The sequence below is a fragment of the Dryas octopetala genome, chromosome 3 (genome assembly GCF_963921425.1).
Source record: "Dryas octopetala chromosome 3, drDryOcto1.1, whole genome shotgun sequence".
In the NCBI taxonomy this organism is placed as follows: Eukaryota; Viridiplantae; Streptophyta; class Magnoliopsida; order Rosales; family Rosaceae; genus Dryas; species Dryas octopetala.
In genome coordinates this window covers 17,985,844-18,042,597 of record NC_141368.1, presented here as the reverse complement: position 1 = coordinate 18,042,597, position 56,754 = coordinate 17,985,844, and the positions used below count along the sequence as shown (strand labels likewise).

Below are 56,754 nucleotides of genomic sequence, written 5' to 3'. Positions count from 1 at the left end.
TAATCTACAAAACAAACCCCTGGATCGTGGAATGGTTCATCGGGTTACACAAAACCCAATAAGCTATGAAACTCGTGTGAGTTAACTTAAATTAAACATAATCTCATGTGTATTCAATAATGACAAGCATCATCCATAAACCCGCAATCACAATGATCCAATTATTTAATTAACAAGCAACCCATCAATCTAATTCTCAAGATTCAGTTATGGAATCTCCAACTAGATCAACAGACCAAATAACATTTCATAATAATCTGGTTTCATTTTCCATTTATAGCAAAACCATATGACATTCCACAATAGTACAATTATTCACTTAGCATTCTATACTAATCCAATTATTCAATTCATACTGAATATATCACCAATTCAATCCCAAAGCTACCATTTGATTCAATATACCGAAATTATAATTAACTGAGTCATCATATATCTCAATCAACAAAACCAAACTAAATTAAATTCATTTAACCATGTAATCAATTATCAATCCACAATCAGCAAAACCATTAACACCACTAATTCAACCATGGCAATTCACCTATTTCAATCAAATCAAGCTCAATGATGTCAGCGGCCCACAACCTAAATCAGAGTCCGTAAACAAATTAAATATAAATATGAACAATGGCCGGAAATAGGGTCGGCTGCCACAAATGGTGGTTGCCCACACAATTATTCAATTCATAATTCTCAAGCTATCAACCAGTTGCAATCCATCCCAAACAAACCCAAATTTGCAGAAAAGAACATAAAACCATCGAAATAGGATCACCAGCACTGTCACACGCGGCGGAGCTTGCAGTGGCAGTGGGTGCTTCACCTGCAATTTCCTAGTTTACAACTAATTACACAATTTTAATCCAGTCAATAGCAAAAACACCTAGAGGGAAGCAAAACTCACCCAAACCTGCGGCCAAGAGTGGCCGGAATCGCCGTAGACGACGGTGGCAGTGGCGTTTAGATTGGGGGCTTTCTGATTCCGGCCCCATTGACTTCATCCGAACACACCCAAGTGTTCAGTTCAGCGAGAGGGGACTAACCATACCCTCAGAGCAGCAAGACACCGCCGGAAAAGCAGCATCGCTGCCGGGAGCCACCGACTGCTTCTCTCCTTCGAAACGGCGGCGGTGGAAGTCGGTTGGATAATCGGAGACCACCTTCAGGCTCGCCACGATGAGAAAAAGGAGACCCGACCGGTTCGACGTCGTAACTCCTCCGGGATCGGTGGATCGTCGACGAGATCGTTTTCTGTCTCGCGCCGATTCTCTATCTTCGGTGGTCGGTCGGCGATGGGGAGGGCCGCTGGGGGTCAGCGATGGCGAGGGGAACTCGCCGGTGCCCGTCTCTGGTCGAGAGGTGGCCGGACGGCGAGTCTGCCGAGGGGAGAAGGCGGGCGGAGGTAGAGAGAGAAGAGGGAGGGGAGACGCGGGAAGAGAGGAGAGAGAGTGTCCAGAAATTTCTGGATTTTGGATATTTATAACTCACTCATGCAAAATTACGAAATTGCCCCTCCTTTCAAATGCTCGTATCTCTCAAACCGTAACTCTGATTTATGCGTGCTTCGTGTCTACGAACTCGTAGACTCAAAATCTATCCAACGGGCCCAAAATCAAAATCAAAAGTCTACAAATTTTAAAAGTAAACTTTGGGTCAATCTCCTTTTAAAATAATATTTATAATAAATCCAAAACCCTTTTAATCTCCAAATAAATTCTTAAAATGATCAAAATAAATTCTCAAAGTATTTAAAATAAAACTTTGAAAAATACGGGATCTCACATGCAAGACCGGTTTGAGAACCACCAGTTTCGAATGTCATCTCCGGTGATCTGCGATTTCCCGTGACACTGAGGTGTTGAACCACCACGGGTCGACTTCTCTTGTCGATCTGAACTCCATGGTGCCCTCCCTCACCTCCACGGCCTCTGTAGGTGGTGACTCGAAGAAGGAGAATAAGCTTGGAAGTCAGCGTCTTCCCTCCTTGTTTTCCAGCAAGTTCGATCTATTGATGGAAGACTTTAGAGTAAAGACCTAATCTATTGATTCATGACAATCACTTATTGTTTGTCATTGTACGTATGTATGTAGATTGCATCATGTCACTTGAGGTTGCATTGTCCCATTTGCATCAAGATGCACTCCACATAACAAACTTTGATGATTGGTTCGAAAGACTAAGGATTGTCTTTATGCTTGATGGCATTGATGGAGGATTGTTTTTATGCTTGATGGCATTGATGGAGTGCTCCATTTCAGTTCATTTTGGTATGGTTACCTTTTCCCATTGGGTAAGGAGGATGCGATTTCGCATCACCATCACATCGATGATGATATGAAGGGAATGCAATTCATCATTGGCTCAGTGGTTGAACCCATCCTAGCAAACTTGAATGTGAATGAAGATTGTAGGACTATGGTCTTAAGGTTACGAAGGCAATGTACTTCTCATGATCTTTATTGACATGTATGGTCTTAAGCTTTACAACTTACTTTTCTATAGGCAAATGGAAGAAGGTTCAAGTATGTACAACCATGTGATGTACTTCAAGGACACTATCTTATGTTTATTCATTGAGTGTTCTCGCTTAGGCTTAGGTAGCTCTCTAATAGAAAGATGGGGGCACGTGGGTTAGCTGGCGGGTAGATGGGCCATGCGAGAATCTTTTCTGAGAGAAAACGGGTAGGTGACACAACCTGATTTGTCGCATTCGGGTTACGCATCCAAGGAGGAAATGACGTATCTTGGCCAATCACGCGTTGCCGCACATGATGTCGTCTAGGTTGTCTGGTCGCGTGGCTGCTTCGTTAGCGCCTCGTCAGCGTATATTAATGAATTGTAGTGCACCACATGTCCTCCTGTAATTTTTTTGGATTTCTTTTTTTCTAAAATTCTTCCAAAGTTCAAAAAAACACAAAAAATAGCTTGGGTGTCTAAAATCCTATAGACTCGTTTCACTTAGTATTATTAATCTATGACCTTAAAATGACATTTTGGCTTGCAGAATGTTTCTAACAATTCCAATACCTCAAAATTAATTTGGGAAAATCAAAATAAAATGTTCTATCTTTGAAAAATCATAATGTTTTTTTTTTTTTTGAACTCCAATCGAAACATTCTAATTTTTCTGGTAATGAGTCACACATTGGGTTCAACGATAAACAAATTAAGTAACAGATGTTGTCACCTCCCTCGCAAACGGATGATGTGCTTTGAAAAAATGGGTGAATCAACCCATTTTCCTTCACTTGGATTCTCTGTAGGGATATTCTTCCTTGCCCCCATACGGCCTTTTGATTTTGCAGGTGATGCACGATCTTCTTGACTCAGTTGTTGCTGTTGTGTTGTTGTTCTTCTTATTTTTGTGCATCTTTTATTCGATTATTTTGTCTTTTAGATTTCCTCTTTTAGGAGTCTATCTGGCTAGATTGTGCCTAAGAGCATGTGCATTGCTATGTTAAATGTTTGTCTAAAGGCAAGATTTAGTCCAAAGTTAAAAAAAAAAAAAAAAACCTCTACATAACTAGGTCAAATACAAGTTTATTCTTGCCTGGCAAAATTTTAGACTAAATTTAGCTTAAAATCTTACATATTGTCATTTGCAAAACCAAGACAAGGTGGAGCCCAGCTGAGAAAAGCAACTGCTGTAGCGCCCACATGGCAAAAATTGAGTGGACAAGGCAGAGCCTACATTTGAAAAGCAACTACTGCAGAGCCCAACTTTTATATTTTTTTATAAAATCCCCAGCCTATGGGCTGCCGGCACATGGCGGCATGGGTCACAAATTTGACCACTGCTTCTTCTCATTTTTTAATCTCTAGTGGCATTGGGTTCAAACCGAAGTACATGTAATATGGTATGGCTAACATTATTGTTGATGTCAAAACTTACTAAAGTAAAAGATAAGTGAAGTCCATTCCATGACCTAATCCAAAGTGAAGCCCAAAGCCCAAATCCCTCACCTGCTCGGCTGCCCCAACAAAACAAACCTTTTTTGTTGTCTCAACAAAACAAACCTTTTTTGTTGTCCGAACAAAACAAAAGAAGCCTTAAAACAGTTGAAGTGAAGAGATGAGCTTACTCGAACTGACATGGGATGTTTGACTTTGCTGGGTGGAAGCAAAACAAAACAACTCGAACTCTCATCTCACTATCTCAGCACCGAAACCCAACTTGCTGGCTAGACAGCCGTGCCAGGCCCTGGTCCGCACCTTAGGCACACCATGGGTTCAGGCCTGGCTCAGACCACTTTCACCAGCGGCAGGTTCAGCCCCCACCACACCCTTTTCTATACCATCAACGCCTTCTTTGGCCCTGATATCGGATCCTCCTCAGAGTGGCTCGGCTCCGAGCTAGCCGACGCCATCCACCACCCCTTCTACTCCGAACAAGTTTAAAGCTTCTAACTTGTTCTTGCTTCCAGACCCTGATGACGATTGTGAAGAGTGTTCTATAATCACAGGGGATGATGTTATTGGTAAAGGTACGATAATAAATTGGTTATCGTCACTGGGATCTGAATTTTGTAAATTTAGATGGGTGTTATGTGATTCGTAACATTATAGGTCATTTTATTATTGACATAATGTCGATGTTTATGCTGTGCAGGTTCTTTGGCCTCTAATTTGTTGTCGTCATTCTTTCTTTGTTTTTGTTTATATTTGTGGGTTTGCCTCTGTTTTTTGTTGTGTTCATGTTTACGGCTTTTCTACAACAATCTGTTTGACTGTTGTTTATACTATACTACTGCCTTTTCCTTACTTCCGTGAGGTTTATTTTATTGTAGCTTATGTTTCACGGTTTCCTTAATACCATAATTCTTGTGATCATGTATTCTTATCTTTCCAAAGTCTGTTTGAATACCTCTCTGGGACACATTGTTCATGGAATGTGTTTGTGCTTGTATAGAAATGTTGTTCTCATCTCTGTTCCTCAGCTATAATTTATCATGCTGTTCTTTAACGACTTTGCACACAAAATGCTTGATTTAAGTGTTTCTTTCTTGAAATATAGATTGTTGGACTTGACGACAATACGCATTGTTGTTCAAGGCTCATGTGAACAAGAAGCCACCCTCTGAGTCTACTAAAACAGCTTCTGTTGACAAGTAGGCAAATTTTGTTGCTCCTCAAAAGACCCGTGATTGATGCATGGTATGTCATTTGTTCCTTTTAAATTAAACTTGCTTTTATGATATTGGCCACCCCGGTTGGGTTGAAATGCCGGTATTGTTCTTATCTTTCTGAAATCTGTTTGAATATCTCTTTTGGTGACTCAAAACGGTTTCTCTTAACTGGATGTCTAAAGCTGCTACTGTATCCAAGTGCTTAATTAACTGTTCAGAGGTATATTTGTAACAATGCATGTTTATTTTGTCTTATTTTGTTCACAGTCCCAACTAATCATTGTTCACTCCCAGAACAAGATCGAGAACATCAGGTATTAATTAAAGGGAGAGGCACTGGCCAAAAAAAAAAAATTAAAGGGAGAGGCGATGGTGCATTGCAAAGGTATACAAAGGCAAATATAGTAATCATGATGATGTTCTGGGATTAATTATGTGCGAAAGGAACAAGTTACTTAAGTTTAGTAAATACAAAGGGAGAGGAGAGATTAGCTTCTTATTGTTGACTAACTTGGGGCATGCTAGAAGGAAAACAGTTATAAAAGAGGTGTTGGTTAATTTTGGTGCAGATATTGTGATGTTACAAGTGACGAAAAGGGCTTTAATTGACAGAAAAGTAGTGAGCAGCATTTGGGTGGCAAGATAGAAGGACTGGGTTTTTCTACGGTCATGCGGAAGACCAGGAGGGATATTGATAGTGTGGAACACAAAAATGGTAAAGGGGACAGAATCTGTTTTGTTGGGGGAATTTTCTGTTTCGGTGAAAATTATGGAGTACTGGGAATGATTGCTGCTTAGCAGGAGTTTATGGTCCAAATAGACCTAGGGAGAGAGGTGGTTTTTGGGAGGAGTTGGCTGGCTTATATGGCCTTTGTGGACCGAGGTGGTGCAGTGGAGGAGACTTTAATGTTACAAGATTTGTTACAGAGAAGTCTAATGGAGGAAGGATGATAAGGAGTAGGAGGGTGTTTAATGATTTTATTCGAGATACAAATTTATCTGATCCAGAGTTACATAACGCCACGTTCACTTAGTCCAATATGAGGGGAAGTGTGATTCAAAGGAGGTTGGACTGGTTTTTATTTTCCTTAGAGTGGGAGGACTTGTTTCCTCATGTGAGACAAGTAACTCTTACAAGGGTTACATCAGATCTTGGCCTTTATTGTTGGATTTGACAAGTAAAAAATGGGGATCAGGACTGTTTCGATTTGAAAATATGTGGCTGCAACATCCATCTTTTAGGAACTGCTTTAAGGATTGGTGGGAAGGTGGGGAGGATCAGAGATGGGAAGGGTATAAGTTTATGAGGAAGTTGGAAACGATTAAGGAAAAGATTGAGGAGTGGAACAAGAAGTTTTTGGTGATGTTAAAAAGGAAAAGATGGAGGTGGAGGAAAGAATTAGTGACTTGGATTTGTTGGATGAAGGAGATAGATTGGAGGAGCAGGAGGTAGGTTGAAGTGAGAGGGCAATATTAAGATTAAGATTAAGATTTGAGGAGTTAGTTTTTAAAGAAGAAATCATGTGGAGGCAAAAGGCTAAGGCTAATACATGAATGTTCCACGAAGTTGTAAATGGAAGGAAGAAAATAAATTTGATACAAAAGCTTGAGTTGGGTGATGGCTCAATGACAGAAGATGATGGGAGAATTGAGGAAGAACTAATTGGTTTTTTTAAAAGACATTATTCGAAGGAGGGTGGGGAATGACTAAGAGTATAGGGGCTGCATTGGTGCCATATTGGAGAAGAGAGGGCAAGGTGGATTGAGAGACCTTTTGAAGAGGAGGAGGAGGATGAGGAGGTGAGAACAGTAATTTTTTTATTGTGAGAAAGATAAATCACTGGGTCTAGACGGATATTCTTTGGCTGTCTATCAACAGTGTTGGGGCACTATAAAAGAGGATTTGATGATGGTTTTTGAGGAGTTCTATAATAATGGGGTGATAAATGCGGCAACAAATGAGACCTATATTTGCCTTATCCCAAAAAAAAGCGGATGCAATTCGGGTCGGGGATTTTAGGGCAATCATTTTGGTGACGTGTTTGTACAAGATCATTTTTAATTCTTTGTTTGGATGCTGAGGAAGTTTAAAGAAAACGAAATTAGACTCCCCGATTTTAGGGTTGCAATTTCTTAACAGCCAATGGATCATCATTTTGATTTATTAAATGTTGTCGTTGTTTGAATTGAATTTATTTCTTGATTTTTCGACTTTTTATGGGACACACTGAGCTGATTTCTGTGATTTTCGTTTGAACTGGCTCAGTTCTGATTTCTTCACAGTGAAAGTCTGAAGTTGTTTTTCTCTCAACTGAATATGGTTCTCTGATCAGAAGTATGTCTCTCCTCTATATGAGATTGTATTTTAGGAGCTTAATTTCGTAGTGTGTATGTATATGTATAAAATGACTTTAAGCTATTGAATAGCTTATTCGGATTTCCGCTTACTGAATTTGAATGTTCTGTTTTCATCCATGGGACCATTCAATTTATCGTAGCTATAGTTTCTTTAATCTGTTCATGTGTTATTGTGACAGTGTGGCTGCTGAGGTCAGGTCTGCGATTGATGAATTGAAGTCTGAAGTTAAAAAGGATAGGTAAACTGAAAATCTATGAACACACTTTCTTGAACTGGTTAAATCTTTTGACCATACCAATACGTCTATTGGTAAATTTCGACTATACCAATATGTGACTTGGTATATTACATTTGTACCAGTTTTTGGGTGGGTACATTTTAGTTGTATCAAATACGTAGATTGATACATGTTAGTTGTACAAAATACGCAGATTGGGTACATTTCAACTGTACCAATATGTGGCTTGGTACATTTCATTCAACAAGCATGACTCATTCAATGTTATTTATCTTCTTACTATTTCATTTCCCCTTAAATATTGAGTACGAGATTTCACTATCATGTTTGAGCCTGGTGCCACTAATATAGTATAATATTTATGCATATAGTTAATTTTTATTGGTTCCATTTTCAAGTAAGAAGTGAAATTAAGAACATCATTTTGAGACTGTACTACAGGTCTTGCAATGACCCTGGTTCTGTCTTGTTATTCTCTTTTCCCATCAGCTGTATACTTAAAAATGATTTATTGCATCCTTATGGGTCTTCAGCTTAATTGAAAAAAAAAAAAAGGGAAAATTAAAAGGTCTTGACTTCTATGCAGGGGTCAGCAGTCTACTTAAAAATGATCCTTATTTCTCCTGTGCTTCATTGATATTTTTAGACATGCAGGAAGAAAAAGTTCTTGCTAAACCAGTTGTAATATGTGTAGTAAGCAGCTTGTACCAAAGAAGCGTGAAATATGTTTGGACAGTGCTGGACATGTACTTGCAGACCAGTAAACTCAGGTTTTCAGTTTTTTGTTTTTGCTTTTTTGTTGTGGCTTCCATAGTTCTATGTGACAATATGCACCTTTATGTTGATTAGAGTTTTAGTATGATTAATTTTAATGTCTACTTTTGAGCAATTGAGAATTGCCATATAAAGTATTGATCCATTATTAACTTGCACTTGATTGTCACTTGCGATTTATAAATTGAAATTTTCATGCTTAAATCCATAATGAATACAGGATATTCTGATATGGGAAACTAAAAAGTTGAGCCTTCAATACTCAGAAGGCTAGAGCTCAAAGGCACGATTCATTTTATATAGCTGGGTGGAAGAATAAAGTGAGCCTGCACAATTCTTTATCTTGTCCAGTTATCTCTCTCTCTCTCTCTCTCACTGTGTATTTGAGGGTACTATCTCTTTTGCATTAACCTATTTTTAGGATAGCAATTCCTTGCATTAAAGAAAATGATTTATTTTTGGGTAGCAGAAAATATGCATTCCACAGATCATATCCTTTTAACTGAAATCTTTTAATATTGTCTGTGACTTGCTCAATAAAACTCTGTTTATTTAGTTCCATCATTAGCTTTTGTTATGTCAAATTTACTGTCAATCAATCGTCATCTGTATTATTATTATTTATTATCCAAATTATACATATATTTTTACTTTATTGGCTGAAAATTTTCTATCATTTATATTTTAATTGCCAGATTGTAGGTGTTATTTTCTTGTTTCTTTTCTACAAGTATTCAAGAAGTGAAAGGATATTCATTAAGACTCATGTTTTGGAAGAATACACGCTAAGGTTTGTATAAATTTTTCTCTTCTTTATATCTGTAAAATTTTTACTATTGAAAATTAAAGATTAAAGAACAACGTCATGCCATTGAGTAATATGTTTAATGCCTCATTTTATTTCTGGTTTTGTTTCTTAAGTTCCCATGGCATATGGTTGTGGCTGCTCTGTGTATTGGAGGTTATGAATTAGATTTCTTGGGAATTTAACTGCATTTACTGCTCTGTCTGGTTGATATATTTCGAAGTTTTTGTAGGTTTGAAATTTGAATGTTAGGCTAGGCTGGCTATCAAGAGTTGGCCACTTCTTTAACGGAAAAATGACGAAATCTGATTTCCACAATGAAAAGTTGAGATTATTTGTTTCCTTTCAATTGGTTCTTATAAAATGAAGGCTGAGTTCTAATTCTTTGATTTTCTTTTATCTTTTTATTTTGGTTATGACTTGTGAGAGGTTGTGCCATGTCTGAGTCTTTAGAGCTTTTTAAAAAATAACATCTTTTACATTTTACTTATTGGCCATATATAGTGGAATTCTTATTTGGTTTGGAGAATGCTTGTATAATGTTTAAACTTGCTGAAGTGTTTTTTTTTTTTTTTTGTTCTTTTTTGGCTTCTTTCATTTCTTTGGCTAAATTTTTATGTACAAATTAATTAATTGCTGATATGCTTTTCCCTGTCCCCCAAACAGGATAGTTACAAACAGTTCAACTTGGGCTGAGAAAGTCTGTAGCCTGGAGGCATTGCCTGATTCTGTATTAAAACATTTGAGAAGGGTTCATGATGTTTTAAGCAAAGCACAAGGCACTTGAAGTAGTTTGAGCTTGAAATTTCTCTTGGGGGACCACCATTGACACCTACAGAAGAACAGACCTGATGAAATTTCTTTGTAATGCTACCCTGCTATGTTTATCTGCTTCTCCACATAAATTTGTCCTCGAAGAAGCTGTTTTAGTTGCTGAAGAGCTATCTGCTATCAATTTGAATCCTTCCAGCTGTTCAATTACCCCATGCCGAGCTCTGGCAAAGTTCCTCATAAAGAGTGATTGTCGATCAGGTAGTTTTTATATTGGGTTCTCTAATGGCAGATATGTTCACATCATGTCTTCCATATTTAGGTCCTTTTTATAGGTTTAGGCTCTTTTAAGATGCCTAATAGTAGTACTGAATTCTAAAGCAATCAAGTGTTTGGGCTCGATTATTCATTTTCTGAAGGTTTTGCGCAAAACTACTGTTGTATATAAAAAGGTTTATAGGTTTTAGAGTGTTTTCAGGGAAGAACATGAAAGAAATTGAAGTTCCTACAAAATTGTAGCTTAAACTATGTGCTAATGGAGCTATAAAGAAGGGGCCTTCGGCCTATAGTTTTTAGCAGCCCTTTAGGGTTATTCCTTAGGTTAACTACTTAGAGTAACATCTATTATAGTAAGGTTGGCTCTTATTCCATTCCTTATTGAGACTGTTTGTGCGCCACACTCGTGGCTCACTCTCTCCCTTTCAGGTAGAATCTCTTGCAATCAAGGATTTCAAACAAGAATATAAGCAAGACACATTGAGTCATTCGGTCACTCCCTCGTATACGCTCTCCCTATTGCTTTTTGGGCCAACGGGAGAGCTCTATGAGTCCATTCCCTCACTCCCACTAGATAGACTATGTTCTTAATCTTAGGAGATATGGTGTCTTCAATGTTCGGATTCGTTCCAAATCTCAGTATTATGATGTGTGATGAACTCATTTTCGGTGATTGTGTTTTGGTCTATTTCAAAATTGGTCACTGTGTTACTAATTTGGTTAATTTGGTCATTGTGTTTTCAATTTTAGTCACCCTAGTCAATTTTTGTCAAATTGCCGTTTGAAATTGCACGTTGGGGCTTAATTGTGTTTCCTATCAACCCGAATAGCAATCTTGACAACTAGGTCGGGTGGCTCCGTGTTTGGTAATTGCTATCCTTATTTCCGTCTTCGGGTCTATGTGGATTTTTTTGTTACTAGTATTTTTATTTTGAAATGATGAACGAAAAGGTTTGAGGGATTGTATTCTTTATTTTCTTATATAAAAAAGAGGGATCGTATTCCTAACGTAATGATTAATTAGATCAGATAATGTAATAATGGAGACATTTTCCAAAAAATATTTACTTAATAGTTCATAATTTATTTTTAGATTAATAATTGGTGTGGTGGCATGACTCATGAGTATACTTATTACTTGCATTAAAATACTGCCGTAAAACGAATTATTATATATTTTCGCCCAAAAAAAAACGCATTGTATATTCCCCCCTCCCTCCAAAAAAAAATAAAAATGATTTATATGTTTATGGCAAAAAGAGAAACGAGTTATAAATAGCGTCTACGTCTCAGACTGAGACTCTCAGTCCGAAGAAATTGTAAAAACCCTAACGCTCCGTCACAAGCTCTGCCATGCAAGAATGGAGAAGAAGAAAGAGAATTGGGGTAATCGTTCTCTCTTTGCGATCTTTGCCTTGTTAGGGCTTAGTTGTGCGTTATGCATTTTTGTTTCTGACATTTTTTGGCGATTGGTTACCGAGAAAACTAGGGAAAATGCTAGGACTAGTCTCCTTCGTTTTCACTTTGGCTTTAAATACGCCAAGCCAAAATGCATTCGCTTAACTTGGTCTATATAACTCTCTTAGCAAGAAATTTTTCTGTAGCGCTTGAGTTCTTGAGTTTAGGGTTTTTTGTTTTTCTAAATGTTCTGCTAGAAGTGTTTTGCTGGCTTCATTTGCTGATTTAGAAGTTTTTCTTCACTCTCTCTGTTTGTTTGCCGAGAAATTTTTCTAAACTTGCAATGCACGTTTGCGTTAATTTTTTTTTTATTTTTTTTTTTATTTTTTTTTTTTTTCTGGTCTGATTTGCATTAATTTTTTTTTTTTTTTTTTGGTCTGATTTGCGTTAATTGATTATACATGTGTGAAATGCAAACTAAGTTATAAGTTGCTTCGGTAGCAATTAGAATCCATTTATTAAGTTTTGAACCAATGTAATGCGCTCATTGTGAAGACTTTGTGTCTTCTGTTTTCAGTTATGCAGTAGCATGTGATTTACCTTCCATTTCTTTTGCTCCCCTTTTTGCATTTTAAAAGTTTCTTGGCTAATTTTTTATCATTACTCCATGTTTTTTTGCAGAGCACACAAGTGTTTTCATAATTTTTCAGGCCACTGATCATTTATCTTTTTAAATTCTATGCATTAAGAACAAAATTTAGCAGCACAATATGCCCTCTTTTTGTGTCTCTGCATTTTTGGCCCTAAGTTCTGTTGTTTTCACCCTTTCATCCCTTGTTTCCATTCTACATTTTCTGTCATTTTCAAATTTGCAATTATTAATTTATTACCTTAATGTGACTCATTGTCTAGCTCTTGTGATAAAACCTCAAGATTATGCTTACTTTGAACCTGGACCTAACATGATGGTGCATATTGCAAAGGTAAACATGGAGCTGTACAATTTTATGGCTTATGATTGGTGTTTTTATTTTTGTTCACTTCGTCTTTATTGTTGTTGCAGGCTCGTCTGGATCCATTTACCAATTATCATAAGGCACGGGATCCTATAACAATCTATTACAAATGTCGCGGTGAAGATGTAGTGTTTCGTAATATTTCTCCTGAATCGCCATCTGAAATATCTTTCTATGAAGAGCAATTAGTATTCTCCAGTAAAACTAAGTTTCACCATACCTGGATACATGGGAGGATCCAACTCATTGGATATGAGTTTGAGGATACATATCCTTTGTTATTATGCCTTTTCATATTTGAATCTGGTGTCTTACATTACATTTGACTAATTCTGGTGATACTTGCTTTGATTATTGGATTATCTGTTGCTTCCTTGACTGCATTCTGTTGATTTCTGGTGATGGTGTCTTCACTGATTCTTCTGGTTCTCGTGAGTCACTGTTCAAGTGCTTGGTTTTATTTTACTTCTAGGTGCATTAAATTAAGCTTTTAACTTGTTCTTGCTTCCAGACCCTGATGACAATTGTGAGGAGACTGCTACAATATTGACAGCGGATGATGTTATGGGTAAAGGTACGATAATTAATTGGTTAATACTGGGATTTGAATTTTGTAAATTTAGGTGGTTTGTGTGTTACATGGGAATCATAGTTCTCTAGAGTTCCACTATATCATCTCCACACTAAATTATCTTTGTGGTATCTGAATTTGTAAACTTTTGCTTATGTGATTCTTAACATTGATGTAGGAAAACGTATCTGTGCTGTGGAAGCTAAGACAGATGCAGAAGTTGATTCTATAAGTGCTATTAGTGAGTATAAGTCGATGTTTTTCCAAGACAGGTTCTTCTCTCTCCCTTCTTTCCTTGCCGTCCAATATGTTGTGCTGATTTCATGAAAGCCATTGTTTTAGAGGTCTGACTCGTCTTGTAGTAGTTGGGTCTGTTTGCTTTCTTTGTTTTTGTCTGTATTTGTGGGTTTGCCTTTTGGTTTCTGAATTTTGGTTTCTAATATGTGCTAGCAGCTGTTGTTTGGTTTTCTGGTTTCTTTTTCTGATAAAAAATCTCGCCATTTTTCTCAGCTAAGAAGGTCCCTTTTTATTTATTAATCCTTTACATTTGTTACCGTGCAACATTACAATGGACTCTTATTTATTATTATTTTTTACAAAAAAAATAATTTAATTTTTGATATAAAAGTACTATTCCACAAATCTGTTTTGATGCTGTTCAGGGCTTTTCTACAACAATCTGTTTGAGTGTTGTTTACACTACTGCGTTTCCTATTATTTTATTGTAGGTTATGTTTTACAGTTTCTTTATTACCATAGTTCTTGGTGACTGTTTCTATTATGATGGCTTTTTACCCTAAATACCACTTGTCTTTCATGTCAATAGTTCCCCTTATCGACAATTGGAAGACTTTGAGAATAAGCCCTGGCTTGCAGATTCTGAAGGTTATTTCTTTTGCGTCCATTCCTGATTTCTTTTTCTCAAATTATCATTTGATAAGGGGCTTGTATTGTGGTACCTTTTTTTAATCAAATCTTTTTCAAAATCGCAGAAAAATTAGAAAAAAAAAAAAAAGTCTCAGAGGTCGTGTCCATCATCTGATGTTTATGAGAGGCATTTAACATGTGTCTATGAACAAATGTGATCTGAAAGCTAATTAATTGTTGACTACTGGGATCTGATATTTGTAAACTTTTGCTTGTGTGATTTGTAACTATTTAATGTAGGAAAACCAAATGTGAGTAGTGAGAAGAAGGAAGATAGTAGTGATGGATCGGACTATGGTGATCAGGTATTCGTATCTTTCAAAAATCGGTATGAATATCTCTATAGGACACATTGTTCATGGAATGTCTTTCTGCTTGTACAGAAATCTTGTCATCATCTCTGTTTGTTAGGTATATTTTATCATGGTGTTGTTTTAACGATTTTGCACACAAAAAGCTTGATTTAAGTGTTACTTTCTTGGAATATAGATTGTTGGACTTGACAACAATATGTATTAGGCTCTGGAGCATGAGCATACTTGTGCACAGAAGTTCCCCATACATAACTATGCATACCAGAAATCTTGACATTTGAAAATGTTGAATAGAGATCTGTTTAGTAAGTGTCTGTCTACTTGTTGGAATAATCAACTCCTTGCATTTGGAACTCGTAACTCAATCTTTAGAGCTAGTAATGCTATTACTAATTATTTGTCATTCAATTATGACGATGAGATTCTGCATCATGTAATGTAGAGAGAACAAGAGCAAGTTTTGCTTGTTTGTTATCAACACGTTTGCCTTTGCTGTTGGAGAATGTCAAAAATGCTTTTATCCCTTCTACATCGTTATCGTATTCCAATTATTATCTCTAAGTATTATTGTTCAAGGCTGATGTGAGCAAGAAACGACCTGCTGAGTCTACTCCAGAAAAGAAGGGAAAGAATGAAAAGAAGGCAAAGAAGGCAGCTGCTGTTGACAAGAAGGAAAAGGTTTTTACTCCTGAAAAGACAGGTGATTGATGCACTGTATGTCATTTATTTTTTCTAATTTAAGCTTTTAATGTAAATCCTTATGGTGCTGATTCTGATGATTGGGACCCTGAGTACTTTCAAAATATTGGCCACCCTCTGGTTGGGTTGGAATGCTGGTATTCTTCTTATCTTTTAAAAATCTGCTTGAATATCTCCTTTTGTGACTGAAATGGTTTCCCTTGGGTGAATGTCTAGAGCTGCTACTGTATCCACGTACTTACAATGGTTAATTAACTGTTAAAAGGTATATTTGTAACAATGCAAGTTAATTCCCTTTAGTACTAGTTATGTATTATTACACTTTTATTTTTGGTTCAATTATGACGATGATATTCTGCATGATGTATTGTGGGGATTGAGAACAGCAGGTATTAATTAAAAATCAAATCTGCTTGCTGGTTTGTTAAATTTTTAATTTCAGTTGCTAATTGCTATTTCTGTTACTTGGTGGAATTGTAACATCTTTTGTTCTATTCTTCTTGCAGTAGGAGATAACTGAGATGGTGCATTGCTAAGTCATACAAAAGCATACAAAGGCATACAAAGGCATACAAAGGCATATAAAGGCATATATAGTAGTCATGATGATATTCAGGGATTAGTTACATACAGAAGGAACTAGTTGGGTTTAGTAAATACAAAGGGAGAGGAGAGATTAGCTAGCTTGACTAACTAAATAACTCATTTGTTCCTATCAATCAGGCTTTGGATGGGAATCTATTGCATTTTATGCTTCTCTATATATGAATATTGATAGGCATATCAATTACTGGGCGGAACTTTTTTCCATAATTTGTTTGATTTGCATTTGTCTTTGAATGAAATCTGGATGTCTTCGAATGCACGATTTTCAGTTGATAATTGTGTATCTGTTCTGACTGTCCAGTTCATTTGTTGATGTCACGGATGGTTCGTTTTTACAGTTTAAACCTTGATCTATATGCTACTTTTCCAATTTCACATATATGATTTATGAATCTTAGTAAACTTTGTTTTATTGTCATTCATACCACATTGTTGTTTTGTATCACATTTTTTAAGAGTTTTGGCCATTCTAGTCTCAAAGATTTGACCTTTGTCTTTTGATGATTAATTATTTTTCTTCAGCCAAAGGCCATCGGGCTAAAGAAATGATATTAAATTATCCTTACACTTTGCCCATGCATTTTCTGTATCATCAAGGATCAAAACAGCACTATCTTGATGTTTTTGGGTGCCATCATCACTTGATATCATTCCAGCACTCTTTTCTAGGATCAAGGAACTTAAGCCATTTTTCGACCCAAACAAAAACCATCCTAGCCATTTCCAGCTCTTGAACTGTTCACCCATTATGTATAATTGTATATGTACATCTCAGACCCTGTTTGGTATCCATTCCAAAAAAAAAAAAAAAAATTAAAAGACATGGAAATGTGAGATTTTAAATCCAGTTTTTAAAATATGAAAATTTGTTTGGTATGGAAACTTAAAAACTGTTTTAAAATTTTAAAATTTTAAAATTTTTTAAAACTTGTTTGGTTGATATATTTTAGGATTTAGACTTAGAGTTTGGACCCAAAACTTTATACCCGATCCTTGATACTCAAGATTTGAGATTCGAGAACTGGGGCCTGAGACCCAAGACATGAGATCTGAGATCCAAGACCAGAATGTATATATAATAAGATTGTAAAGTGGCCTGAGTTGTTATTTTGTGCTCTGTACATTCAAAGTTCAAACTACTACATTAAACAGTCACTTGGATGTGATCACCTACTATATGCATCTTTTAAGCCATAAATCTCAATACCTATGCATCTGGCCAAGTAAAGAATAATTAACCTCTTAGTAATTGCTGCATAACATATAAAAGCCAATTAATAGTTGCAAGATCCCCTTATACACCCAATCAAAACCTCATTCTTATACTCAAGTGAAGGTAACACCACAAGCTTGTCGCACAAAGAAACACTTAGCAAATTAATGATGTGCATTGGCCAATTCAAACTCATAAAACGTACATGATCAATATCTATAACTTAATATCTAAGAATCAAGCAGCTGCTAAATTTCATCCATTTAAGCTAACTCATAGTAGGATGCCGGATAAAATTCCAGAGCATGAGTGAGCATCTTTCAACGTTGTTATTAAAGAATTGAACAGTGTTTTTATAAATCCTTTTTATACTCCATCACCATTTTCTCACATTTATGGTCACTGATTATATGATTAATCCCTGTGGAAAATGGCCCTAGTAAGGTCATATGGTTAGGGGACTTGAAAATTACCGCATTGCTTTGAGCTACTCTGAAACCCGGAAACGTTTGGAGGACAATGACTGGGATGCACTTCTTGACAAAGATCAGGTAATTGACTTTACAAAGAATTATAAATTTAGGTTGGAGCTTGGACTACATATATAAAAACAATATTCATTTTGGGATTGTTTAGTTGTCTTATGAAAGTTGATTGCCCAATGTCTGATATTATTGGCTATTATCATATTAGGATCATCGTTAATAGTAAAAAAGGCCAGATAATGGTGTTTCATGAAATTGGAAACTCACCACATTCCAGTTCTGATTGTTATTCAACTTTCGTTTTATGTCTCCACCATAAAAGATATATGGACATGTTTCTTTCTATATGCTATGTCTGCTGTAATGAAGCTGTTCAGTTGTAATCAGATAAAGCATCTTGTAGTTGTTGAAGCAATTGAATGAACACCTTTATTTTTAATTGTTAGTACCAATGCAGATAATGAGCCATTCTTTTGTTGGAAATGAACACTGGATTTCATTTCAATTTTTATCCAAAATACAACAAAATTTTGTAGTTTTGATTGCCTCAATTTTGAGTAACACCTTTATTTTTTACAATTTTCATTTCAATTTCATGAATTTTACAATTTCTGGGGTTGAATAAGTCTAGAGCATTTCAATGCCTTTTTGTTATGTGCCTGTCTCTCTCTCTCTCTCTCAAACACACACACACACACACACACACACATTCCCAAACCTTCCAATTCCATTATGTTATGCACTCATATACCTTTTTTTTTTTTTTTTTGGTATTTATAGCTCAAGATTGAAAGAGAAGCAGGCGAGTATTCAAGGGATGGAAAGAGGGAAAAATTTACTTTGCACCTACTTACAAATACTCCTACAACTCAGCCATTTATTTTGGAGAGATGAAAACATCAAAAAAGGAAAGGAGAACCCCAGCTTGGTATGCTGATTGGGAGAATATATTTATACAACCCAATTTACTTTTAAGTTGTTAAATTTTGAAAGTTTCGGCAAAATTTCAATTTTTTGGGTTATCAAAATCGAAACCCATATTTATTAAATTTTCAGGATAATTTCATCGAAATTGTCGAAATTATAGAAATTTCGGCGAAATTTTCGGCGGTGAGATATGGTTTTGGGTTTTGGAAGGCTGGGTTTTTGGAGAAAAATGGAGCGGTGGTAGGGGCGACAGGGGGGAGATCGAGGGAGAAAGAGGCGATGGCAGGGGGAGAGAGAGAGAGAGAGAGAGAGAGAGAGAGAGAGAGAGAGAGAGAGAGAGAGAAGAAGAAGAAGAAGAAGAAAAACAGTGGAGAACGGGAGACTCGGGGGAAAAGAAAGGAAAGGAAAGGAAGGAAAGAAAAAGAATAATAAAAAAAAAAGGAAAAAGGAAAAAAAATTAAAAAAGAGAAAAATTAAAAGGTTTAGGGTTGATTGAGGTTTGGAGCCTTTAGGCAATTGTAAAGAAAAAAAAATGATTTGGGGTTTCGTTTGGCCGTTTTGGTGTTTCGTTTAATTGTTTTTAAATCCTAAACTAGTAAATTCTAATATATTTCTATATAAAAAATAATTTAAAATACCCTAAAGGGCCTAAACCCTAATATCATATATCATATACTAAACAATATAGATTATAGATTATAAAATATATAGGGTTTAGTGTACAGATTATAGAGTATAAATAATATACTAATTTCATTTATTCATTATACTAATTTTATTTAACAGTATTTGTCTCCAGCGTGCATTATATTCATCTTATATCACATGAAACCTACTATATAATTTGATTTCTTCAATGTTTTTTTATCAATTTAGTAGATAATATGTTAAATAAATATATGGTAAAGTTTCATTCAAAATTTCTGTATTTTGATAGCAATTTTCATCATTTCCGTCTAATTTTTGTCGAAATTTAAAAATCTTCGAAATTTCCATCGAAATTTTCTCGAACCCCAAAATTTTATTCCTTGCGTTTAACAATAAATCTGACTAGTTTGAACTTGCAGGTGTGGTAGAATACTCTGGCATGGAAATGGGATTAGACAACTTTCATACATACGTGGAGAATCCCGGTTTTCTGACCACCGGCCAGTTTGTGCGACATTTCTTGTGGATGTCAAGGTTAATGAGAATGGACTGAAGAAGGAATTAGCTAGAACTAATATGAAAATTGAAATTGAAGAGCTTTTACCAAGTACTAGATACTCAAAAAACATGTAAGTTTCTGACCAAATTTAATAGTGTTTTTATTGATATAGAGTTTTTGCGATGTTAGCATGATGATACCATTTTGTCAAGATCGAAATGCATAGTCATTTGACCAATTTATCTTCGCCATATGTGGATACTATTGCCCCAGAATAGGGGCCGTTTTTTCAGATCTAAACATATAGAATGGTTTAATGGCCAAAAAAAAAAATATAGAATGGTAGGGGTGGGCATAATAACCGACGCACCGAAAAACCGAACCAAACCTATCGTAAAAAAACCGAAAAAAATTGAGTTGACCAAAAAGTCAACACCGTAAGAGAAAACCGAACCAACCCGTATATGGACGGTTTTGGTTTTGGTTTTATGCTCATTTAACCCGAACCAAACCGAATAATTTTTAAAAATATAATTATATATTTTTATGCATATTTTATACATTTTTGTTCATATTTTATACATTTTTATACACATTTTATACATTTTTATTTTAGACTCTAAAATATATTTTATATAACCCTATGAGTTTAATATTATATATATAATAATGTTTTAGTATATAATTTTAGTTATATCTTATATAATAAAATTAGTGTATTCTATTTCTATATACTCTATAGTCTATAGTCTATATAATAATGTTATATGCATATAGAGTTATATATAAACTTAGTATATAACTATATAGTTAGTAACTTAGTATATAGTTGTATACATACTACAATAGTTATATATAACTATATAAGTAATATATAATTATAGTAGTATACTAGTATATACTATAGTAGTATATAGTTATATATATACTATACTCATTACTATATAGTAGTTATATATTTATATATAATTTTATATATAGTTATAACTTATAACCCAAATTTGCCCAAACCCCAAACGAAATCTCAATCTCCCCAAACCCCAAACGAAACCCCAAATAAAATAAATTAAAAAAACCAAACAAATAGACCAACAAATAGATTATATAATATATATAGTTACAAATTATAATCTTATATTAGATATAACTTATAACTTATAACCCCAATTTGCCAAAACTCCAAATGAAACCCCTACTACCCAAACCCCAAACGAAACCACAATCTCCCCAAACCCCAAACGAAATGCCAAATAAAATAAATTAAAAAAACCAAACAAATAGACTAACAAATAGATTATATAATATATATATAGTTACAGATTATAATCTTATATTAGATATAACCCCAATTTGCCAAAACTCCAAATGAAACCCCAAATAACTAAAACAGAAAAAATAAAAAAAACCAAACAAATAGAATAATACATAAATACTGTAATAGACCAAAAACAAAAAGAACAAATTAAAAATCACAAAATCACTTAGAAATCACTTAGAAATCACTCATTAATCAGACAGTGGCATACCTAAATTAAAATAATTAAATAATTAATAGTGTAAAGTCTGTAATATTAGAATAGACTCAATAGACTCAATACTTAATAAGTCAATAGACCAAAAACAAAAATAAAAAATGACAAAATCAGTAAATCACATATGACATATTCATTCAGACATTCACTCTCCTACCAAAAAAAAAAAAGACATTCACTCATCAAGTGATTCAAGTCATCAGACAACCCTAAAAAAAAAAGACATTCATTCTCGAACCCTCTCTCGCGCCGCCCTCTGTCTCTCTCGCGCCGCTCTCTATCTCTCACAGTCTCAGTATCGAAGGTTGCAGCTTCAAGGTATCGAACCTCTCACGCTCATTTATCTCTCAGTCTCATGCTCATCTGTCTCTCTGTCTCACGCTCATCTGTCTCTCAGTCTCAGTATCGAAGGTCGCCCCCTATCTCCCAGTCTCACGCTCTCTCAGTCTCTCACCTTTCATGATCTTATCTCTCACTCTCTCAGCATCGAAGGTCGCAGCTTCAATGTATGTCCTCTCACACTCTCATCTCTTGTCTCTCATTTCTGTCTCCCATCTCTCACTGGTTATTGGTTAGCATGAATTGAATAAATTGATTTGGGGATTCACTGGTTAGGGTTCGAATTAGGGTTTTTCATTAGGGATTTAAGTGTTAAATGTTAATTGTGCATTTGATAATGAATTATTGAGTTTAATTTAAGGGTTTATTAGATTTGAGTACATTGATAAGATTAATGTTTATTGTTTAATAGAAACTAGCTTGATAGTTGATACCAATGGGCATTTCGCATTTGAATGAATTTCTTGGGCATTTATTGTATTTTTTCTTGTTCCCAAACTTCTAATGTTAGAACCAGTGGGCATGTTAATTGGAGATGCACTGTTAATTGGACATGTACTTGTAAATTTGTAATTTAGTTTATGGCATTTATGATGTGAATTGGGTCTGAATTTGTAATTTAGTTAACATCAACTTTTTTTTTTTTTTAAGGGTTTAGGCAGTTATGGAACCCCAATCAGAAGTCCCTAGCCAGCCTAGCCATGCATCCTCTACTGCATCTGCAGCTTCCCCAACAGCAACAGCAACAGCAACAGCAACAACAACATCAACACCAACACCAACATCAACACCAACATCAGCACCAACACCAACACCACCATCACCATCAACTCAAGCTGGCTGCCCACCTGCCCCAACTAGTGGCCATCCACCATTGCCTCCTATTGGTCCCAGAAAGCCAGTTAAGGACAAGTCTGAGGTATGGGATCATTTTGATAGATATGATTATGTAACAGAAGTTACTAAGGTAGGTGGGACTAAAGGGCAGGTTATTAAGAAAAGAGCTAGGTGCAAGTACTGCCCTGCTCACTATGCTACAGACCCTGTTATAAATGGGACTTCAACACTTAAGAAACACATAGAGCATTAGTGTAAAGCCTATCCAGGGAGGTTACAAGATAAAAGGCAAAAGACATTGTCTTTTGACCAAACAGTAGGTAACTTAGTGTTTAGGGGGTGTACTAAGGATGACTGTCTGAAAGCTTGTATAGAAATGGTTATTATTGATGAGTTACCATTTAGTTTCGTTGAAGGAAAAGGGTTTAGGAGATTCTATGAGGTTTTATGTCCTTTTTTCCAAATCCCATCTCGTAGGACACTTGTGAGACATTTCATCTCTATGTACAAAGAGATGTAATTGCAATTGAAAACTGAGTTAGCACCCCATAGGGTATGTCTCACAACAGATACTTAGACAAGCTGCCATAATATAAACTATATGGTGATTACTCCACATTTCATAGATAATGATTGGAAGATGCACAAAAGGGTTTTGAATTTTAGTGTCATAGCTAACCACAAGGGGAATTTAATAGGTAAACTTTTAGAGACATGTTTGCTAGAATGGAGAGTTGAGAAGGTTTTAACCATCACAGCAGATAATGCCACTCCAAACAGAGTGGCAATTGATTACTTAAGAAATAAAATGAAGCATTGGACAAATTCTAAGATGGTTTTAGGGGGAAAGTACCTGCATGTGAGGTGTTGTGCTCACATTGTCAATTTGATAGTTGGGGATGGATTGAAAAAGTTAGAGAAGTCAATATTGGCAATTAGGAATGCTGTTAAGTATGTGAGATTCTCTCCTCAAAGGTTGTCAAACTTCAAGGCTTGTGTGGTGAAGGAGAAAATAGAGTGTAAGGGTCTAGTGGTGTTGGATGTCCCAACTAGGTGGAATTCCACCTATTTGATGTTGAGTGCAACTCTACAGTTTGAAAAGGCATTTGAGAGACTTGGGGATGAAGATGAGAGTGCTTATTCTAGTTGGTTTGGTGAAGAGGAAGAAGGAATGATAGCATCTGCTAATTCTAAAAAAAGGGTAGGACCACCCAAGAGTCAAGATTGGCACAATGCCACTGTCTTTGTACAGTTTTTGAAGGTCTTTTATGACATGACTTTGAAGATGAGTGTGTCTTTGACACCTACTGTCCATGAAACTTTTCATGACTTAATTTCCATTGAAGAGGAAATTAAGTGTTTGTTTAGGGATGAGGATATGGTTTTAGGTGATGAGAGTGTTGAAGAATCTGAAGCTCAAATGGTCCTTAATGATATGGCACATGGAATGAAGAAAAAATTTGAGAAGTATTGGGGTGATTTGGACAAAATAAACCAGTTGTTGATGGCAGCACTTGTGCTTGACCCTCGATACAAGTTGAGAAATTTGGCATATGTGTTGCAAACCTATTGTTTAGAGCCAGATAATGCCGCTAAGAAGAAAAATGAGATCAAAGCTTTGCTAGTTAAAATGTTTGAAGAATATGCAACCCCAAAACCCTAAATCTCAAGCTCTAGTGTAAGTAATGTCACTAGTCCTACTACTTCAAGTACTTCCAGTGCTACTGCTACCAATAGGACAGTTTCTATGGAGGTTAGAGGAGGAAGAAAGAGGCATGCAATGACTAGGGCATGGATGGAAGAAGCTGCAGCAAGCAATGTGGTTGTTTTGGAGCATGAAGTTGATAGGTATGTCAATGATCCTATTGAAAAAATGGATCCATACATAGAATTTGATATCCTCAAATGGTGGAAGCACAATGGGGTTAAATACCCTGTATTGGCAGCAATTGCAAAGGATGTCCTTGCAATTCCAGTATCCACAGTGGCTTCTGAGGCTTGCTTTAAAACTGGGGGGAGGGTTGTGAATCCATTTCGAGCCTCTTTGACTCTAGAAATGGTGGAAGCCTTATTCTATTGTCAAAATTGGCTCAGGTCAGATGACATATCGAATCTTCAATATGAACCAACCATTGAAGAAATGGAGTTTTATGAATCATTTCAAGCAGGTACTGCCCTGAATTTACTTATTTAGTCTAACTTGTGTACTTTTTTTCATTTTGGCTTAACTTGTGCACTTGGTTTTTTTTTTTAACAGAATTCATGAGCTCAGCCACTTCCAATAAAACTGCCCCTGCAACTTCTCAATGACTCAGTGTTAAAGAACTTAAAGTGTAAGTGAAATACCAAAATTGATTTTGTATGTGGTCTTTATCTCTTTTGTATGTGATTTGGTTTTTTATGTGAATTTGATGTTTTTTGTTACTTTTGTATGTGATCTGATTTTGGATTGTCTTCATCTCCTGTTTTTTATTTTTTGTATGTGAAACTAGGGGCATTATGAACTTGGATTTTGGAATGTACGAGCCTTGGCTGATGGCAGATGGTGCAGGTCATGGACTCATGGTGCAGACAAGGTGCAGGTCATGGTGCAGGTTATGGTGCAGTGCAGGTCATGGTGCAAGCTTACAGCTGCTGGCAGCTGCTGGCAGCCAGACATAGATAATTAGATATTAATATGATGACTAATGACTTAGTGTAATTTAACTTGTTATTTTTTTGGTTGGCCTGTAATACCTAAAGAAATTAAGAAAGTAGGTTCTTAACTTTGTTTGGTTGGCCTGTAATGCCTAAAGAAATTAAGAAAGCAGGTTCTAACTTTGTTTGGTTGTAGACTTGTAGTTATTTTTTTTTTTTTTTGTAGTAAACTAGTAACTTTTAAGTGTTAAGTAGGTTGTATTTGTTTTAACTTTTAAGTAGGTTCTTAACTTTGTTTTAAATAGGTTGTATTTATTTTAAAACCGTGCATGCACTGAACCAGACCGTCTTTGCAATGGTCTGGTTTGGTTTGGTTTTTCTCTAATTTGTTCGGTTTACAACATCGAACCACACCGAAAAAACATTTATAGCGCGGTGCATGGTTCTAAGGGTGAAGTGAGCCGAACTACACCGTGCCCACCCCTATAGAATGGTTCATTAAACTATGTTTATTATTATTTTTTCTGTCTAATATTTTCTAGCACTATATGATTGTCAAGTCTAAAAAATATGAGCAAATTAAACACAAGTATCTCAATTATACTCTCTATTTCAACTAAGTACCTCCAAGTTTAAAAAATTGTATGTTGGTACCTCAACTTTCATTTCGTGACAACCATATACCTCCGTTAGTTTTTCCGTCGAGAAGCCCGTTAACCGTCTACGTGACACGCTAACATGGCTTTAAAAAATGCCACGTAAATAAAAAAAATAAAAAATAAATTTTTAAAAATAAAATAAATAATTATGAAAAACAAAAAAATTAAAAACCCTAATAATTAAATTATAAAAAAAATATTTATTTCATTTTTCTCCGTCTCTCAGCCGCGGCCCCGATTCTGTCTCAAACCTTAACCTTCACTCTTTCTCTGGCGCCCATCTCCGGCGAGACCACCCCATCTTCTTCTTCTTCCCCAACAAATCAACCCAAAACCATAAAAAAAATCAACAAAAATCATCAAAATAAATCAACACAAATCAAAGGAGCTGAAATTGAAGGGCTAGCCATGAAATTACTGAAGCTGCTGTCGCTGAAACCAAAGGGACTTAGGTCAAGATGATGCAACATCGAAAGGGTTTGAGGGTCAGGCACTGTCGAAGAGAAAAACCCAGTTGGGATCGGCGGCAGTGGCCGGCGCCAGCGACAATATGCCCGAAAACTGACCCATTAAGTCAATTCCGGCCATTAAGGGATCATCATCATCAGTAGTAGTGGCAATAGTGGTGATGGGCTGGTGCCGGTGCTGGTGCTTGAGCTTGTCTCTGTGATATGAAGACGAATTGGGGCTCATTTTCTGTATGGAGGCGAGTCTTGCGGCGGGTGAGAGGTCGCCGGGGGGAGAAGAGGAAGCGCCGGTGAGGCGTTGGACGATGGACATGAAGTCAGTGACTATGGCGTGGATGACTTTGGGAGACACGGTGTAGATCACCACATGCTGGTTCTGCTGCTGCTGCTGTTGTTGATATCCATGGAGGTATTGATCTGTGGCTAATTGTGGATTTGGGCGTTGGTGTGAGTGTGGTGGGAACCCGAGACCCACCAGTCACAGGAGAAAGTCACCAGAGAAAGAGAGAGGAAGAAGATGAGGTGGTCTCGCCGGAGAAAGTGTGACAGAATCGGGGGGGGGGGAAGCTGAGAGACGAGAGAAATGAAATAAATGTTTTTTTGTTTTTTATAATTTAATTATTAGGGTTTTTAATTTTTTTGTTTTTCATAATTATTTATTTTATTTTTAAAAGTTTATTGATTATTTTATTGTTTTTTTTTTTGTCTGTGACATTTTTTAAAGTTACGTCAGCATGTCACGTAGGCGGTTAACGGGCTTTTAAATGGAAAAAATAACGGAGGTATGTGGTTGTCACGAAATAAAAATTGAGGTACTAATATGCAACTTTTTAAACTTGAGGTACTAAATTGAAATAGATGGTATAATTGAGGTACTTCTGTGTAATTTGCTCAAAAAATATTTGCCCCAACTGTCCTTTTGTATTGTCCTCAGGTACTAAAATGCTAACCAAAACGACTGAAAGGTTGAAGAAATAGATGGGGTAGGTTTCATGATGCAAAGCTTTTTGCAGTATAAGGTGTAAATAGTTCGCCAACAAGTGCTATGCTCTGTTCAGAAATGTTTACACAACCCAAAATTTCCAGCATGCATTATGAACTGTGTCCTCATAGTGAATATGCTTAGCTTTGGATGCTCTGATTCCCTAACAAGTTGATGGTCAGAGATGCATAGGTGACAAATTATTTGTGTGAAGCATATGGTAGTTAAGTGTAGGTTTATAATAATAACAAGAGCATTCAGTTTCAAACTTTGGTTTGCAAATTATCTCAGAAGGCAGAATCCAAAGTTTTACAGCCAATTATCTCTATTTAAATCACGTGTCTGATCACATGACTGCCCTCCATAAGTAAAACTAGAAGCAAATTTCTTTGTAGGATTTGGCTTTGGAACTTGGAAGCTAAAATAGTCAAAGATACATCACATGACACTCCTGCATCCAATCTCCATTTAATATAAGTTAAGAGCAGCAAATAAGAAGGTTATTAAGGAAAAGTACATACGCTCTCTCTCTCTCTCTCTCTCTCTCTCTCTCTCTCTCTCTCTCTCTCTCTCTCTCTCTCATACCATGAGCTTACAAATAACCTCAACTCATGATTAGCAACATTAGACCAAGCATTTGGCAAGAAAACATCCTGTGAGTCAGTAAAACCATGAAATCCTGCTGCAAATCATTGGTTAAAGTTATCATTGCTATCTTATTGATGTATTCAGTTTGTACTAATACAGCCTTAGCCAGACTCCATCCACCATCTTCTTTGTCTACAACAATGACTCCATCCTCTCAAGCTCTCCGGCCTGCATACACATTCCAACAAGAAAAAGCCAGTGGTCACTGCCCAGCCAGTAGTCGATAGCCTTCGGAGAATACCTCCCAGCATTCCAAATCCTACCCAGAACAAGTAATCTTCATTACCCTTGCTTCTCCTCCTAGCTTCCTATATATCTATCTATTTGGGTATTCATTCCAAGACATGTTTATGTGCTAGGTTGAAACCTAGGAGAATGGGCTGAAGTATCTATCACACTTGCAGTTGCATGAAGACTTCAAAGATGTAGGAGCAAAACTTCTATGTAATGGGTGCATATACTTGTGTCTTTCTCATCACATGCCTTATCACTTGATGAGATAAATAAAAACATAAGATGTATACACCTGTGATAGAAATTTTTTCTCAAGATGTAGGTGTTGTCCCAAAGTAGTTTCTTTGTACTTTACTAGTACTTCTTTTAGTTCTATGTGAGAGAGTACTTCTTTTAGTTGTATGTCTCTTTGTTTCTAGGATTAGCAAGTTATAGAAATGATTCATGAGAACAAAAAGAATGTAAGAGAGCAGATGGTTATAAGCTTTGGATATGACATAGTTTTGTAAAAATTTATAGCAGTACAGCTATCCTACCTAGGCATCGAATGTAGCTTTGTGCAAAGCAACATGCTGCTTTTAGCAACTTCATTATAGATTTTTGTTATGATTGTACCCATTAGCCACAGCTTGTATTCATGCAGTAATTCTACCCCTTCTTCATTTTTGGACCTCCATTGTTAATATCATTAGTTAACAAGCTAAGAATGAGGGGGATCATTAAACACATGCAGACCCAAATCATGCCCATGACTCAGGGAAGCCGAAATGGTCAGCAGCCCCATTTTGTTGCCTGTACACATGCCCACAACACAGGCCCAATCCCTATCTAACAGCTCCTTACACCCATTAATTAGGCCCAAGAGAGTGATTAAGGTCAGCAGGACAAGTCCACCAAGAGCACAGCAGCAACAGAATCACATTCCTTCCATCTCAATTTCTGTAACCCTTATTCCCAAGCCAGCAAGAAACCGCTGAGCATACCCCAAAGCTCTGCTTCCATAATAGTCCCTACCCCAAAATTAACAGTGAAGCCTTTCAACCAAAACCATCAGAATTATGAGCAAGCTCACCAGCACCAATTTTCCAGTAATGCAGCTACCATCAATGTAAATTTTGGACCAACCATGAGGGGGAAGTAGACCAGTGCAAGTAGACAATCTGCCTAGGGGTTTTCAGAGGAACTGCTCTTATTAGCCTCAAACCATTCCCTAATGAATGGAAAGATGGGAATCTGAGACCCAGGAGGAGGTTCAAATTTCACACCCATCATTAAAATCTAAAGAGAAAGAAGAGGCAATATCAGTTAATGCTCAACAGCAGCTGGACATCTAGACTCAACAGCATTTCAGATTTTCAAAGCATGCATGCATCTCCTAAAGATGTTGTCTATAGACTCAACAGCAGATGGACAACTACCATCATCACTCAACACCATCCATCACTACTATCTTCCTTCTTCTCACTACTCACATTTGGTTTTCCTACATTAAATAGTTACAAATCACACAAGCAAAAGTTTACAAATATCAGATCCCAGTAATCAACATTTAATTAGCTTTCAGATCACATTTGTTCATAGACACATGTTAAATGCCTCTCATAAACATCAGATGAAGTACCATCATCTGCACTTAATATAGCTTAGCAGACGAACAAAAGGTTGTTTAGAAAATAATAAGCATCAGATCATTCAAAAATCTGAAATAATAATGTTATTCAGTACACTCGAACTGTTTCCATACGAATGAATTATAATAGTAATAATATTAATAATAAGATCGAGGACAAAAGTAACTAATTTATTGAATCCTAAATAGCCTAGAAAATTATGTCATACAGTGATAATCTAACCCCGGTCCCAATGAGAAACAATAAATATAAGTACGTTGATCCAACCTCAACTTCCAAACCAGCCATTGCCTTATTATTATTTGTTTTCTTCAAAATCTTTTCAACTTCTTGGGGTATCGTTCTTGGGGATCTAAAACAACTTCACCAAGCATTTCTGACCAAAGGGCTTCAAAATAATAGCGGAAACTCTTTTTAAACCAGTCCAGGATTTCTGGATACAATTCCATGCGATTCTTCTTCCAGACCTCTCTTAACATAGCACAGCTGTCTATCTTTTTTCTCTTCAGTTTCTCTAAAAGATTCACAGCCCGTTTTCGACCTGCTGCCTCTGGCTTTAAAATACTATGAGGAGGCTCTGCCATAAACTTACGAACATGTCTTAAGCAATGCAAAACCTGTCCTTCAAGCAAAGCATAAGCAAAAGCTTGCACTCGATCTTGAAACTTATCATTACCAATTGGCAAACGATGCAGTGGAAGCTCCCACAAATGAGGACCAAATTTTGGAGTGACATAACGTAATACTTGGTCAGTTAGAGGCTCATAGTACGGTTTGGAATCTACTGGGGCTGGACCAGAAAAATCGCAGAAAGACCGAGCATACTCAACAAGCCATTCTGATTTGACACAAGTAACGCTGTGCATGTATGGTCGCCCTGTCCGTATTAACTCACTGTACACCAAAAAATCAGGTGCAAAATTAGAAACAGATGACAGGCGGTTGAGGAACACAGTCTCTTTAACCATGCAGGCTTGATACCGAACTGCACGAACTTTTCTATCTCCTTCAGATGACCCTGAACTAATTCCTCTAAGGCGTTTGGCAACCCTATCTGCCCAACCAGCACAGATAGCTTGACATAAGAGCTCTTCCTCATACAATGAAAGAGGGTTCTTATCATGGTAAACCCTCCAAACATGTTCTACATCTTCCAGACTACCATGGATCCATGAAAATTCATTTGAATTCTCACCACCAGAAACACCACTTTGATTAAAGACAAGTTTGAGTAGCTGCTTTCTCTGCTTGGATATTTCTATCATGACTTTCTGGTTTAGAGCATTGTCTTCGCAGAATTGCAATGGGCTCTTGGCAAGTTCATAGCACTGCAAAGCATAAGCTCTGGACAGAGCATCACTGCTGGGATTAGAAAATTTTTCACGAAACGTTTTTAGTTTCTTCCTTCTGATAAAGTTCTCTTGCTTGTCTATAACTTTAATTTTCACTGGGGCACTACTGGAATTTCCATCCTCATCTAAGTCATGGTTTTTTTTGTGACTATCTTGAAAAGGATTTGGCAAACTCAAAGCTGCAGCTGCTGCAACTGCATATGCTAGCACTAAATTTGCTTGGGGATAACTTTTCACCTTACTCAAGATTTGAATAATTGTAAGGAGCATCCTAGAGTGGCGAGGACTCAAGGGGTAACGAGCCATGGCCTTCCCTAAAGGTGTCAATCTTCCATTGCTATCAAGTGCTTCAAGGGCCTTCAAGCAACGCTCTGCTTCAACCAAGGCAGCAGCCTCTGGAGGAGTTGGAAATGGAAAATTGGATACCTGGGATACACCAAAAAAAAAGAAGAAAAAGAGGTCATATGTTATAAGAAAAGTCCAGTGTATAAGAAAGCACAAGGCATTTACTATTGAACACATATAATGGACCAAATAACACCAAATAGTAGCAAAAAAAAAACATACTTTTCTTACCCAAAAAAAAAAAACATACTTTCAGATGGAACAAGACAACCATCCAACACAATGGACAAAATTAAGAAGATGAATGATAAATCTACAGTAATTAAGATACGCAAATCAACAGGGTTTATTGAACCCCAATCTAACCCCAATGAGACAAGTTAACCCATATCCCCACCCTAGATATGAGTTACCAAAAGAAAACTTCAAAATATTTAATTGCAAACAAATAGCTTAAATTCAATCAAGAGATCTTCCAGTCATCCAGTGTATGTCTGCCATATCTAGTTCAAAGAATACAATAAGACATCTTGAAGATTATACAAAGACCAAGCACCAAAATACTTTTTGGACCTACCTTTTCAATTTTCATGGACTTCATAAGAAGGACAACACTATCAACAGGGACTTTGGATATTTCAGCTAAGGAAAAGTCAGGAAAATCATTATTACATATTGCGGAAGAATAAAGGCGGTAACAGTGGCCAGGCCCCGTTCTTCCAGCTCTTCCTGAGCGTTGATCAGCTGATGCCTTACTAATCCACTGAACTTCATATGTTTCCATGCCATTTGAGGAATTGTACATCTTCACTTTCTCTTTTCCAGTATCAACAACATACTTTATCCCAGGTATAGTTAAAGAGGTTTCAGCCACATTAGTGGCCACAACAACAAGCCGTTCTCCCTCCTTAATGTTTTCAAATACACGAAGCTGAGCTGCTGCAGGAAGCATGGAATAAAGAGGAAGAACATGCAGTGCACCTGGAAAACTACCATCTTCAACCCCACCCTTTTTCCCCATGCTACGATTGGATTGGTTAGAGCAAGATTGTAGAGTAACTGAAATAGGTTGTTGCTTCCCAGCTAAACTAGAGTTTAATTTAGTTTTTCCGGCCAAAGCTTCAAAAGCGGCCTTCAGTGATGCCATTCTCCCATTCTCTCCTAAAACCTCTGCAACATTCCCATCAATTGCTGGGGTATCTTGGCACAATGAATCCCCATCCTCACCAATAAATTCTAGCTCACTCTCTGTTTCTGAATCAATTTCTGGGGTATCTTGGCACAACGAATCCCCACCATCACCAATAAATTCTAGCTCACTCTCTGTCTCTGAGTCATATGAATCCCCAAAGCTAAATCTGTCAGTTTGAAAGTCAGCTGAATTACCATGAATCTCAAAAGCTTCACTAATCTCATTCAAATCCTCCACAGAATCTATTTTAGAAACTTCAGTGACATCACTCCCAATTGATGCTTTCATAATCAGTTCCCTTGAAGCTCTACGTAGCCTTTGACACAAGTCCTCTACTTGCCTCTGCCCGGTGACAAAGACAAGTATGCCCCCACATGGCAAGTTCTTGTGAATTTTTAAAACTTTTTTATATGCTTCATCCATATATTCATCTTTAGTTGTCTTTGAGAAGTATGTGGTTACTGGAAATTGTCTGGTGGGAACTTCTATAACTGGTGGGGGATCACAAAAAGGCTTTCTACCAGAAATGAAGTCTTCCACCCGCAAGGTAGCACTCATCAGCACAAGCTTTAATGGGAAAATCTTTTGTTCAGGACCTATAGTTTTTCCCGAAAGCACCAACTCTTGCTGCTCTGCATAAAGTTTCTGCCATCACACGCAAATAAGTGTGACAAATGGGTGATAAACTTTGATTAATAAAACTTTTAGCAATAAGAATCATTCTTGAGCTTCACCTGACGAATAGAAATTACACGCACAAGCATTCCGATAAGCATGTCTGTGTTCAAGCTCCGCTCATGGGCCTCATCGACAATTATGACAGAGTATCGCTTCAACAAAAAATCACTCTACAAAATAAAGATTTTATTTAACTACAATTAGACGAAGACAACTCATTTAAATAAGCCTACTCCAAAAAAATCTCATTACAAGAGGCAACATACTAAAAGATAGGAAGTTAAATAAATAAATATATATATATATATATAGCGTGTGTGTGTTAACCAGAAAGACAGTAATAGCTTCAACGAGACAGTAATAGCGTGTGTGTGTGTGTGTTAAAAATATCAGTTTCTTAAAGAACCTGGAGTTCTCGTAGTAATATTCCATCAGTCATGAACTTAATGGAGCAACTTTCGCCAATCCTTTTGTCATACCTAACTTGAAACCCAACCTCCTTACCCAAATGTAGACCAAGTTCATATGCCACTCGCTTAGCAGTCGCAAGGACTGCAACACGGCGGGGTTGAGTAATACCAATAATACCACTTAAACCAAAGCCAGCTTCAAAAAGAAACTGCAAGATATCAACCGAAATACGAAAATTAGGAGGTTCAAGGGAATTAGGATCAAGCAATAAAAAAAAATAATTATAAGAAAGATCAAGCATATCCGGCACTAACTACTTAGTAAGCAGGGACTTTTGTTTTATCTTTCATTTTAAATTTTTTTATTTAACATATTAAGTTTTTACTATTTTGTTCATGATTAATTAAACTGTCATCTTTATAAATTTTAATTATCCAAGGGAAAATGTTGGGTTTTTGAATGTTTCACCATAAGGCCTTCTGGCATTATAACATCGATAATAAGAACAACAAAAACAATAACAACAAACCTACCTGAGGAACTTGGGTTGTTTTACCACATCCAGTCTTTCCACATATAATAACAGTGGAATGGTCATTAATAGCCTCCATTATCTCCTGCTCCATCATTACTATTGGAAGATCCTTCCTCGTGTTTTCAACTTCATCAGGCCTTGATACATGCACTATAGTTGGGGCAATTAGAGACCTTGGCGCAGGAAAATCAGATAATTCACTTCCCCTGCTGGAATTTACTTTTGGACCTTCTTTTACTTTTTCCTGTCCGATATCCACCCCCAGCTCCAATTAGTAAGTAACAATATTCATATACAAATGACTGTAAGCTGGAAGAAAAAATAATACACATAGACAAACTGGTATATATCTTTCACAATTCTCAGCAATTTAAGTTATGCACATACATACCTCATTGGCAGTGTTCAAAATATCGGCCGACATTCCGAAATGTCGCTATTTGGAGTCCACGATACCGATAGGGGACAATATTTTCGATAAATATCGGAAATCCTCGATATTGTACCGAAATCACCGAAAATCAGAGGAAAAAATTGAAAAAAAAGAGAGGGAAGAATGAGAAATTAAGCCAAATTAACCCTAATTTTCCATATCCATCTACTAATTCAGAAACCTAATCAATGATTTAACACTTGTTTATCAAAACGCAATAATTGGATAACAAGAATCTGTGAGCAGGAACATCAATAAGCAGCTGAGGTGAGTCTCTCCTCTTTCTTTTTCTATGTCTCTCTCATCTCACTCTGGTCTCTGTCTCTCGCGCTCGCGCTCTCTCTGTCTCTCTCTGTCTCACTCGGGTCTCTGTCGCATCTGTTGTTTGTGCAAAAGGGGAGAACGACAGAAAGGCAGATGGTAGGAGAAGACAAAAAGGTAAATATAATGGGTTTGGACTTGTTTTAGGTTTTGATTATTGCTGATACTATTCCGATCACCCTGAGATGATTTTCATATTTTTTAATTTCAATTTTATTTTTAAAATAAAAAGTTTTAATTTTATTCATCGAATTATTCGACACTTGTCTGTCAAAATATTTATGACTATTTGACACCTAAAAAAGACATCGGTTGTAAGTTGTCGAACTCCTTAATATATTTTGATGGTATGCTGCCAAATGGTGTGAGTGATTCTATATTTTTTTGCAAAAAAGAATAAAATTTAAAAAATTTGTTCAAAATATATTAGGATGTGCAATTTAACAAAGGAGGGTGGTCATAATAACCTCCACCTTTGACTATTGGGAGTTGTTGGGCCTTATATTAGTATTCTTATTAGTGGATTTGGGCTCAAATTTCTACTCTAAATAGTGGGTTTAAAAAAATATTAAACATGAACGCATTTAATTTGGGGCATTTTACTAGTTTTGTTTCTAAGAATTTTTTATTTACTCTTAAAAAATCTCAATTATATATTCTCATTTAATAGAAAATAACATTCTAATAATAATAAATAAGAAAATGTGTGATGATTATGTTCAATTTTAAATAATAAATAATAAACAAGATCGAGTATCAATCAATTTATGCATTAATAATCTATTATAGTTCAATTTTACTTTTCAAACTTGACACTAATATATATTATATCCCCTACATATCATATACTTGTCATATAAACCCTAATTTATGATAATTATATCATATTATATGCATTGATGATTGATTTCACATTTTCTAAAGTTTCATTTAAAAATTATGTGTTTTGAAATCAATATCTGTTGTATTTGTGTACGGCGGCCAATATCGATAATGACATCGATATTTCCTTATTTTGGAGTAGATGTGTCAAACGGGCCGGGTCGGAAGCCTATCATGCTTTCATGCCGTGCTCAGGTCGGCCTATATAATTAAGACCTAGGTCCAGCACGGCTCACAGGCCATTCGTGCTCGTGCCATACCGTGCCTTACACAGGTCGGCCCACAGACTTTTTTTTATTATTTTTTTTAAGGTGATAAAACTAATCTTATGATATTTTTTTCTTTTTTATAATTAAATATTAACATTATTTTTAATGAAAATTGAATATTTTTGTTAAAAGGTTCTCTAAAAATAAAAAAAACAATGTTAAAATAGTCATGCCTAATTCGGACATATTTCATGCCCGTGCTCGTGCCGTGCTTGGCCCGTGTCGTGCCCAATGGGTTAAAAACTTCGGTCCAGCCCGGCCTCTTTAATCGTGTCATGTCTATTTTAATCGTGTCATGTTGTGTTGTGCTCGGGCCGACCTGACCCATTTGACACTTCTATTTTGGAGTCTCGATAATATCTTCACGGCCAGTATTTTAAACCTTGCTCATTGGTAATGGCAATTGACGGTGAGGCCATGTGGACGGAAATCTGAGGCGACTGACATAGGGTAAAAGAGAGGGATTGTCTAGGATATAGTCTATTGTAGGCGTGTTTAATATCCAATCAATGACTAGCACGTATGAAAAAAATAAAGGAAGTTCTTAACTGTCACCAAATCGGTTTTAATTGGTTTGGTTTGGGCTTTTAAATTGGTTATTAATGATTGATAAACAAAAATAGGGTAAATTTATGAAAGGGATAATTTTAGGAAAAATACTCTAACTATATCCTTTATCACAGTTGATGATGGAGGCAAAAACGTCTTTTTACTTAAAAAATAATTATAAAAAATTATTAAAAAATAAAGCTAATTATTAAAAAATAAAAATAATCATAAAAAAATAGTTTGCAAAATAAAACTAAAAGAAACTAAAAATATAAAAAAAATTCCACAAAGTAAAACTAATTGAATTTTAAAAAGTAAAAAAATAAAAATAAAAATAAAGGGCATCCTCCTTCACCCACCAAGCCCCACCCACCACCTAGCCCCGCCCCTTCACCTACCACCTAGCCCCAGCCCTCCCCCTTCCCCTACCACCTAGCCTCAGCCTTCCCCCTTCCCCCACCCAGCTCCACTCCTCTTCTTTCTCTTTGCCTCAATTTTTTTCTCATCTCTCTCTGTCTCTCCTCTTTTTCTCTCTGCCCCCCAGCCAGCTCCCCCCACCCTCTTCCATCCTCGTCGCACATTTCCCCCACCCAGCATACCCCTCTCCTCTCTCTGCTCACTTTTTCTCTCATCTCTCTCTGCTTTTCCTCTCTTTCTCTCTCTCCCCCTTGCTAGATCCCCCAACCCATCCCCACCCCACCATTCCCCTTCCCTTTCCCCCAAACACAGCTCCAGCCCCGCCCTTACCCCACCGAGCCTCACCCCTCTCCTCTCTTTGCCTCCCTTTCTCTCTCATCTCTCTCTCCTTCTCTCTGCCCGCCCACCCAGCTCCCCCTAGCCCCGACCCACTTCTCCACTAAACTTTCTATTTGTTTAGTTTAATTATTTTTATTTTTATTTTAATTGTTTAGTTTTATTTTATTTTTTTTTATATTTGTTTAGGTAAAGAGGCATTTTTGCCACTCAAAATTAGTATTTTTTGACCGAAAACACTTAATTAAGCAAAAAAAAAAAAAGGTTTAAGATCCTTAATTGGAACAAAGTGAATGTCGCATCGTCAATTGCGACAATGAGCATAGTACGAGTCATTTTGCTAAAATTATTCCTTTATGAAATAACCCATTTAATCTCATTCTTACTCTTTTAATCTTCTCTTTCCAATTCCAAACCTCACAATTTGACATTCTGTGTAGGGGTGGGCACGGTCCAGTACAGTCCAGTGCTCACCCCAAACTGTAAACTGAACTGTGGAGCTAATCCAGTCCAGTCCGGTACCAGAGAACTGAAAATTTTGGCTCAGAACTGGACCAAACTGAACTGGAACAGTTCCAGTTCAGTCCAGTTCACTGTTTGGGACTGGGCCTCACTATTTGGGCCTTAGCCCAATTAAATTTTTGGGCCAAAATAATTTTAAAACATGTTTTTTTTTTTAGTTTTTAATAACAACTCACAGTATTTTTTTTTAACAACAAATCAAAACATTTTTTTTAACAACAAATCAACCATTTGTTCAAATCACAATTCACAACAAATCACAACAATTCAACATTTAACAATTAACATATAAGAAATCAAGTCATCAACATTCAACCATTACATTTTTTGTACCATTCCACAACCTACAAGATATCAACCACTAACCATTTCACAACTTTAAAGACTCAAAGTGACAAACCATTTCATCACTCATCAAGTGCAAGTGCAAGTAAATTAAAAAATAACCTAATAACTTACTAACCATACACCATTGTCCAAGTGCAAATGCAAGTAAATTAAAAGATAAAAACCAACCAAAGCTAAAGAAGTACAAACCAAATACAAATTACAAACCAACCTAATACAAATTACAAAGTACAAACCAATTAAATACAAATTGAGTTACATAACTAAAAATAACACAAATGAAAATACCCTAGCCAATCATCAACCCCCTGCCACCAGCCAATTGTCTTCAAATAACTCCTGTCAAAAACCAATTGTCTTCAAATAACTCCTATCAACAACCAATTGTCATCAAACACTATAAATAAATAACTAAGCAACTAAGCAACTAATCAACTAAACAATAGAATTCAACTTAACAAATTGGGGCTCCATCTCTCCTAACAATTTAACAGACAGATTAACAATCAAAATTATCAAACCCAACAAGTAAATCAGTAAATCAATACACCCAGCAAGTTCCAATTTTCCCAGCAAGTTCCAATTTTCCCAACAAGTAAACCCAACAAGTTTCAATTTTCCCAAACAACAAGTAAATTAGTCAATCAAAATTATCAAACCCAAATTCAAGTAAATCAGAAAATCCAACCCTAAATCCCCAAATCAAACCCTAAACCTAACCCAAAATCAAACCCTAGTTTAGTAAATTAGACAGAATGAGATACTGAGATATGAGAGATGAGAGGTGAGAGAACTTACAGTCGGGTCGAGAGGCGAGATCAAGAGCCGAGTCGAGAGGCGACGGCGAGAGGCGACGGCGAGAGGAAGATCGCGATGGACTGATCACGAGAGGAAGATCGCGACGGCGATGGCGACACACTGAGACGATCGTGGGTTTGAGACACTGAGATGTGAGAGTGAGAGGGGAGAGTGACTGACTGAGACACTGAGACGTGAGAGAGTGACTGGGAGTTGGCGACGGCGACGGCGACGGGAAGAGAGGAAGATGGCGAGGGCGAGAGGCGAGCTGCGAGCTGCGAGACTGAGAGTGATAGATGAAGGATGAGAGGCGAGCTGCGAGACTGAGAGGTGAGAGACCCAGGGACTGAGAGGTGAGACCGTGAGAGGCTGAGAGCTGATGAGATTGGAGATCGAAAGAGGGCGGCGCGACGCGAGCTTAGGGTTTGGAATTGAGTGAGTGACTGTCTGAAATTCTGAATGAGTGAATGAGTTTTGTTATATTGGAGATTGACTAAATTGACTAGATGAGTGCGTGAGTGGTTGTTTCATTTGGGGGTATTGGGGTAATATTTGATCAATTGACTAAATTAGTCTAATTGAGTAATTGGGGTTTCAAACTTTTAATTGAGTGATTACTGATTAGTGACTTCAGTGTTTGAGTTTTGTAATTAAATTGGGGTTTTAATTTTTTAAACACTTAAGTCACTTGGTTTTAATTTTTATTGGGGTTTCAATTGTGGTTATATAGTTATACTTATATAGTTGATTAGTTATATATATTATATATGTATAGAGTAATTAATATAATTTAGGATACATGGTTATAGTTGACTATGAGTCTAATTGGGGTTTCATTGGGGTTTCAATTGGGTATATAGTTACATATGTTATATACTTATATACTTATTACTTATATATAATATATGCATAGAGTAATTAACTAATTAATATATTTTAGGGGGGGTATATAGTTATAATTTTATTAGGGTATAGGGTTATAGACTTATAGTTGACTATGAGTCTAATTGGGGTTTCAATTAGGTTTATATACTTATATAATTATATATGTTATATACTTATTACTTATATATAATATATGTATAGAGTAATTAACTAATTAATATAGTTTAGGGTATATGGTTATAATGTATTAGGATATAGGGTTATAGTTGACTATGAGTCTAATTGGGGTTTCAATTGGGTATATAGTTATATATGTTATATACTTATATACTTGTTACTTATATATAATATATGCATAGAGTAATTAACTAATTAATATATTTTAGGGGGGGTATATAGTTATAATTTTATTAGGGTATAGGGTATAGACTTATAGTTGACTATGAGTCTAATTGGGGTTTCATTGGGGTTTCAATTGGGTTTATATACTTATATAATTATATATGTTATATACTTATATACTTATTACTTATATATAATATATGTATAGAGTAATTAACTAATTAATATAGTTTAGGGTATATGGTTATAATGTATTAGGATATAGGGTTATAGTTGACTATGAGTCTAATTGGGGTTTCAATTGGGTATATAGTTATATATGTTATATACTTATATACTTATTACTTATATATAATATATGTATAGAGTAATTAACTAATTAATATAGTTTAGGGTATATAGTTATAATTGTATTAGGGTATAGGGTTATAGACTTATAGTTGACTATGAGTCTAATTGGGGTTTCATTGGGATTTCAATTGGGTTTATATGCTTATATAGTTATTAGTTATATATGTTATATACTTATTGGGTTTATATGCTTATATGTTATATAACTATATACTATACCATAGAACTATAATAATTTTAGTATATAGGGTTTAGTGTATATATAAAGAATATATTAATTGTATTATAAAAGGTGTAACTAAAATTATATACTAAAACATTATTATATATATATAATATAGGCCATAGGGTTATATAAAATATATTTTAGAGTCTAAAATATAGCTAGGTTAATATTAATTTTATTATCTAAAATGTGTAAAATGTGTGTAAACATGTTTGTAAAAATGTGTATAAAAATGTTTAAAAAGTGTATAAAATTGTATAAAAATTAAATATGTATAAAAATTAAAAATATATATTAATTATCCAGTCCAGTCCAGTCCAGTCCAGTTCTGTGAAGTGCAAAACTGGACCGGAATTGGATTGGACCGGTCCAGTCCAGTTCGGTCCCGGTGTTGACCAGTTTTGGTCAAAGCGGTTTTTTACGGTTTTTTTCCCCCCAGTTCGGTCCGGTCCACCCGGTTCCCGGTTTAAACGCCCACCCCTAATTCTGTGCATGTGAAAAGTCAATTATACCCATAATAACAATACCTCCTCACTTGTGCAATGTAGATCATTTTTCCTTCCTCTCTCCCAAGTCCCACCACAGCTCTCTTCCAACCCATATCATCTAGATCTCATGTTGATAGATCTAATATGTACAACAGATCTAAGATCAACATGTTGCCGTGTGTAAGATCTAAGATTGGCTTGGGCTGCTCCTTCATCGATACCCAATCTATCTCCACAAATTACAGACTCTCTCTCCCAACCCACATCATCACATACACTGTGTCTGCAAACCATATATTTTCCTTTTTTTTTTTTTTTTTCTTTTGTACGTTTAACCAAATATATCGTGCAGTCAAGAAAGCTTATTTGGAACTTTAGATCAACAACCCACATAGATTGTTTGCTCCTCCATCAATATCATGCAGTGACCTGCAGTCACCGCAAGCGAAGCTTATTTATAATGTTTCCCATGTAAAAAAACATGAAAGAAAATAAATAAAAAGCTCACGCATGTGTTGGGAAAGTGCATGTAAATTTAGAGCTTTAGTAATGGGTTGTTTTGTTTTCTTCGTTATTGTTCAAATTTGCAAATATGAGTTTGTTAAAATGCACATATATACCTAAGTTTTTTTGTTTTGCTAAATGGAACTCAAATACAAATCTAAAATTTGGATGGTCGACATTGATATTATGAGTCGATAAATGATCGACATTCTGGTCAATTAGGTCACTTTAGATAGTGTTGTAACTAGTTTATCATATTAAAAAATAGTAGATGCGTGGGTCCAAAGGGGCTTTAGATTTGGTTTTTTTGTTTACTATGTTCATCTTCTCTCACTTTTTCACATCTTTTTTATAGTCAATTTTTCAATCGTTTTTTTGGACGATATTTGTCTACCACTTTGTCAACTTAAAGGGTATTTTGGTCCAAAAAGTGGTCAAAGAGTCAAAATTGTTAGTTTTGAGATAGGAGGGTTAAACAAGTAGGAATAGGAATTAAAGTGGGTTATTTCATAAATTTTTCCAAAAACTATTATTAGTGATCATAAGAGGTTTTATCTGATCAGTTTAGGGCCTCATAATAATTTTACCATTTTTCATGCACTTTTATAAGTTATATAACATATAGTTGAAACTTCGCATTTCAAATTTTCAACAATATTTTTAACATCCAAAATCTTATTCCAAATTATCAAATAATTGATGGACAATACTTGAGTCATCCATATGAGTTCTAGTCTCAATAAGAATGCTAGTTCTTACTGTTCATATGTTATGATATGAATATACCACACCAATTTGTTATGTATGGATGATGAGATTCCATTAATACAGAGCCAATTCCAATATACTTATTGGAGGGTCCCATTGGCATGCATCAAGTAGGAATTGAACCTACAAATTCGCCAATTATGAGTTGAGCGCTTTAACCATTCAGCCATGGATGTTTAGCAGGGATCCTCGTACATGGTGAATAACCAAATTCCAATTGAAATGAAATCTTTATGATAAATCAATGCAATTTAGGAGGACTCAATGAAAGGACATCAATTCAAATCCTGGATTTTCGAATTGAGAGAGATCAAGAATTCTCACTATTTCTTAGTACACCCAACCCCTTCCCCCCAAATTCTTGTTCAGCAGTGCAGGCTCAGGATCAGAACCGTTCATTTTTTAGATAACCTATTAAAGATCATCTCTGCAAAAAATCAACTCAATCGGAAATTGTTTGGTTATATAACCTGTTATCGAATAAATGGAATAAATGTACGGTTTGGTCAAGAAATCACTCTTTAAATACAAATTATCCATTTATTTCATTTATTCGATAACAGTTATATATATAACCAAATGATTTCCGATTGAGTTAATTTTTTGCAGAGATGATCTTTAATATAAGATCTAAAATATGAAAGTTTCTAATCCTGAGCCTGCACTATCGAACAAACATTTTTTGGGGCGGGGTGGCCCAAGTATTGTCCATAATTGATGGCCAACAAAATCACTCTGGCCTACAAAATATGTTGTCGAGCAATAGAAGGCCAAATTCACTAAAGGAAAGACTTCAACCGGAAGCAGGTCTAATCAACAACTTCAACATGTCTGAGGACTCAACATGTATGATTATGAAACTTAGAACATTCTAAAATTGTTTGCGAAAGTTGTGCGAGCATGATACTAGTTCTACAAAACTGAACTAACTGGTTTGTGTTGTGCAATGAGTTTTAAAATATTTTTGAAATGTCTATTCCCTCGGGCATTATATGCAGTAAATTTTTTGCAAATTATTTTCAAACCTAGTTCCCTAATGGAAAGCAATGAACATATGTGATGCCCACGCTCTACATTGTTTTCCTCCCATCTCAGGTACGCATGTGGACTTTGACACACTTCATTGAAGAGTTGGTGATGCGATCTCGAGATTGTCAACTCCTCTCTTGTAATTTGTCTTATGTGACTCTGTGGGTAGGTCTTTACAAGTTCTACCTTGCTAAGTGTTGTTATTTGTTACTTTTATTTGCATTCTCTAGTATGTGAATACTAATGTAATTAAACATGCATTATTAGTAACGGAGCATGATAAAACATTTAGTGACATATAACAATAAAGATTACACACATTACTATATGCCCAATTCCATCACATTTTTAAGTCCTTTCGTAATCCCATTGAACGGAAACTTAGTTAATGAACACATGGTAGGATTCCAAGTTCAATTCCCAAAGGGCATATTAACTAAAATGAAATTAAAAAAATTTCAAAACCATTAACTTTTATGGGAAAAAAGACCTACGGGTACTACTATTATGTAATATTAAAATATTTTAGTGATTTAAATGAAATTTGCTAAACAAAATTTGTTGTTGACCTATTTTTTTAAGGTTTATTTACTATTTCACCCCGTAAAAGTAACTTTTAATCAGACTTCACTCTCTAAGGTTTATTTTATATCACATTACCTCATAAAACTAATTATCGTGTATCATTTTGCCCACTTTCTATTTTTACAAACTTTAGAAAATAATTAAAAATAGTTCCAGAATCAGAAAAATACACGAAAATTTTCTACGGACTCGTTTTGACTAGTACTAATTTACTATAGGGTCAAATTACCAATTTTTCATCCGAGTGTTTTCAGAAAATTAAAATACTCTATACTTTTTAGAAATTCATAGGAAAATATCCCGAACTCTAAAAAATACAAGGTTTTCACCATTGGTCTTCTAAAAAATAACACTACCTTTCTTGTGAACACTTACTACCCAAAAGACCTCTCGGTCTTAGAGGAAAATAAATTCCCTCTATTAAATAAATTCTAGATAAATTCTAGAATTTCCGTAAAGTCTTAGAAGAATTCTCTAAAACAGGTTTTTGATAATTTCCAAAATATTTTTTAGAATTCATCTGAGAATTTACGAAAATTTTAGAATTTTCATAGAGGGAAATTTGTTTTAATTTTTTTGAAATAAATTTGGACTTCTCAAATTTTCTAGAAACTCTCAGAGGATAAATTGGTAATTTGACCCCATAGTAAATTAGAACTAGTTAAGACGAGTCCGTAGGAATTTTTTGTGTATTTTTCTGAGTCCGGAGCTATTTTTAATGAATTTCCAAAGTTTGTAAAAATTAGAAGTGGGCAAAGTGATACACGAGAATTAGTTTCAGGGTATGTGATACAAAAAAAACCTTAGGGAGTGAAGTTAGATTAAAAGTTACTTTCAGGGGATAATGTGATACAAGACGAGTTCGTAGGAATTTTTCATGTATTTTTCTGAGTCTGGAGCTATTTTTAATAAATTTCCAAAGTTTGTAAAAATTAGAAGTGAGCAAAGTGATACATGAGAATTAGTTTCAGGGGTAATGTGATACAAAATACACCTTAGGGAGTGAAGTTAGATTAAAAATTACTTTCATGAGCAAACTAGTAAATAAGCCTTTTTAAAAATAAGAACATTGTTATGTATGTGGACAGGTGTCAAAAAATGAAGAGACATAATGGGCAAACCATTACCATGCATATGCATTGTTGTGTGGAGATAAAATACTATGACACGTATATGCCTGAATTTGAAAAAGACAATGTTGTGCTGGTGATATATAACACACTACTGCCATTCATTGACCACCCCTATGAACCCATGACCCCACACTAGTAACTAGCATAAACCATGAACTATGAAGTCCATGTATACCACTGCACTAAGGGCATGTTTACCTCAAGGGAATGAGAATGGGGGAATGAGAATGATTCTCATTCCTGTGTTTACTAACATTTGTGAATTATACTCATTCACAGTCATGTGTTTACTTAACAGTTGGGAATGAGAATCATTCTCATTTCCTTGTTTACTTAACAGTTGGGAATGAAAATGATTCTCATTCCCTTGTTTACTAAACTTGGAGGGGAAATGGAATGCATGCAGGGCCCACGATTCCTGATTTTGGGGGAATGAGATTCCTTAGGGGGGTCCGAAATGAGGGAGGGGGAATCAAAATAAAATTTTCATGTCCAAAATGCCCCCACATTTTTTATGGAAAACCAAAAGTATCCTTTATTTTATCATTTAAAATGAATATTTAAATAAATATTCATCTTTTTGAATATTTATCATTTAAAAAATTAAATATAATGGATTAAAAAAATTGTGAATATTAAATGGTTGATAGAAATAAATTGTAAAAAGTATTAAAATTGTAAATATAAATAGTTAGAAAATGGATTAATAAATAAAAATATTAAAATTGTGATTAATAAATAGTTGATAGAAATATAAATAGTAGTAAAATGAATATTTATCATTTAAAAAAAGGTTTATTGATTTTAACTACTAAATTTTAATAACTTTTTAGTTTAGGTATCAAAATTAAATAGCATTTTAGATTAGGTACTAGTTGAAAAGTCAAACAAATTAATAAAGTAAAAAATATTAGAATTTACAAATATTACATCACATGCCACTACAATAAAAAAATAAAAAAAATATTACATCACAAATATTATACTATATTGTATTATAAAAAAAAAAATCAATTCAGTCACAACTTAATTGTGATTGTCTTAGTAAATTAAAAGAGACAACTCACACCACTATACTATATATTATTTTGAGTAAAATTATTGTTTTGACCTCTATTTATACTATATTGTAGTATAATTTCTCTAAAAAAAAATTAAATTAAGTCACAACTTAACTGTGACTGTCATTTAGTCACAACTAAATTTGAAGTTGTGAGTGTTGTACAGTCACAACTAAATGTGAAGTTGAGACTATAGTAGCAAATTTTCAAGATAATATAAAAGCCTCAAAAGCAATTTTGTCAAAACCTTATAACTTTTAACTAACACTCATCATATATGGGCTAAAGGATAAAAATGTCAAATGAAAAATGTTCAAATCAAAGGGGCCAACATATTTGTGACATAATCTAAAAAACTACATTTAAATTTGGTAGTTCAATTGAAATATTATATGGTCTTCATGCTATACCAAAAAATTATTGAGATTTGGTATTTAATCCTAATTTTCTATTTAAAAAATTGTGATTAATAAATAGCACCTAAAAAATATAATGGATATTGTATAAGGGCATTTTATTAATCAAAACTCATTTTTATTATGATTCCTATTTCTTAGTAAACACGTTTATGGAAATCAACTTTATTTTCATTCTCATTCCTAACAGTTAGTAAACACGTTAATGAGAATGGCTGATTCTGATTCATGTTCAAGCGATTCCTATTCGTTCTGATTCTTTCTCATTCCGATTCATTCTAATTCTTTGCATTCCGATTCTTTCTAATTTTGATTCCTGCTCATTCTGATTTCTGTTTATTTTGATTTATGTTCATTCTGATTCATGTTTATTTCGATTCTTACTCGTTTCGATTTCAGTTTAGTAAACATCTTGTAAGTCTAATTTTGACGTTCTCATATACTCTCATCAGGCAACTCGACTCTAATCTCAATTTCTTTTGACATTGATCATTTTAACTTTCTTCATTCTTTGGGTAAGTTGGTTCTTCCATAACCCAAGAAAATACACCATACAAGACAATTTGAAGCAGTTCAATTCTCAAACAATTAATCATATTGAAGGGCTAAGATTAAAGAAACATCTTTGGAACAATGTAGAGTCATTTGAGCACAACACAAGAATAATCAGACAATCCTATACAGTATACAATACTACCAAAACTCAAAAGCAGTTCACAACCACAAACAAAGCCAGGAGTTTAAGAGAAACAAGTCTATTAAGTCTAGAAAAGAGCCCTCAGTTAATTGGTCACATTCATAATCAGGCTGCTTATTAAGGCTTAGTTTGGGATTGCTGTGAGAAAAAACGGTTGTGAAGTAAAACAGCTGTGAAGTAAAGTCAGCTGTGAAGTAAAGCAGTTGAGTATTTGGTAAATTATATTTTCAAAAGTGTTGTGAGTACAAAAAGCAGTATGAAGGTGTTTGGTAAATTGTAATGTAAAACTGTTGTGGCTATTTATAATTACTAAATTGAGGGTATTATGGGTAAAATAAAATTTTCATTGTTGCTGTGATTCACTGCAACTTTCAAAAGCACCTACAAACTTGCTTTCTATTTTTGCTGTGGGGAGTTGAGAATTGTGGGACAAAACACTTTTTCAGTTTTTTACCAAACACCAAAACTGCTGTGGGTGATTGAGAATTGTCATCTACAGCAGCTTTTAGGTCCACCACAACAATCCCAAACGGGGCCTAAGTCTTTCCTTATTCCAATCCTCTGCTGGCGGCTCAATAATATTAGAAAACGAATCAATCTCTGACCCTGATGATTCCTTCTTCGAGGCTTCTTCTTCTTCCCTCATTTTCTTTGAGGCTTCTACTTCTTCCCTCATCTTCTTTGCGGCTTCTTCTTGGTCGTATTGGATTGGGAATGAGGTGGGAGAGACAAGAGAAGAGATGGAGAGAGAGAGAGAGAGAGAGAGATGATCTGGGTTTTGTGGTGGTGATCGCTTTCAATTGCGTTAATAATTGGGGTTTTTTTGCCCAAAAAAAGATAATAGGGTTTTTAGTTTCGGGGTGGAGGAGATTGTCAGATCGAAGCCGAGATTAGGGTCGGATATGAGCGTAGCTCATGAAGCCACTGTCTCGGCCTTTAAATGCTTAGAGCTTACCCATGGCCATGGGCAATTTAGTCCATGCGAAAACACTCTTGAATTAAACTCATATTATTTAATTAGGTTTTTTTTTTGTTTGAAGTCCAAAACATAATAGCCCACGATCGAACGACCCACTTGCAAAAACACGGTAACAAGTTGGTCCACTTTAATGAGCCGAGCGTTCGGCACTGTTCACTGACTGCTCGACAATTGTCATTGTGCAACTGTGCCTATTTGAAACTGCATAAAAATGATACTTATAGATACATTTGTCAAGAAACAGACTCCAAGTTTAGAATAGTTTTCTGATATTTTCATTCAACCACAAACGTGGGTATTTGTATAAGAATCTATAGCAAAATTACAGGAAAAATTAATTACATGATTACAGGAATTGTAGGGGATTGTAGGAATTACAGGGATTGTGTGATAAACTACCCTAATTACACTGCACTAGTCAACTAACTTTTTTTTTTTTTGCCATGAATAGTCAACTAACTTTAAATACACTAATTGCTTGTTGACTCACGCCAATAATACCTTATGTTTCATCTTATATAAACATGTCAAAAACTAATGAAACTAACATAAAATACAAAATTCAAACTTATGGAGTCACATTCACCCGCATTATAACCTAAAAATCTTGTTACTAATTGCCATTATTCGACAGTGGCAATTTGTCCATTTTATAAAAAACCAAGGCACGCTGAGCACTCGACATTAAAAACACGGGGCCTGTTATAACGTGGGTTTATTTTTAAAAAAGTTGACCTCTTTTAGTTTTGGTCTACAAGTTACAACTACAACAGAATGAAGTGGGTAGTAAACAATATGCACTCTAGAAATAAAATGTATCAATTACATGCAGTCTTGAACAGTATAAATGATTTGCACGGTCGTTTGCTGAAGCCTCAAATCCATGGATGACAGAAATACATGAATGACTGAAGATGAGATCTCGGATAAGAACATAAGCCTAACTCATCTGTTCAAGTACATTGAGGAGCTCTAAAAGGCAGCCACAAAATTGAACCAGAAATCAAAATCTGCACTTCCATTTCACGTGTGTCCCAAAACTGAAGCATATTTTTTCAGGAAACACAACAAATTAAGCAAAGGTGGCACTAACTATGTTAGAAAGACCACTTGAGTTGAGGGAGCTGAATGACTGACTAATGAGGTCAGAATGTACATTTATAAATCAAGATGGGACTCTGGAAGTCATAGTATAAGCATTTGGTATGGCCAATTTTTAGCTATTTTTAAGCTAAAAAGTTATTTTGACTAGCCACTTTCAAAATTTCACTCCAACTGTGCTCTCTCTTTCTATTAACTAACATTTTATCATTTAAAAAAAGAAAACGTGAGAACACCAATGAAAAGTTTAGGAAATAGCAACAAATCCCTTCATGGCATAGACTATGCCATTGAAAATGCACAGTTTGAACACAGCAGAGTCATGTCAATTTGTCATGAGGTCTGGAGAGTCTAGAGCTGTCAGACATCCGTCATAAAATCATCAATGCTGAGCTAATTAACAATACAACTTGTAGACTGAAATACCATGCAGATTTCAAATGATAGTAGCTTGTAGGTACTGATTTAAAAAGACATCTGTGTTTCCCTTCTGAAAAATTCAGATCAGGATTGGTGGTGCATTACTGAAAAGCTGTCTCCAGAATGCAATGCTTGCTTTCAAAGATAAATCTTGCAGAATAGGAGCACCAGGTGCTGCATGAATCTAAAATTCGTAATCATACATGCAGGAGGCACCAACACACCATGGTATGGCAATAAACAATATCATCCAATCCCCTATTCTTTCCAAAAGAAGAAACAGTCCAAGAAATAATTCAATCAAACTTTGAATGTGGAAGCACTAGTATTCCCAAATTTACATAATTTTTTTTTAATTACCTATCCTATCTATTCCTACATATTTACAAACTCTAAAAATCAAGCACGGGTATGACTCGAATATATATACAAGGGGGTTAGGCAATAGCTGAATGGGAGGCAACGCTTTTAATATACAATTTCACTAGCACTGGTGCTAAGTATGTACAACAGATAGATAGCTCTGTTTATGTCAATCACTTCCAAACCTTGATTGCCCCATCTCTACCACTCGATATTAAGTGTCTCTGGTTTAACTTAACCGAGGCCAAAGATAGGATTGAATCACGGTGGCAGCCGGCAGAATCAGTGGCAGCAGCTGCAAGAACTGCCTTCGCTGTCAACTTTGTTGTTAGCGGTCGTCTCTTTGTTTCCTATTTTGAAACAAAAGAGCCAATTTAAGAATCACAAATTCTATGTGAACAAGTTACAATAAATTAAAATAAACTTTCTACACCTTAGAAACTGGTCAAGTGTCCTATTTGTTAAAACACAAACACTAAGACCAAGAACACAATAGAATAATGGGGGGAAACTTATGACAAAAAGTTTGACCAGCTTATATAAGAAATGTAATAACAGCAAGAACATTCTTTAGCCCCATTCCACAAAGGTTCTTTGAAACTACCAAGTCAATTAACTATGATTTTCAGAGGAAAAAAATATAGCAGAAGTTTCCCAACTCAAAAAAAAAATTTCTCCATGTAAAAACTATAGATCTACCTGACCATACCCTACCAGGAAGGGATATCTTACTAACCCACTTAAATTAATAGATTCCAAAAATAAGACTACAATTCACTAATCATACCTGCACAACTTGAACACCAAAACTAGATCTTGTTCCATAGAAATCATCATTTCCAACTCCCTTCAAGTTTGGCCCACAAATACAGTAACTTCGATCAGGGCTGCAATGTATGAATAAAGCCAATTAGATCACTGCACGGTCTTTTAGTAAACCAACAAAATAATACTGAATTTGCAACAAACCTGTAATGATCCCATCGACGTATCTTCAAGTCAGTTCCCCCAGTTAACAAATCACCCCCAGGTAAGGGAAGCAATGAACGGATTCCTGGAAGCCGAGGGGGAGGTTCATTTAGTTCATCAACTCTGTACTGGGGATTGACATTCCGTCTTATATCTGGTTTAGAATTTTTACTTGATGGTCTGGCCAAGGCCCAAGGCACTTCAGACATTTCAGCATCACTTTCATAACTTGCCACCCTCAAAACCTGAAAAATAAAAATAAAAATTGAAAAAGAAGCTTGAATCATTCAAAATAATGAACTGGGAGAAAAAGTTGAATATCACGACATGGTTAAAAAAAAAAAAAAAACTTATAAAGGTAGAGATGAATAAAACAATAATAAGGACATAAAAAGTTAGAAAAAGCAAAAGGCCTTATTCCAGATATACGTTAGTTCCTATAATGAAACATGAACAAATTACCCAAGGGCCAAGAGGCACTTGATAGTTTTGTCTGCACAAATGTAAATTTTTTCTTAATCAGCAAAATACCATCTCCAGAGTAAAAATTCATATAATCAAAACTTAAGCACCTCTTGTTCTTTCCATTTACATATATAAGCAGAGAAGGTGACACAGCTGTAATAAAGAATTCATTGGTTACTTCAAATACAGTTTATGTGAAGGAATTAGTAGCAAGGGTCTGATTTTAGGAGTCTTCATGAGCGGAAAAATCTAAACTATAAGAAATTGATATCCTACTATAAAACCAACGAAGGTTCCACCTAAATGATAATGCATGGATGAAACTACATTCTGCCTGTTAACTCTTCAAATCATGATTTCCTACATTCTGCCTGTCACAATCAGATAAAATCTAAACTTTGCTTTCAGTTTTCTATATTGCTAGTACTTCGAAAAATAGGGTAAACAAAGGAATTTAATGTATATATAAGATTTTATCATTTAACTTATCCAGTGCCATCATATCTAATTTGTACAAAAACTTTGAGAAGATAATTTATTGTTATACAAAGCTGATAAAAGGTAATTTCTATGTACCTGGTGGCAACTTCCGTTTTCAGCATTCCAAAGAGAAACTTCATTGGAACCTGCAGCAACATAAACAAGGGGCCTTGCAGCAGCAGACACAGAAGCATTTGGAGGAGGTAGAAAAAGGCACATCTTCTCTATAGGGCAAACAGCAGAATACTGCCATGAGTTCACAGGAATGAGAAACCTCACATCCCAAAGAGTAAGCACACCCCTTGAAGATCCTGACACAAACCAATTTTCACAAGGGCCTGTTACCAGCGAAGACACATAGCCCTCCTCAGGAGTTGCTTTCAATGTCCAAGAATTGGAATTCGTTCTAGTATCCCAAAGATGGATCCCAAAGTTTTGGGTGCTGTACATAACCATCTGATTTGTACAGTTATCGGCAGAGAAATTCAAAAGGTTGAGTATGGCACCTTCCTTAATATCCTTCTTCTTGATATCAGCAACACCTGAATACTTCTCAACAACATTACCGAGACCTCTGGAGATGTAATCAACAGAAAACATATGTATCATGCCATCACATGCTCCAACTACAACTTGAGCAGAGCCCCGGAGCATTGCAGTGCACAGTGCACGGCTTCCTTCTAGATGATAAGTCAACCTTGATCGAAATGAAATGTCCTTTTCCAACTTTCTCGAATCCCAGACCTTGACAGTAGAATCATCAGAAGCACTCACAAAAAAGCTATGATCAGTTGAAATGGCTATGTCATTGACAGCAGACCGATGCTCTTGCAGGTGTGCAACCAACACCCCACGAGGCCTCCAGCCAGAATCTGGAATCGATGAAGTTCGAGCAGAAGAGGGCAATCCTGTTAGATCGCTTGGAGAGGGTGCATCTTCCACAGTTATAGAACTTCCTTTTGCACCACCAGATAATCCCATATCTTGAAACTTGCTATTGACAAATGCTGTTTGATCATTATCCCTACCATCTGGTTCATGAACTACTCTATAGAACTGTTTAGAACCATTACTGATGTTGAATGATCCTGACACAAGAGTAGGTGCTGGAACAGAACTAGTCAAACTAAATGATTTATTAACAGGATCCATCCAAGGCATGGATGATGCACCAATTCCTACAGAATTCACTTGTAGTGGAGAATCTGATGCTGCAGGAGGAACTCCCAGTGCTCGCCTGTCCATGCTAAAGGAGTACAAAGGTATACCTACTGATGTTTTATCACACATGAAGCTATTTACACCACTTCCCTGTGGCCACATAAAGCCAGAGAATTGCAATTTTTCAGAGGATAAAGGATCGTGAGTGTCAACTGTGCTAGATGCATTGCGCATAAAGCTTCCCATACTTCTCAACTTAGCCTCACCATCGTCACATTCAGTTAGCTCTCCTTGTTGCAAGGACTTTCCAGCATGTTTTTGACTCTCTGGATTTTGTTGCTTGTCTGGCCAGCTACTCATTGAGCCCAATTCATCAACCCCTTTGTGAAGTAAATCCACACTTTCCCATTGTTTAGACTGAGGCCAAGAGTTGTACCATATCTTTCTCTGTCTTTCCAACATGTCTGAACTCCTCGCATTTTCTAGAACTTGGTAAAAAACCTGTCTAGAGACTGGAGGCTTTAAACATGAAAGGAGAGCCTTCTCGGAAGCTAGAGATGCTGGCTGTCTACGAAGGAGAGGCCGAATAACAGGGGCAAGAAAAACATAGGAATCTACTGCACCTAAGCAGTCACTGCTGGCTGCAATAAAAGTGACAGCTGACCTTCTTACCCATTGACTAGGATAACATAACAATGGAAAGGCACGCTCAATCATTTCAAGCAGTATCCTCTTCCGCAAGAAACCGCTTTTGCACAAAATGGCCAAACAATCCAATGCGTTGACAATGACAGCCTCTGTAGCATCACTTACAGCCTGCTCAATATAAGGTAAAAGATATTCTTCCACACTTCTTTGACCCACAAAGAAGCATACATACACAATTTGCCCATAGAATACTGCTCTTAGCTGCTCATCTCGATCATTCAAAAAAGCAGGGAGAATGGGTAACAAAAAGTCATTACTCTGTCTCTGGCCAAAGAAGCAGCACAGGTTGCTGATGTCCTGAAGGAGTGCTCTCCTGATATTTGGAGTTTGCTTCGGCCCCATAACAAGTTCTTGAATGACCTCAGCTATGGACTTCCTCAACTGTGAGAGCTGTGCATCGCTGTTTACCCTCTGCAGTTGACCAGATGTCTCACTAGATGATGCCAGTGTCTTTTTTGGAGAACTTAATTCATCAAGTACCCCAGCCTCACTCAAGCTTATTGAGTGAACTAGGAAACCATAAGCAGTTAGTGCCAGCTTAGCTATATTACTGGCATAACATATCCTCACGCTTTCCTCTGGATCATCAGGAAGCATGGAAAGCATTGGCAGAATATACTCTGGAAAAATTTTGGCATCACTAGGAGGGAAATCTCGGACTAAAGGGAGAATGTCACACAATGTCTCCAAGGCCGCACAACGCACAATTGCAGCTGGATCTGACAGCATTGCAACAACATATGGAATTACACGCTGCAAACGATCTTCATCATCAATATACAAGGCAGAGGACTTTAGCAAGAGTATGGCCCGCCTCCTTAAGTGAGGCAATTTGACATTGCGTATGCAGGAGCAGAGCAAAGAGGTGACCAGAACCATGCCCTCACATCTCATAGTGTCTTCAGGCAACGGTAGAAAAGGCATGCCAAAGGTATCTGATTGGCTGTCATACTTGGACATTAATGAATTCAAATCATTCATTGTAATCTTTTTCATAAAAGGATGATCGTTTCTCCTAAATGCACTGGAGATAGTTTGCAGTAATTCACCCGGAGATTGCATGCCATAGTTTCCAAGATTTTGGGAAAATGCAGAGTCAGGAATGTCCTCCAGCATCGTTTTGGTACCAGATAAATGATTACTTTGTTTAACATCCCTGAGAAGGGTATTGATATCACCAAGAAGTTCAAATTGATCACATTTTAAGCCTTTATCTATCTCTTCTCTCTTTCTTAAAGAGCCCTTTGTCAAACTCATGTTCTGCATTGCATTCATCTCCTGAGAAGTTCTACCACTAATGGCATGGGCATTTGAAGGAGTTCCAACTCCATTTCCAGAGTCCTCCATCAACTTATTGCTCATCATTTGTTTAAGTATCTCATGAAAAACACTCTGGCAAAGTGCAACCTACATACAATAATTACATAGTAAATTAGTATAACAAGAGTTGCAAAAAGTACTAAGTGGAAAGTCTTAGATATTATGTGTTGTTTACCCTCATATCTGAATGAAGCGGATTCCAGAAACAATGAAAATTATGCAGAAACGGAGAGAAGTAACTCGGAAACACAATAGTTGTATACTCCTGCAGGTAGCTATCAGCAGAAAGTCGCGACTCTGGTTCCAACTGAATCATATGAAGTATCATCTTGCGGATTCCAGAATCTGGTATCTGTACTCAGAGTGCATATAATTTGACAAGAAAATCATTGAGAATTAATGACAAGAAAATCATTGAAGAACGTAAAAGAAAACTTCCACTAAACATTTCTATCGTCATGCTCAGGCACACATCAGTAAGGAGTGATATAGAATAAGTCAGGTTCAATATAAGAACAAAGGGTTGGCTAAAATATAAAGTTCAAGAATAGAAAGAAAAAATGATAAGAGTAATTCAATAAATTATGGAAAGAGAAGTGATAAGGAACCCAAACATAGTTTTTTTTTTTTTTTTTTTTTTTTTGAGAAAGAGACAATTTGATGGCTAAAATAATGAAGTTACAAAAAAAAAAAAAATAATAGTGATCAAGATGTCCACTTCAGCAAAGCCAAACAAAACAAAGCAAGAAACTTATCTAATACAAAAATTACCAGCAGCTTGCCAATCCAACCAGACAATTAAGAAAGATAAACCCCTAAATTCGGTAGAAATTGAAGCCCAAAGAGAAGACCAGAACCTAACTATATCCCATAATTACTCGACCCCAATGCCAGTATATTCTTCAAAAATCCCTTTGTTTCTCTCCAACCAAAGCACCCGCCAATACCATACAAATTCTCAAAACTGTAGCCTTCTTCCCCATACCTACCATCTTATGCTTCTCACAAAGAAAGGAAAAACAATCCATTGGAATTACCCAACTTATTGTCATCTCCCTGAACAACTCAAGCCAAAGACACAAGGTCACAGGAAAATGTGATCAACTGATTCCAAATCCAAACTGCACATAATACACCAATGGGGCCAAAAGCAAAAATTTGGTCTCCCTTTTTGAACCATATCACAAGTATTCACCATGAAATGAGCCACTAACCATGATAGGATCTTCACCTTTTAAGGAACTCTGGCTTTCCCAATCAAATCAAAAGGTTGAAAAGAAGTCTCCACACCAG

At 35.9% G+C, this 56,754-nt stretch overlaps 4 protein-coding genes and 1 long non-coding RNA gene across 14 annotated transcripts in view; 2 read left to right on the top strand and 3 right to left on the bottom strand.

Annotated features, from left to right (window-relative positions):
* The first annotated feature begins 5,017 nt into the window (after positions 1–5,017).
* LOC147291507 (uncharacterized) lies at positions 5,018–16,070 on the top strand. Of its 9 annotated transcripts, XM_086237697.1 has the most exons (16): positions 5,018–5,158; positions 7,668–7,727; positions 8,422–8,497; positions 8,722–8,821; positions 9,197–9,291; positions 9,973–10,338; positions 12,664–12,734; positions 12,815–13,035; positions 13,182–13,198; positions 13,279–13,341; positions 13,517–13,610; positions 14,165–14,223; positions 14,506–14,570; positions 15,156–15,279; positions 15,495–15,543; positions 15,785–16,070. In XM_086237697.1, the coding sequence occupies exons 6-15, from the start codon at positions 10,158–10,160 to the stop codon at positions 15,527–15,529; spliced, it is 930 nt and encodes a 309-aa protein (XP_086093823.1). In that variant the 5' UTR covers positions 5,018–5,158; positions 7,668–7,727; positions 8,422–8,497; positions 8,722–8,821; positions 9,197–9,291; positions 9,973–10,157; the 3' UTR covers positions 15,530–15,543; positions 15,785–16,070. The 9 variants fall into 9 exon arrangements, with proteins under 9 accessions (XP_086093823.1, XP_086093825.1, XP_086093820.1 ...); XM_086237699.1 differs by lacking the exon at positions 15,495–15,543; XM_086237694.1 differs by lacking the exons at positions 15,495–15,543; positions 15,785–16,070 and having other exon boundaries at positions 8,429–8,497; positions 14,506–15,292.
* A 6,895-nt stretch (positions 16,071–22,965) lies between these two features.
* On the top strand, positions 22,966–24,027 carry LOC147291506 (zinc finger BED domain-containing protein RICESLEEPER 2-like). Its single transcript, XM_086235958.1, has one exon. The coding sequence runs from the start codon at positions 22,966–22,968 to the stop codon at positions 24,025–24,027; it is 1,062 nt and encodes a 353-aa protein (XP_086092084.1).
* Positions 24,028–29,776: 5,749 nt separating this feature from the next.
* LOC147291505 (ATP-dependent RNA helicase DEAH13-like) lies at positions 29,777–34,906 on the bottom strand. Of its 2 annotated transcripts, none has more exons than XM_086236539.1 (6): positions 34,527–34,906; positions 34,134–34,379; positions 33,596–33,808; positions 33,246–33,359; positions 31,897–33,156; positions 29,777–31,400 (listed from the first exon to the last, which is right to left on the bottom strand). In XM_086236539.1, the coding sequence occupies exons 1-6, from the start codon at positions 34,557–34,559 to the stop codon at positions 29,934–29,936; spliced, it is 3,333 nt and encodes a 1,110-aa protein (XP_086092665.1). In that variant the 5' UTR covers positions 34,560–34,906; the 3' UTR covers positions 29,777–29,933. The 2 variants fall into 2 exon arrangements, with proteins under 2 accessions (XP_086092665.1, XP_086092666.1); XM_086236540.1 differs by having other exon boundaries at positions 31,897–33,138.
* A 3,374-nt stretch (positions 34,907–38,280) lies between these two features.
* Positions 38,281–39,454, bottom strand: LOC147291504 (uncharacterized). Its single transcript, XR_015121423.1, has 2 exons — positions 39,011–39,454; positions 38,281–38,551 (listed from the first exon to the last, which is right to left on the bottom strand). It is a non-coding gene; the product is annotated as an uncharacterized LOC147291504 (long non-coding RNA).
* A 10,770-nt stretch (positions 39,455–50,224) lies between these two features.
* The window catches only part of VPS15 (protein kinase family protein / WD-40 repeat family protein), a 9,983-nt gene continuing 3,453 nt past the window's right edge, over positions 50,225–56,754 (bottom strand). Inside the window, exons 7-11 of the mRNA XM_086236902.1 lie at positions 55,637–55,813; positions 52,369–55,548; positions 51,328–51,572; positions 51,146–51,245; positions 50,225–50,708 (exon numbers count right to left, since the gene is read on the bottom strand). Coding sequence (XP_086093028.1) covers positions 50,532–50,708; positions 51,146–51,245; positions 51,328–51,572; positions 52,369–55,548; positions 55,637–55,813 — 3,879 coding nt within the window. The 3' untranslated portion in view covers positions 50,225–50,531. The remainder of the gene's footprint in view (positions 50,709–51,145; positions 51,246–51,327; positions 51,573–52,368; positions 55,549–55,636; positions 55,814–56,754) is intronic.

Excerpts from the sequence above, each read along its gene's own strand:
- LOC147291507 (XM_086237694.1), top strand. The coding sequence starts at position 10,158 with ATGAAATTTCTTTGTAATGCTACCCTGCTATGTTTATCTGCTTCTCCA. Across the intron at positions 13,342-13,516 it reads GGATGATGTTATGGGTAAAG|GAAAACGTATCTGTGCTGTG; the intron begins GTACGATAATTA and ends ACATTGATGTAG. Across the intron at positions 13,611-14,164 it reads TCGATGTTTTTCCAAGACAG|TTCCCCTTATCGACAATTGG; the intron begins GTTCTTCTCTCT and ends TCATGTCAATAG.
- LOC147291506 (XM_086235958.1), top strand. The coding sequence starts at position 22,966 with ATGGTGATTACTCCACATTTCATAGATAATGATTGGAAGATGCACAAA.
- LOC147291505 (XM_086236539.1), bottom strand. The coding sequence starts at position 34,559 with ATGTCGGCCGATATTTTGAACACTGCCAATGAG. Across the intron at positions 33,809-34,133 it reads AAACAACCCAAGTTCCTCAG|TTTCTTTTTGAAGCTGGCTT; the intron begins GTAGGTTTGTTG and ends GATATCTTGCAG. Across the intron at positions 33,360-33,595 it reads TATTACTACGAGAACTCCAG|AGTGATTTTTTGTTGAAGCG; the intron begins GTTCTTTAAGAA and ends TTTATTTTGTAG.